This window comes from Ailuropoda melanoleuca, chromosome 19, assembly GCF_002007445.2.
Source record: "Ailuropoda melanoleuca isolate Jingjing chromosome 19, ASM200744v2, whole genome shotgun sequence".
In the NCBI taxonomy this organism is placed as follows: domain Eukaryota; kingdom Metazoa; phylum Chordata; class Mammalia; order Carnivora; family Ursidae; genus Ailuropoda; species Ailuropoda melanoleuca.
Window position 1 is genome coordinate 518,731 of NC_048236.1, and position 63,399 is coordinate 582,129.

The 63,399-nt window shown below is 54.9% G+C and overlaps 1 protein-coding gene across 1 annotated transcript; it reads left to right on the forward strand.

Moving 5' to 3' along the window:
* Window positions 1–10,713: 10,713 nt before the first annotated feature.
* Window positions 10,714–41,588, forward strand: FOXP4 (forkhead box P4). Its single transcript, XM_002914517.4, is given in 17 exon segments — window positions 10,714–10,821; window positions 10,823–10,921; window positions 22,787–22,882; window positions 28,849–28,971; window positions 29,546–29,632; window positions 31,193–31,340; window positions 31,465–31,678; window positions 31,956–32,060; window positions 32,851–32,938; window positions 34,005–34,088; window positions 34,180–34,387; window positions 34,468–34,544; window positions 35,481–35,582; window positions 38,992–39,113; window positions 40,214–40,280; window positions 40,825–40,994; window positions 41,441–41,588. Coding segments are annotated over 17 exon segments (2,046 nt in total).
* Window positions 41,589–63,399: the final 21,811 nt, after the last annotated feature.

A 63,399-nucleotide genomic window follows, 5' to 3' on the forward strand; every position in this document is an offset into this window, starting at 1 on the left:
TTTTATTATTTATTTATTCGACAGAGAGAGAGAGACAGCCAGCGAGAGAGGGAACACAAGCAGGGGGAGTGGGAGAGGAAGAAGCAGGCTCATAGCGGAGGAGCCTGATGTGGGGCTCGATCCCATAACGCCGGGATCATGCCCTGAGCTGAAGGCAGACGCTTAACCGCTGTGCCACCCAGGCGCCCCCCATTTTCCTATTTCTGACCATGGAGGGGATTATAGGGTCTTATGTCTCCAGGAGCCTGTTCTAAGCTGAAACCAGCCCATTTCCTGCCCAGGTGAGCCCCTCTGTGAAAGTCATCATCACCTTCTTACCTGTCCCCCAAACTTACTTACTTTTTGTGGGGAAGGGAGGAGACTTTCTCCCAAGAATGAAACCTCAGGTGGCCACGAAAGAAGAACTGGGCTTAAGTCACCTTTCTGGAACTCATTTTGGAACAGGGAAAGAGGGGGAAGGATGCTAAATCTTGCGCACTGGGATGTGGATGTGCTCTGGATGCCCCTTGAGTTGGTACCCAAGATCTCTGTAAATGTCACACCTGGACATCATCAGGGGAGACACAGAGAGGGCCCAGGGCAGGGCAGGGGCTGGTTGCGCATGAAGCAGTCAGGGCCCCAGGAAGGGCCAGACCCAGTGGTCTATCCCAGGCTGGTTGGAGCCCCTCCTTTGCTCACGGGAGCCCCCTGGTGCCAAGGGCACTACCAGAACCAGGCTCCAGATGGCCACTCAGGCCCTGGATGAGTCGCCCCCACCCCTTAACCAGCGGGACCCCCCCCCATATAAGACGTCACTATTTAATTAGCCATCTCTGATTAACCAAACTTGGCATTCGGCTTCTCTTGCCCTCATCTTTCCCAGCTCCGAATCAATGGCTTTGATATGCTAATTAGGGAGTAATTTAATTTCAAAAGGCCGCAATTAACAAGGGTGTTGTGGACATGCTGTAGTTAAGCGGAGTAATCTAATTTGCATTAGTAACAAGCAGGGACTAATTAGAAGCTTAATTAGACACTTAGATGGCTCTTATGTTTACTTTCTTAATGAGATGGAGTGGGATCTTTGGTTCTCTTTCTTTTTTCTTTCTTTCTTTCTTTTTTTTTTTATTGCTAATTCTTCCTCTTGGTTTGGTTCTAGGAAGGAGTGTTGACGGAGGCCACCTTGCTAGGGCCTGGGGGGAGCACTCAGGGCTGGAGCCAGTGGAAAGTACACTGTGGCGGGATACAGTGGGGAAGAAAGGTTCAGATTCCAGGGAGATTCCAGAGTGACCGCCCTCCCGGCCTTGCCACCTCGGAGGTGGGATTCAGGAGAAGAGCACTGATTTGGGAGTCCGAAGAGCTGTAGGCTTTCAGTTCCCCTCAGCCTCCTAGCAGCCAGGTCACCTTGTCGAGTCAGTAGGCATCTTACAAGTGTGGTTCCTGCTTCATCTGTCAAATGGATGCCAGGTTGCATGCAGAGAGGGGAGGGGACAGGGTATGGGAAAGGGCTTTCAAGGACTCTGTGAGTGGAATGGTTGTTATTAAAATAAAATATAGTCACAAATTGTGGGCCCAGGCTTCACTTCCTCGTGACTCAGCTTAGAAGTCACCTCCCACCAGAAGAGCCTTCCCAGAGTATCCCCATTCCCTCTAGGCACCCAGAGCCAGCCCCCAGTGTCAATTTAATGGAACATTTGTAAAGCTGTGCGTCGTACAGAGCAGAGGTTCTCAACCCTGGCTGCAATTGACTTCAGATTTTGGCTTTTCAGTTAGAGAGAGAGAAAGAAAGCACGAACAGGGAGAAGGGCAGAGAGAGAGGGAGAAGAAGACTCCCCGCTGAGAAGGGAGCCCCAAAGGCAGACACTTAACCTACTGAGCTACCCAGCCGCCCCCTGCAATTGAAGTTTAGAATACTTGGACAAGATTTTAAAATTATCCATGCCTGGGTCCTACTCCCCAGAGTCCAATTTATTTTTTATTTTTTAAAAAGATTATTTATTGGGGCGCCTGGGTGGCACAGCGGTTAAGCGTCTGCCTTCGGCTCAGGGCGTGATCCCAGCGTTATGGGATCGAGCCCCACATCAGGCTCCTCCGCTATGAGCCTGCTTCTTCCTCTCCCACTCCCCCTGCTTGTGTTCCCTCTCTCGCTGGCTCTCTCTATCTTTGTCAAATAAATAAATACAATCTTTAAAAATAAAAAAATAAAAAGATTATTTATTTAATTTGACAGAGAGAGACAACCAGCGAGAGAGGGAACACAAGCAGGGGGAGTGGGAGAGGAAGAAGCAGGCTCCCAGTGGAGCAGGGAACCCGATGCAGGGCTGGATCCCAGGACCCTGGGATCACACCCTGAGCTGAAGGCAGGCACTTAAGGACTGAGCCACCCAGGCCCCTCCCCCCCCAGTCCAATTTATTTGATGCAGGGTGGAGCCTAGGTATTGGGTATTTTCCTTAATGCTGTTTGCCTGGGTGTCTCTTTCTCTCTTCCACCAACATGTAAGCCTCCCAAAAGCAAGGGCTGTGTTTTGTTCCCTCCATATGCCCAGACCCCAGTACCTACTGTGTTCAATATTAGTTGTAGGCTGAGGGCCACCAGCCAGCTGTGTACCCTGTAAACTCACACAGGCTTGACGGGGCCTGTAGTGCTTTTTGAATGCCTTATGCAGGATCTGAGAATCTTCTAGAAACACACCTGAGGAGAATGGGGGGAAAATGCTAAAAAGGTGGGGGGCTTGTGAGCCCTCCAGGATATGGGTGCAATGCCAAAGGGAGGATAAAATTGGTACAAATTTTATGGACGTCAATTAGGGAATAAATGAATTAACAGCCTTAAAAATACACAGTTCTACAAACATGTATCTTAAGCAAATAGTTAGAAAGGTCGAGTATTCCGTCTCATAAAGGTGTTTATTGCAGCGTCCTAGTTAACAACAACAACAAAAAAGATAATAGTCTGGATGTCCAGCTCTAGGGGATTGGCTAAATAAATTCCGGAACATGCAGCCCATTCGAGCAACTATGTGACCACTAAAAACTGTTGCTTAAAATATTTGATGTCATGTGGAAATGGTTATGATAGTAAGTGGTAAGTGGAAAAATAGGAAAATTCAAACCATGTACAGATTATGACCCCAATTTCACTTTTTAAATGTTTATATGCCAAAGAGAGTGAAAATGAACTGATTGGAAGGGGTGGATCCCAAAAGGCTAGCTCTCTGGGTGGCACAATTACGACTACTACTTTTTTTCTTTATATTTTTTTCTTTCCTTTTCAAAATGTTCTACCAAGGTGTCTGTTACTTTTCAGATTAAAAAATAAAGTTATCTGAAACTTGGGAGAGAGCTTGAGGCAGCACAGGATGGTGGTTCACCCTCCAAGTCAGAGGCTTGTTGCCACATTTTATTTATTTTTTTAAAAAGATGTTATTTATTTATTTATTTATTTATTTATTTATTTGAGAGAGAGCGCGCGCATGTGCATGTGAGAGAGCGGGGGTGGGGGGCAGAAGGAGAAGCAGGCTCCTTGCTGAGCAGGGAGCCCCATGCAGGGTTTGACTTCAGGACCCTGAGATCATCACCTGAGCTGAAGGCAGACACTTAACCGACTGAGCCACCTGGGTGCCCTTGTTGCCACCTTTAGAGAGGCAGGTCCTCACCCTGCCACTTGCCCTAAGTTCCTCTGGCCCTGAAGTTTTGTGCTGAGAGGTCTTGAATGGTCCCTAACATTGGGGCATGTGGCTGCTAGTGTGTCATTTAGGGAGAATCTTGGAGTACAGAGGGAAGCCTAGGGTGTCAGCCTCTGACCCACAGAAAGTACGGGGTGCCATGGGCTTGGAGAGGGATTAAGCTTTTTCTGGAACTCAGGAGAGCCCCATCTCCCTGGGGAAAGACACTGTTGGCCTAATCAGAAAGCCAGATAGCAACGTGACTCACATCACCCTGCTCTGGTTTGGGGACCCATTTTGGAGCTACAGAGACATTCTACCCCATGGGCCCTGCCTCACTTTCCTGAAATGCTGAACCAAGGGCCGTGATAAGGGGATAGGATCATAAACCCTAGCCCAGAGTTGAGTTGTACCAGGACTTTCTGGGCCCCCATAATTATAGTAACTTCCCTTCTCTGAATGGCTTCTTCATGCCGTGTATTTCATTTGATATCATGGCAACCCTGAAGGGAAGGCTTACTGGCATTAGCCCCATATGACAAATAAGGAAACCGAGGCTCAGACTAGTGACCTCACTGCTCAGTGCTCTCCATACAAAGATAATAAGAGACCAGAAAATGGTCAGCAGGTAGGATGGCAAATGCGTAGCTGGCTAGGGAGGGCCAAGGCCAGAAGTGGCTGCTGCCTGAACCCTCACCTCTTCTGGCAGCCTGAGCCAGTATGCCTTCGGGGCCTGAGCTGAATGAGGGAGGGGGAGCCCCAGGCCTTTGGATGACAGATTGGGAAGCATTTTTCAGTTACTTATAATGTCAGTGCTGATTGCTGTCAAAAGCCCTTGCTTTATATGCCTGACACTAGTAAGATCTGATAGCAGGACAGCTAGAAAGATAGGGAAAGAAAATAGGAAATACAAGGCATCTTCATGCTGTGTTCTATGTGGTACCCATGTCTTTTTACGGAATCTAGCAATGTGTCCGTTTCAAAGACTTAGCTCTGGAAAAGTCTGAAACCGGCAACCTCTCTTGTAATATAAAGGCCCTTGACTATGCTGTTTCCCCCACATTCAGGGTATATGTCACCTGGCCAACACCTACTCACCTTTGATTTCTGAGCATCAATGCCATTTCCTCGAAAAGAAGGCCTTCCCTGCACTCCCACCCCCACCCCCATTTAAGTTAGAGTCCCCTGTTTCTTCCCTGTACATACATTTGATAGAACCTACTTTATGTGAGCTTCTCTATTTGTGTCCTTATTTATCATCTGCCTCTCCTCATGGGAACCATGAGCTCCAGCAGAGCAGGGCCTGTGCCCTCTTCTGCTAAGGTCTGCAGACACAGAGCCTGGCACACTCTAGATGCTGAAGTATCTGGGGAACCAGTGAATGGATGAAGGGGCATTGCTGGTGCTGTACGCTTTTGGCCCTCCACTGGAAGAGAGAGAAGAATGACTTAGTTCATGGCCAGAATTCTAGTGGCTAAATTTTCAAAAAGACAAATGCCAGATTTACCCAGTGAAAAGGGGTGGGGTAGGGAATAGGACCCCCCCCATTATTATAAATTACCCTCAAAGCATTTAGGGCACTACTGCACTGGTTTGTTCAAAAGTTGGAAACCGGCAGAGGGCAGGGACCAAATTCTGGTGTCCTGCAAGATAGATCCTCAGGGTTTGTCTTTTTTCTTTCTTTCTTTTTTTTTTTTTTTTTAAAGTAAGCGCTGTGCCCATCGTGGGGCTCAGACTCACCACCCCGAGATCAAGGGTTGCGTGCTCTACCGGCTGAGCCAGCCTGGCACTGCCCCCCACCTCCCTGTCAGTGTTTTTCTTGATCAGACACTGCATCCATGTTAAATAAATAAATGGCCTTGGAGATGGGTCATCTCATTTTGGCCACCAGGCAGCTCATAGACTAAAGTCAGTGGTCATCACTGGGGTTCCTGTAGTCTTGGACAAGCAGCACCAACATCACTTAGGAACTTCTTAGAAATGAAGATTCTCAGGCCTACTCCAGACCTACTGAACCAGAAACTCTGGGCCGGGGGCCCAGCAGTCTTGTGTTCTGACAAGCCCTCCGATGGGCATTCTTTCAGGTTTGAGATCCTCTGGCTTAAGGTTTCAGTCCATTTTCTTCTCCCTTCCTACTACCCCATGATATATTTTAAGAAGTTTCATCTGCGGTGGGTTTCCTGGTCTTTCTTGGAAGTCGACAGGGGTATACATTGTAAATAGATGGTCTCACATCCAGTCTAGTTTCCCCCATTATACAGAGGAGAAGTGGGGGTAACGAATTGGCTCAAGTCTCCCAGCAAGTTGGTGATAGACCTGGGGCTCCATGCCAGGGTTCCCAACTTCCAGGCTCAGGCTCTCAGCTCTCTCCCCGACTAGATTGTGGGTTTGCGGAGGGCTGGAAACTGTGACTACTTGTTTCATCTCAAACCACCACCATTGCAGCGTGTACGGGTGACCTATGGTCACGCCCCCACGGGCCTTGCTCTGGTTAGAGCTGGGGTGCCACAGCTGTCCAGCTGCTGTGCATGCACGTGTGCACTGGGGGCTGCCCCGCCCCTTCCCCCTCCCTCCCTCCCTCACGGGTAAACTCCGGGCATCCATCAGTCTGTTAATTGCACTAATTAGAGATCGTGGAGGTGTTAATTGGAAAACCCTGGTATTGTGCCTGTTTGGGGAAGAAAACGTCAATAAAAATTAATTGATGAGTTGGCAGGGCGGGCGGCGCGGGTTCACGGCGAGGCGCAGGGTGTCGTGGCAAATGTTATGGCTCAGATTAAGCGATTGTTAATTAAAAAGCTACGGTAATTAATACTCCCTAGACCATATGTGCCCGCGGAAAAGGCACAAAGGTTTCTCCGCGTGTAGGGCTCCCTGTCCCTCTTCCTCTCACCCAAAAGCACTCTAGTCCTTGGGTTCTCCTTTTAGCCCCAAGATGGGTAGAACTCGTCACTTCCGGCCTGGGAGGGGACCAGGCGGACCAAGAAAGTCACGAGGAGGCGTCCCCTGTGGCATGCCTACCAGGGTTCTTCGAAGGGCCAGGAGCCTCAGGGGAAGTGGGAGCCCCCAGCGGCCCGGCCCGCAGCCTCCCCCAGAGCGGAAGAGGAGGCTGTGGCTTTGACCCAGTTTCCTTCCTTTCTTCCGAAGGCGTCTGCGGGAGCTTGGGGGCCTGGCCCAAGGCTCTGAGGTGCCCTGGCTCCCCAAGGGGTTCCCTCAGAGAAGGGAGACTGGGGACCTGCCTAAAGGCGGGACTAGAGCCCCAGAGAGAAATCCTAGTCCATCTAAAACGATTCGGCCTCAGTCACTTCCCCCTGTCCCCATCACATGGTAGAAGAGGGGCTGGGTAAGGCTGAGGTGGGTGAGGGATGAAGGAAGACCAACCCAGTGACTTGGACAAGGGGCAGTGACTTGCCCAAGGTCATACAGCTGGCACTCGAAACCAGATGGTCTCCTTCCCCAAGCTCTCCTCTTCTGCAGGTGTCAGCTACTCTCTGCTGGGGAAATGGGTGACTGGGGGAGGAGTGTGTGGAGAGGGGGAAGGGGCAGGAGTGAAAGGAGGAGGGGGGCTCTTGGAGGGTGCCCCCCCACCCTAGTCCCAGAGGAGGCAGCTCAGGTCCACGTTAGGTGGAGCCCTTTGGGCAAGGGACCCACCGGCCACTAGAACGCTGTGGCCTCATATGCACATGCTGGACTAGGGAGTTTTACTCCTGGAGCTTTCCAAGTCCATAAAGACCTCCAGGACTACCTCTCCATGTAGAGATGGGGAAACTGAGGCCCAAAGGAGGAAGGCAGAGGAGTCACAGCTGGTTGTGGCTGAGCCCAGGCCCCTGTCCTCTCCTAGCCGGGGTCCAGGTTCTCAGGCACTTCAGGGCCTGCCTCCAGCACCTCACCCCGGGCCCGACTGCCCCGGCCCCCAGAGCCTGTGCACCCACAGGGCAGAGAACACCCCAGTGCTATTGCAACACCCAGTGGAGAAATGGGCAGGAGGCGTGAGGCTGCTGGTGCTCTCATCCTCAGAGGGCAGGTGTCCCAGGGCAGAGAAGGTGAGGGTGTGGAGATGCCTGAGAACACGGGCAGGTTTGGGTGCATGTCGGTGGGCGGGTGGGAGCAAGGAAGGAGGTGAAAGCCCCAGGAGAGGGCAGAGCGTGCCACGTGGAAATTAATGCCATTCATACGCCCTGTGGAAATGACTTTTCAAATGCATATAATCTCAAGCATGCAAATGAGAGACTTGCTTCACCCTGTTTAATATGAATGATCGGCCCTTGAACAGCTATTATTACAGGCCACATTGCAGCAATTACGTTGTTCACTGGGTGTCGCTCTGTATCCCCCATAAAAAGACAGAAAAGAAAGGGACACCTCTGTTTGCAACCTCCTTCCTTTCTTCTCCCTTTTTCCAAACTTGCTGTCTGATCTACAACTTGTGGTGTGTGTGTGACTCTTGGAAGGGGGGCACTCTACCTTACCCCAGGGAAGTAACTGCTGGATTCTCTTTCCTTTCTCCTGTGCACACACACACACCCCTGAGGCTCTGGTCTTTGTCCCCTGGGGCCCAGGAGTTCTCAGATCTCGGAGAAGCTAGACTTGGAATCAAGACAGGCAGCTGTTCTCCACCCCCAGCAAGGCCAGGGTTGGGGGAGAGGGAGAAGACTGGACCCCTGCTATCTCCCCGTCCCCCTTGTGTGTAGCTGGGGCCCAGGCCTGAGTCAGGGAAGGTGCTCTGTAGGCTGCTGGCAGGGATCAGGGTGGGTGGCTCGGAGGAGGGGGCTGGGGCCCTGTGCTCTGACGGGTGGAGGATGGCGCCCACCCCATCCATCATTTGGCAGCCACTGGCCCTCAGGCTGACATGGCCATTAAGGCCTGGGCCCAAGTGCTCAATCTCTTCCGAACCATCGCCCCCAACCTCACCCTCGCCCTGGCCCACCTCCTCTCAGAACTCAGGAGTGGGAGTGGCAGCTGGGGGGTGGGCGGTGGGGGGACAAGCCCTTGGAAACACACAGAAACATACAAACGTGGGACACGCTAGCAGAATAGTGTCACACAGGAGGCCAGACGGATCAATCCATTAGGACAAAAACACCTAGAGTCACAGATGGAGAGGGGCCACAGGAGCAGTGATGTGGCATATTTGACCAGCGGGCTCCCCATGGACCCTTAACACCTCTCTGTCCCCCTCACCCTCCTCCCAACTCTGCTTCCAGCAGGGACAAAAACAGCAGGTGGCCCAGCAGAGGGAGGGAAAAGAGTTCTTCCAGAGTGAAGGGAGAGAACTTCCGGGCAGGAGGGAGTGCTCCTGGGAGCGGCCACCTTGGGGAAGGAACTAGGGAAATAATCCAGTCTCTCCCAGCAGCTCTCTGATCTGCTGATCCACCTACCTATTGGGAGACCCCGCGATCCTCGGTCCACCTAGGCCAAAAGGGGATCAAGAAGGGAAGAAAGAATGAACGCTGGCCGGCTTCCATAGGCCCCTCGAACTCTGCGCCATCTGGGCTAAGGCTTGGGCCTCTGGGAGCCTCAGAGTCTTCAGCCTTACAAATAGGGCAGGTGGAGAAGGGGTGCCTTGGAGCTTACGTGCCGCAAGGTGGTTTTACTTGTGCTGTTTTATTTACTCCTCACAGGACTCCAAGAGGCTAAGATTAATTGCTTCCACAGACAAGGAAACTAAACTTTAGGGAGGTTGTTTTTTTTTTTAAGTTAATTTATTTAAGTAATCTCTGCACCCAACATGGGGCTCACACTCACTACCCTGAGATCAAAAGTCACATGCTCTTCTGACTGAGCCAGCCAGGCGCCCTGAGGTTTAGGGAGTTTAGGACACGTGTCAAAGATCAGTACCAACCAGGTCCCTTTTGACTGCAGTCCATGTTCCTCTGAGGGGGCTGTGGCTTTGGGGATAGCTGGGGACTGGGGACACTCCAGACTTGGAGAGCAGCCCTGTGTACTAAAGTCCCTCATTTGCATCACAGCACCCCGCCCCGAGCCCTCCCTGCCCCCAGCAGATGCTGGAACCTCCTTGAGTGGTAGAAGGAAACTCAGGCAGGCCTTCTCCTGGTTCCAAACATACCCTCTCTTTCTGGGAATGTCTCCACCACTGGAGAAGCAGCTGGGGGAGGAACGGAGGGAGGGCACAGGGTTCAGGCCTTGACTCTTTGCCCTGAACTCTCTGGCCCTCAGTTTTTCCATCTATAAAATCTGGATGATAATAACTATCTCTCACCATCCTTGTGAGAAGGAATCATGGTACTTATAGAAATAGTAAATATTATGGGGTGTCTACTTTTGGCCAGGTGCTGAGCTGAGGGCTTTAGAATGGCAGGTCAGAGAAGTGGGACCACTGGCTGCCTTCACTGCACAGCTCCAGGCCCCGCTGAGTGGCTCCCAGTAGGTGCTGGGCAAAGGGCAACCAAATCTGTGGAACAAATGTGGATTAGAGCCTTTCTGGGTCCTAGGGAAGGAGACCCTATAAGGAGGCCCTGCCCTGGGGGAAGGCTCTATCTATGGGGAACACGCACAGAAGTCATTACTGGTGGGGGTGGGGCTCAGCAACATGGTCGGCCCCAGTGAATAGCTCCTCCTCGCTTTGATATCCTAGTGGGTTGGTATTCTAGCGGGACCCTCGCTTCCCCAACGCCCTAGCCTGGAGGGAAAGGCCCACAGGGGTTTCCCACCCACCCTCCCCAGGGGCAGGGGTGAAGACACCTCTTCCCCTTCCCTGCCAAGGCCCCCTGGAAGTCCAGGACATGTGGGGGAGGAGGGCAGTGGGGCGGCCTCAGCTTCAGTCTGGACCTGCCCCTTCCTCCAGCCTAGAGAGAGGGTGACATTGGGAGGGGGCCGCACCCCAAGAAGGGTCCCAGGAGCTGCTTCCAGGAAGTTGAGGAGGAAGAGATGCCCTAGAACTGGGGATGGGGGTGTTAAGTGGTGGTGGTGCGTGGTTTGGGGGTTGAGGGGCTTTTTGTTCGTTTTGGGGGGAGGGCTTGGGTTGCTGCCCCGGGCAGAATGCGTCCAGCCTTGAGCCTCAGCCCCTCCCCCATGTCTCTCCCCCACCTCCAGGTCCCGCTAGAGCGACATGATGGTGGAATCCGCCTCGGAGACAATCAGGTCGGCTCCCTCTGGTCAGAACGGCGTGGGCAGCATCTCCGGGCAGGCCGATGGCGGCGGCGGGGCCGGGGCGGCGCGCTGGCGGAGGCGGCGCGGGCAGGGACTCGGCGGCGGCGGGCGCGGACAGCAACGGCGAGATGAGCCCGGCGGAGCTGCTGCACTTCCAGCAGCAACAGGTAGGAGCAGGCGCCCCTCCCCAGCAACCGCGAGCAGGAGGGGGCGCGCCGGAGGGGGCGCGCCGGGCCTCTTCCCACTCTCTTCCGGGGGCCGTGGGTCCCAGGCTTCCTGCCAAACAGCCTTACTTGTAACCCTCTTGAAAAGGTCCAGCTTCCAGGGACTCCCTCTGCGCCCTCCCATTCCAGTGGCCACCTAAAGGCCCGGGTGGGGGGGAGCCACAGAGGTCGGGGAGCTTGGAACAGTCTCAGAAACGCCCACAAAGGCAGGGAGACCCCCGCCCCGGGGGGAAGTAGGCTTGAGAATGTGTGCCTGAGGTGGGTGGTCGCCCGGGCTCTCCTCCTGCACGCTGGCTAAGTTAACAGGGTTGAGAGAGGGAGACCCCTCTCTAGGGTGCATGTTCCTTGGAGGAAGGGGCTGTGTACACAGGGGTATCTTCACTTTATTTGTATTGTAAAATATTCCCCACCACCATCTCCGCCTGGGCCCCTAATCCAGACTGTGAAGAAATTAAGTTTCCAGGCACCAGAGTCCAAAGCAGCTAGGAAAAGGCCAAGAGCAGGAGGCCACAACAGGCCTCCATTTTTAGGGGTCAGGCTGGGAATCCTTGTCTGCCTTCTCCTTCCTTTTTCCCCCCTCTTCATCATTCCACCCTAAACTGCAGAGTTCAGGAGTTCAAGACCAGCTGCTGAAGTTTGAGAGGCCCTGGGGTGGGAAGCCTGGTTGGGTGATGAGAGAGCAGGGGCCCCAGGTCCTGGCCCCACAGCCCCACCCCTGGAAAAAGGGAGAATCATGCTTGACAAGTGCAGGAGAACCGGCCCAGCCAGCCCTGGCCTTGGGATTCTCCTTCTCTTATTTGACTTCTCCTTCAAGCTCACTGGTGGCACTGCCCCTTGGGGGCTCTGCACGCATCCCCCCCACGCCTCCAACCCTGCCTCATGTGTGCACAGATGTGTATATCCACCTTGCCCTCTTGTTCCCTCCCAGGCTCACCCTGAAGCTCCTCCCCTGATCCATAGCCCCTCAGGGGCCCTTTCCCACCACACTCTGGAGCTGGAGGTCAGACTGGGAGCAGCACTGTCCCGAAGCCCAGCACCCTGCTGAGAGTTGGGCAGCCACCACTAACGCAGAAACTGAACCAACCCGGGTTAAGTCCCAGCCAGCCCCTTAACCAGCAGTGCAACTTTGGCCTCCCGGGGCCAAGTCCTGGGGCCTCCCCAAGCCGTGGCCTCCTCGATGCCTAAAGTATAGCGTTTTTAGGGTCAGGTGCAATTTGAGCGTGAAGTCTCTGCACGCACCGAGTGGCTGATGCGGATGCTGACAGAATTGTGGACTTTAGAAATCATTTCCTCTTACGGACTGTGGAGACCTGTCACCTCTCCCTGGGGAGATAGCCCTTGGGAGTTTGCTGGCGTCTCCCAAGCCTTCCTAATAAGCAGGATCTCTGGGGAAGAGACCCACAGAGTTTGTGACATCTACTGGGGACAGAAGTTCAAAAGGCCAAATCCTAACCTTTATGAAAATAATAATAAGACACACCCCACCAGAAGTCTCCAAGGCCACCCATTTTTTATAGCCACCTCTTCCCTTCCCCCACCTCTGTGCACACAGGGCTAGGAAAGATTTTGAATGTGGTGGGGGATGGGACAGGGTAGGGGGGAATCTACTGACACTGGAAAGTGTCTTTTAAACAATTACTTCAACTGCAGAGTGAACACAGATATCTGTATAACTGGGGAGATGTGTGGGGTGGGGAGAGACAGAACTTTCTGTACTGATCAGGTTTCTTCGCTCTGCATTGCACACAGCCATGTTTTGCCATCTATATTCCACATTCTGGTTATTCCTATTTGTTTTGGGGAATATCCCAAAGTCCTGGAAAATCCTATATCTGTTTCACAAATAAACTGGGGTGGAGATCTGGAGGCAGGCGGAGGGCTGTTTTATCCATTTCGGCTCACTACGGGCCTGGTGCCTGGGGCCAAGGAAAATATTTGAGACTTAAAAAAGGTTCTCTTGGCTCCAAGCTATGAAAGAACCCCGCAAAATTAAAATTATAAGTTTTCCAATTAACAGGAAAGTCTGTGGCCCGTCCTTCTAGCCCCAGTCTATGAGCCAGGCTTTGGGGGAAGCATCAGGGATAATATTTTCCGGTACCCCCAACAACAAAGGTTCCTGACTATTTGTGGGGGTAGAATAACTGTAGAAAAGAAAGCCTGGCCCAGTGGGTTCCTCCTGCCTCCCCTCAGCCCCAGTCAGGAAGTCCTTTGAGGACAAACAAACAAATAACCTTGTTTGGTACTTTGCGTCTTTCTCATACACAGGTCACTTGTCACCAGCCAGCTCTGGGAGGTGGGGGCTGTTACTCCCATTCTACAGATGAGGGGGCACTGACTGGGCTTGGTGACACAGGAACAGCTGTAGCTAGACCCCAGGTCTGCCAGTTCCTGGACTGGAGCTCAGCACAGCCTCCTTTTGGCCGCTACCCTTGTCCCAAAGTCCCCTGGGAAATGGAGGGAGCGAGGTCTGGAACATAGTAGGTGCTAAATAAATGTCCACTGGTGAGTGCATGAGAGCACTCCATTCCCAGCCCTAAAAGCTCTTAGACATACGAAAGCAACACAGCTCACAGGTGCTAAGTAGCCACTCTGGAGGATGGAGGTTGGGGGCAGGTGGGCGGGCTGTGCACTGCTCCTATTCCTCCTCCTTGGGCCTCCAAGCCCCTCTGCCTCTTTCCGTCCGTCTGCTGGTCTCTGTCCCTCCACTCTGGTTAGATAAGCCCTGGAAATGCAGGCTTGGCCTTTGGGACTAATGAGTTGACAGAGGGGAGGGAGATAAACCGGGCAAGTCAGAAGTCAGGCCAGTGACAGGACTTGAGGCCGAAACAAACAGTGCTGAAGAGGGCGGCTGCATCACTTCGGAACGAGAGCAGAGAGCAGGCATCCGTTTCCATGCAACAGCAGGCCGGGAGCTTGTTCAAACAGAGGCTGGGGGCGGGGGTGAGGGGTGACATGGCTTGGCTGCCAGGCCCCTTCTGACTAGAGAGAGGGTCCCCCGCTGGCTGGCCCCCCCCCAGCAGTCAAGGCCTCCGCTTCTGGCTCCCAACTCTCAAGCTGAGTGGCAGAGCCCACTGGCTCCACTCCGTCCTGAGGGCTTTCCCCGGGTCTCCAGTCTCACCCCTTTACGGGGAACCGACCATGAGAAGAAGGCTCGAGGTGCAGTAGGCCTTGGAGCGCACATTCATTCAGCAAACATGCATTGAACCTTATTTACACGGGGCTCCCTGCCAGCCAACTGGAGTTGATGATCCCCAGCTGCTGTTAAAGAATACCCTGGGCCCAGCAGACATGCCAGCTGCCCACCCATCCCCTTCCTTCACCGAGCAAAGTCTCCTTCCTCCCCTGTTTTCCCTCTGATGGCTTTTTTCTTTGAAGGTTGGCCTTGCATTTTATCCTAATCTGATTTCACCTGGATGAAATGTCGCCCCAGGACAGGGTGGGGGGGTGTTCCCCCAGGGACTATGCAGATACCCTTTGGGCTCTGATGGGGGGCAGCGAGGGCTGGGATGAGTGTGGGAGGTGGCAGGCCTGGAGAAGCCTTGGGGACGGGGCCTGACTGCTCTGGCCTAGGAGAGCCGATCTTGGGGCCTGGAGGGCTGGGCCGGGCAGGGTGGAGGCTGGCGGAGCTGCTGGCGGCCACGCTGAAAGGCATCCTGGGCCTCTGGAGCCTGCACTTCCATTGTCCTCAGGTTTCGGGGGTGACAGGTCAGTGAGGGTCACAGGAGGGTTGCCTAGCGTCTGGGAACTCCCACCACAGTTGCCGTGACAACCGGGGCCAAATCCCACCCTGTTCACATCCTGTGAGGACATTCAAAGGGGTTGGGGGGCTCTGCACATTAATAGGCTTTTAACTCACCCCCTCCTAAGAGATGGGGGGGATGTCAGAGCACAGAGGAAAAGAAGAATGGAAGACATTTTTTATTTCCTCCCCCATCTGGCCCTCCTCTGCCCAAGCTACTTAGGGCGACAGTGTGGGAAGGGAGGCTTCTGGGGTGAATTAGCACACACCCCACCACACCTCACACACACTGTCAACAGTGGTCTTTAGTCCTCAGGTCAGGGACCCATTTCTCCTTGGGACTCGTGCCCCAAGACTCTACTCTTCCTCTCTGGTCTCTTCCCTTTTCTTTCAGTAGGATGAGGCCCTCCGCAGGAGGTGATGGGGACCTGGAGGGAGAGTTGGGCCCCCCGCCCCCATCCCCAGAGGGGAGACACAGGAACCTGTCAGTGAAGCCCTTGCCTTACCAACAGCTGCAGCATAGCTCATGGAAATGACTTGCCAACTTGACGCCACCAGGAAATAGAGGGTTGGGGAGGAAGGCAGCCTCCGGGGTCGTGGGGGTTGTGGCAGGAGAGGGCCTTAACCCCCCTCTTGTCCCCGTCCTGGGTTACTAAGCCAAAGGCCTCCCTGTTTTGTCTGTCTGCCTCCCAGTCCAATAAAAAGAGTTTCCCCAGGAGGCCGCTAGGGCAAGGCGGGTGGGAAAGTCAGAGGAGTGTCCCCAAGCCCAAGGAGAAGGATCCCCCAGGGCCCTGCTTTGCTGGGACTAGGAGGGAACCAGCCCACCTTCCCCCTAGCCTTCCCCTCTGGTATGGAATTCTGACACCCTCTCTGCCCCTCTCCCACCCTCTTTTTATGCCAAGGTTCTTATCAGTACTGATTGGGAGCTTGGGGACAGAGGGGAGAATTTGGGAGAGGAGTGGCTGAATGTTCCTCTTCTGAGAGTGAAAGAGTAAAGTGGGGACGGCCACCCCTCAGTGGGTCAACTAGTTCTTCACCAGTGGGGTGCCTTTATTCTGAGCAGTCCCAGGGGGAGTCCTTGGGAAGGGACTGGCATGTCCCTGCGTGCCCCCCTCTATGTCCCACACTTGAGCCTCCTGCAGAAGCACTGGCGTGAGGGATCATGGCTGGGCTCAGGGTGGCTCTGGACCGGGACCTGGAAGTGACCTGCTTCTAGAGAACCCACAGCTGCGCTGGGGTTCTGGGAGGCAGCCCGAGCTAGCAGGGGGGTGACGGGCAGGGCTGCCACCACCCTGCTCTGTTTCAGTGCCTTCCAGATCCCCCCAGCTCCCTGGCCCCACCTCCCATGCACCCCGCAGGGAGGGAACCAGGGAACCAGAGAGGAGCGCCTTTCCCCCCTCAGAGCCTTTCCCCCCTCAGGGCGGCTGGGGTCACTTGTCAGTTCTCATCTCCTGGAGGCCAGAGGCCCTTCTTGGCGTTGGTGGGGAAGGGGGCCCAAAACCCGGCTGTGCACCCAGGCTCTGAGTCTCCCACCCACGTGGGCCTGCCTGTATCAGCCCGTTGCTGGTTTTCATTTTAATGGTTCTAATTTGAGAATGCGCCGATGTCATTTTTACGAGGTTGGTGTAAAAAAAATTTACAGCCTTTCCAAAAAGCTTTTTTTTTTTCTTTTTTTGCAAGGGAAAAAGGTGTAGAATACTTCGGGGGTTTTATGGTCTCCTCTCCCCCATCCTCCTTGCCCCCCTTTTCTGTGTCATTTCATTTTTTTATGTCCCTGCTGGAGGACAAATCCTAGCTAGTCGAGAACCTGGATCTCCCCGGGTCAGTACCTTTAGTGGTGGTGGCCACTGACCTCTGACCCTTCTCCCTGGGCCCCTTCCCTCCACTGTCTGGCCTCAGAGGAGTTGCATTTCAAGCAGTGGATGGAGAAGTGTTTCCTGTTTAATTCAAAGCAACAAGTACTTATTAGGCACCTACTGTTTACTGGCAGTGGGTTAGGTATCTGCCCTCAGAGATTCTATCACTGCCTGCTTAAGATCCTCCAGCAAATCTTCCTCAAGAATAGAATGAAATCAGAAACCCTCGTCCCTGTGTGAGCTGGCTCCCACTCGAATCAGAAACCCTCGTCCCTGTGTGAGCTGGCTCCCGCTCACTTCTGGGACTTCCTTCCAGGCACAGCTTGGCCACTCTGGCCTTGGAAGTTCGTAGTGCTCCGAGCTTAGTCCCACCTCAGGGCTCTTGCACCAGCTCTTCCATCCACCGTGACTACTGTCCCCTGAAAGAGCTCCCTCCTCATCCTAACAGTCTCCTCAGACAGGCCTTCCCAGGCCATACAACTTAAGTAGGCAGCCAGCCATCCTCCAGGTAATGCCCCACGTCACGCTGACCACCGTCTCTTCCTAGCCTGCTTGTCTTTGTTTTAGTGTCTGGCTCATCCCATTAGAACGTGATCCCTGTTAAAGCAAACACCCGGCGTCCCCCGTGGCTAGGACAGTGTGAGTGCCCAGTGGGGCTTCACAGATCCTCGCTGAATTATTGATAAATGAATAGAGTGTCATACTCTGGCTGTGGGTAAGGAGAGGGGGCGTGGACAGGTGATAGGCTTTCCTGGGGCTCTTTTCAGGTTTGGGATAGGCTAACTGCCACCCCCCAAATGCCCTCCTTGTGCCCCTTCCCCTAAATCTAGCCAGACCCAGTTGAAATTAATCATCAAGACAATGTCTATCTCAGTTTTGCCAACATTAGCTAGATGCAGACAAAAGAAGTTTGGATTTTATTTTGGCTGCCGCTCCCCATAATCCAGATGAAACCCAGATTTGCCAGGGAGTCCTCCATCTTGCCCGGCCGCTTAGGGCTCCTCTTCCCTGCCCAGAGCCCGTGGCAGACCCAGGGCATTCAGGTTCTACCTCCGCTACTGTGTGACTTTGGGCGTGTCACTGTCCCTCTCTGTATCATTTCCACATCTATGAAGTGGACGACAGCTATGCCTCACAAACCATTTAGCTTAAGATCCACTCTAAGAGATACATTTTACTTGCAGCCCTAGAACACAGTTTCATGAAACAATGCTTATGCTCACCTAATAACTCTGATGCTTTCTTAATATGTGTGTGTGTTCCTATTTTTTTTGACCCACTAAATTGCTATTATGACCTACCGTTAGATCATGGCCAGAAATTAAAAAAACACGAGACTGGAGACCCTCCAACACTTCCAGCTTGCCAGGTCTGTGAGGTTCTCCAGCTCCATTGTCAAAGTTCAGCCCTTGCAAGCTTGTCTCTGAGCACCACGTCCCCGCGCTCCCAATCCTCAGCCCCCAGAAAGGACCAGTAAACAGCCCTGCACCTGGCCTCCATCGAGAGGATGCTGGTCCCTCCCCCCTGAATTGTCAGAGACAGAAATGAGGGTTTGGTCTCATCCTGCGGACAAGAGACCCTCCTGCTCCAAGACTTGTTTTTCTTTTCATAGCAGCCCCTGTTGCCCTCCCAGCTCTGGCTTCATTCCTCTCCATCCGTTATAAGCCATTTGTTCCTAATTGCCGAGATCCTGCTAATGACTTCTGAATGGACGGGAGGTGGTGGTGGGGGAGGGGGGGAGTTCTCCTTCATTAGCAAGACAGTTCTTGGGCTGGAGGGGGAAGGGGTATAGGCTAGGGAAGGGTTTGGTGAGCGGGTCCTGCCAGGTGGCACTGGACAAATAACCAGGAGCTGCCAGGGAAGGTGGCAGATTAATAGTAAAGACACAAGTTGGTGTCCATTCTGGACCCACCGGGTGCCCGGCACGGTGCTAAGTACTCCCCGTGCCTTGTGTACTCTTCACAGCAGCCCTGGGAACTAAGGACAGGGTTATCCCTATTTCGCAGAGGAAGAAACTGAGACTCAGAGAGGTAAAGTGACTTACCCAGGGTCACTCAGTATATGGTGGAGCCAGGATTTGGATCTGGATCTCTGACCAGGGTCCATGAACTGAACGGCCTAGCACTGCCCCCTTTGAAGGAAGACTAGAACTTATCCTCCAAAGCACAGAGCTGGAGATGAGGTTTTAAGTCCAAGGGGTGAAGAGAGGGGATTTAAGAGGCCAAATGACTTCCCGGTTTTGCATTCTGCCCCGAGCCTCCCCCCCCCCATCCCTCCTAAGGGTTCCTTGATGGCTTCTCCTTTGTATGCGATTCTAAATGCCTTTTCCCACCCAGGCTGTGTTTGGGTATCTCTGGTCCTCCGGGAAGGGACATCAAGCCCAGCTTCCTGAAGATTCCTATTTTGGTCTTGTCTACCCGCTTGCACCAGCCTTATCTCCCCTTCACACCTAGACAGCTGAAAGCACCCAGGCTGGGGGAAGACGAGGGTCACAGGCCTTGCGAGACCATGTTCAAGCTTCTGAAGGCCCTGCCGTGGGTCGGGGTGGCTGGGCAGTCAGAGGTGTCCGGACTCCATTTCCTGGCCATGGGACCTTGGGTCTCAGTTTCCTTGTCTGGAAGATGGAGACCGTGTCACGGGCCCTGCCTCACTCAAGGGGGTGAAGCTTCAACAAGAAGTAGCCCTAAACAAATGCCGGCTCTTGAACCCTGTCCACCTAGCCTGCCTCCCCTGTTCAGCCTAGACCGAAGTGAATTGCACAAATGTGTCTGCTGCTGGCTGGGAAGGGGCTCACAGATGCATTTGACAACATGTGTGTTTTCAAGGGGGCTGTGACCTGGTTGGCATCATCAGAGAAAGTGGGGCTGGCTCTGTGGGTTGGGGGCCACCACTGCCCAAGTCTCTGAGCAGCGGGCAGGCTGGTGATGTAATCAAGGCCCCAGGGCCAAGAGTGGGGAATAGGACCCAGGTGGGGCTTCAGGAAGTCTCCGACCTACCTGATCCCTTGGGTGACTCCCCTGGAGGTGGGCATCCTGGGCCAGAGGGACCCCCTTCGCTCCCAGGGTGCTGTCCCCAGCCTGGAGTCTGGTTGTGTGGACGGTGGTAGGGAGTGGGGAATGGAGGAGCACTGGAGTACGCTGAGCGGTCAGGGTCATGTCCAGGCCATCTGGGGAGGGGAGCTTGGACCCCAGGTCCAGGGTCTGCCCATCATTACCCCTGGCATCCACGCATGATTTTTCAGTGGTCCCCAAACCACTCTAAGTTGGGTCAGGGCTGAGCTCTAAGCAAATTACTACACAAAATGACCTTGGGTTGTCCACCATTCCCTCCCCATCGCCTCTAAGCGCAGGACCTGTGCATGGCGGGTGGCCATGCATGTGAGTAAGTGAACGAACGAAGGAATGAATGAAGGGCCTGCAGGGCCCTGGTGACCTGAGGGCCCCTGTGGGCTCCTCCAGCCTCTCCTGCTGCCAGCCCGGGAATGGTTTCAAGGTCCCTGGACTTGCTGGGCCATTTCACTCCTCTGTGCAGTGGGGGTCACTGTGCCAGGAACACATTTCAGCCTCCTGGTCCACCTGAGGACCTCGCCCCTCAGGACTCCTGTCAGTGATAGCTAGTGCCGCCACCTTCTTTGGGCTCTGTGGCCCGGTGCTCACCTCCGCTCCAGCTCTGATGGGCGGCTGTCCTTACAGCTCCACAGCCATGAGTCCAGCCATGAGTGGGCCCAGTTCTGTGTGTGTCTCGGGACCCAGCACAGCCCCTGGCACACAGCAGGCGCTCAGTAACGTGAAGGAAGACGTGCGTGGGGGCAGTCCCAGGAGGGCCCAGCCTTGGCTGGGCTCCGTGTCACTTGGCCTGCAGGGGAGGAAAGGCCCAAAGTGGGAGGAGGGCAGGAGGGTGAGTGAAGGGACCGTCACAGATTAAGACTATAAGGCCTGTCATTTTTTCCTGTAAGTGTTGTAATTTCGTGCTCCAGGGGACCACAAAGTAAGAGAGTCCATGGGGAGTGGGGAGTGAATCCAGCATCCCAGGTCCCTCCCCCCTACTTCCCCTGGAAACCCCTCCCCTGTGTTTACGCTCTGGTCACCTGGGGTGGCCAGCTTCTCCAAGCCTTTCTCTTCCCCCAGCTTGCCCCCCCCCCTCCTCTGGCCCCCAACCCCTCTACCCCACCTCCACCTTTGGAGGACAGAGAGCATGTGTCTGACTCATTAGACCTGGAGGGGGTGACTCAGGCACCTAGAGGCAGGGGCTCCTTCCTGATGACCACGTGGCTACCTCCCTTCCTTCTGTCAAGCCCCTCCCCCTTTCCATAGCTTCTCAAAGCCTTTTGACTGAGAAAGGTCAGATTTCTACTTTCCAAAGTAATCTTGGAGAAGAAACCCCAGGCCACTTGTCCAGAGGAAGAGAGAGGGGTTGAAGAAGGCCTAGGATCTGGGGGTGTGTGGGCTGGTGAGGGGCACGCTCATGTGAGCTCCAGGTCTGCTGGGAGCCATGTGCCCGCAGGTCCACCAGTGAGTATTTGGAGAGCATGCTGAGGGAAGCTAGGTTCGAGGCCGGGGGCGGCTCGGCTGTTCAATGGCAGTGAAGAAGGGGCTTCGAAGGGCATGTGCACACGTGCAGTGGGCACTCGTGATGTTTGCAGCTGGCGAGTGTGTGTGAGTACATCACATAAGGTTTTGCCTTGTTGGTGCTTGTGGTGAGGACAAACATGAGTGTGTGTGTGTGTGTGTGTGTGTGTGTGTGTGTGTGTGGACAGAGCTGAGGGAGCTGCAGGGAGCACACCTCGTTACACAGGCGTGCTGGGCAGGAGGCTGTGCTGGCCACTGGCTGACTGAGCTGAGGGAGAGAACACACATTCCCGAGAAGGGAAAGGAACGGACACTTCGCGATGCCACCTTGGTACCAAGCTCGAGTCCTCCTGCCCCCCTGGTATTTCAGAGATGGATAGTGTCCTGGTTTTGTAGAAGAGACTGAAGCACGGGGAGGTCATAACATGCCCAAGGTCATACTCAGCAGCACAACTGAGATTCAGATCCAGGGCTGTCTGATGCCAGAGCACCCTGTCAAAGGCCTGGATGCAATTGCCTGGGGTGCTGAAGGAGATTTTTGTGGAACATGGGGGAGGACAGGTTTTGTGCTCCTGGAATGTGGATTCAGGACAGGTCCCCACATCCCCTGCCTCTGAACTCCACACTGACCCAGAGTGGGGTGACGGAGTCCTTATGGAGAACTTCTTGGGCCTCCCTCCCTAACCCTCCTCTCTCCCACCACACCTCTCACTGCTCACCTTCCAGGCTCAGCGATGGGCCAGAGCTGTTCCCCTGCAAACTCCACATGCTTCCCACTCCTGCGACCCTGCCAACTCCTAGTCCAGTCCAACCCGCCAGGGCCTCTGAGCCCAGACCACCACAGTGAGGTCGGAGTTACTCGCTGGAAGTTCAGACACGCCCTTGAGGACTTGACCGAATTCCCCCATGCCACAAGACCCTGCATCCAGATTCCTGGACTCAGAAAGCCACACAGTGCTCAGACCCTGAGACTCCACCCTCATCCCCCTCGACTGGGTGCAGTGACCCCAAGTGAATGCTTCTCCCTTTGCCTCCAGACTGGCCCCCCGGCCAAGGCTTCCTGGACTCAGATCCTCTCTCTGACACCTCCTGGCTGTGTGATCCTGGGCAGCTTACTCTACCTCCTGGAGACTCCATTTCCTCAGCTGTAGAATGGAACTGATAATCCCTACCTCACAGCCTCACAGGAAGGATTCAGTGAGATCTTGTGTGTGAAAGGGCCTGACACACGGTAGAGCTCAGCAAGTAGTACCCAGTAGTAGTACCTGGAGTCCATCTGCCGTGCTTTCCCCTGGGATCCTTTTGTGGCCACTGTCCCTTCCATTTGCTGCCCCCGTTGAGTCCCAACAAAACCTCTCAGTCCCAGAGTGAGGCCCCTATAGGCTCTAATCCCCACACCCTGGCAGCTCCTCTCAGGGACTCCTTCCTACCTTTAGGCTAACCGCCAAGCCCGGTTGCACCCTGCGACCCTCTCACCCACCCCCAAGACCTTCCACCTCAGCCTGGCCTCCTCCCCTTTACTGCCCCCAGACAGCCCCTGAAACCTGGATCCTGCACTGCCCCCTGTCACCCCCTGCCCCCTCCTGGCCCTTCAGGCCACTGTTGGAGCAGGTAGGCCTTACGCTGACCGACCCCTCTCTTGCAGGCTCTCCAGGTGGCCAGGCAGTTCCTGCTGCAGCAGGCCTCAGGCCTGAGCTCCCCGGGCAACAATGACAGCAAGCAGTCGGCCTCTGCCGTGCAGGTGAGGAGGATGGGCTTGGCCCCAAGGGACAGGTAGGGCCAGCTGGAGGATGGCTCTGGCCAGTCCCCAGTGCCACAAAACAGCAGCTTTCCAGAAGCAAATGTGGTCAGTGCAGGGGTGGGGTGAAGAAACTTCACTTTCTCTTGTCTCCACCTGATCGCCCAGGCCTTCCTCTGCTCAGCCTCTTTGTGTCTGCGTTCAGCTCACGCCCTCTCTGGGTACCTCCCCTTGCTTCCCTTCCCTGGCTCTGCCCTTGGGGGGGGGGGTCCCTGTCCCTTCTCAGGTTTCTGTTTCTCTATCCCCTCGGGTCCCTTGGCCTGTCCCTCTCTCCCCGGGGCTCTCTCTTAGATGCTGAGGTCACCACGTGCCCCCTCCCCATCTCTCACCCACCAACTCTCTCTTGTCTCCCCCAGTTTCCTGTCTCTTGGTGTCTCTCTGTCTCTTTTGTTTTCCTTTGCACAATCTGCCCTTTTTTCCCCCTTTCCCTTCCCCCAGCTTGCCAGCCCATCTGGCTGGCTGGGGGAGGGGAGATCTGTGGGAGGTTGGGGTGGGGGGAGCCGGGCCTTCTGTTTACCTTTTGTGTCACAAAGAACTTGGGAGAATTGCGGTCTGAGTCGGGTGGGTCACAATTCGGGCAGCCAGCTCCCCTCCCCCCTGGGCCCTGCAGCCTTGCTTCCTCGCTCCCCCACCCCTCCCCACAGCAGCAGGGGAGGCTCAGAATTGGGGAGAGGATTAAGCAGGGCTTTGAAAGGAAGTTTATCTAGGGGAGGAAGAGTGAGCGGGATCCTGAGTGAGAAGCTCTGGAGGTTGTGGGGGTGGGGTGCTGAAGGAAGGAGGGAAGTGAAAAAGACAGCAGGGATGAGGTGCTGGGTGCTCCGAGAAGGACCCAGAACTAGGCTTTGTCCTGGGGTGGGGCGGGGGGCGGGGATTCCAGTGCTCTGAGGAGTATCCGAGTCTTACATCAAACAAGCTTAGTCAAACAAGCTTGTGTTCGGAAAATGGTTTGAAGTTCAAGGTGACTGACAGATACAGGGCCTGAGCAGTGGCCCTCTTTTAGAAGTCTTGAACCTAATGAGACAGCCCTCAAGGGGGAGGAATTGGGCCACGATGGGTAGTGGTTTGGGGGGGAGGTGAGAACAGAATCCGGAGGTCAGTAACGGGAAGAAGAGAAAGTTCTGGCACTGGAAAGATGTAGAAGGTTCTCGTGGTGTGAGGACTGGGCCTCTTTGAATTAGGGATCCCCCCACTCCCCACTTATTCCCTGGATCTGAAGGGGCCCTCAGGCTACTGCTCTGAGTGGTCCTCACCCTGGGCCTGGCCTCACACCCCCTTCTAGGAACTGGGAGGGGTGGGCTGGGGAACAAGACCGTTCCCCCAGCCAGAGAGGGCCTGCTGACCCAAGGCAGGAGGGAAGGAGCTTGATGGTAGTTGGAGGGACCAAGGTCAGGCATCAAGAAGGACTTTATGGCTGGCTCTGAGGGGTAGGAGATCTGAAATAACTGAGAGGGGAGGGGAGGTTATGGAATCTTCCTCAGGAGAGCCCCTTTCCCAAAACGAGAGCAGCCCTGGATGGCTCAGAATAAGAGACAGAGATTTTGGTCAGAGAGACAGAACAAATGATCCTTTTCTCAGGCCTTCTCTCTCCTTGCCTCCTCCTCCGAATCATTGACTGATTCATCCATTCATCAAATACTTGCTCAGTACTAATGAAACTAACAGCATTTACAGAGTGCTTACCACGGGGCAGACACTAAGTGCTTTACAAGTGTCATTTGTCTCCCTTTATCCTCACAATCCTATGGGGTCTAGAGATGCTATTATTAGCCCCATCTTGCAGATGAGGAGACCTTGGCCCAGATAGGTTAAGTCACTTGTCCTGAGTCACACAGCTACTAAGGGATGGACCCAGGATTTGACCCCAAACAGCTAGCTCCAGAATTTAGACTTGAATGCCTGCACTGTGCCATCGTGTGTGCTTTGCACAGTAGTGAACACCAGGTGTTCCCAGGTGCAGAGCCCTGGGCGGGTGCTTCTCTGGGTTCAGGGAGGTGGCGTTCATGGGGCCGTGTCTGAACTTCCCCAGGAGTCTGGAGCTCCGACTGTTGACCCTCTTCCTCTCCAACCCTGGATACCTTCCTTGCCTCTCAGCCCCACCCTTGGGTTCACAGTCTCTTAAAAGGTGGAGCTTCTGTCCCTGAGTGGGGCCCAAGTCCTACAAATAGCTTCTCTGTGAGTGAAGTGGTTAATGAAGAAAGATAGATGGCCACCCGTTGGCCCCCACAAGACAGGGCAGCTCCCCAGTGCAAGGCAGGATTGGCTGCCTCACCTCCCAACCTTGTTCACCACCCCTGTCCTGGAGCCAGCTTCAGAAGTTTCTAGAACCATGTTAGTGTCCAGCTCCAGCCTGGAGATGGCCTAGCTTGTGCTCAGGCCTGGGTCACAGGCGGGGAGAGGTCAGTTACAGAAGGCAGCAAAGGTAGCCGGGAGTTTTGAGGGGCGGAGGGGACAGTGGCTAGGGCCGGGCCCCTTAGCTCTGCCCAACCTCCATAGCGTCTTCTCAGCACCGCTGAGGCTGACGCTTCCAGAATTTCTGGAAATTCGTCTTGGTGCCCCATCACTTCTTTCTTACTGCAGCCCCAGGCCAGAACTAGTCTGAGGACTTCCTTCTGGTCATCTGCAAGGGAATTTCACCTAAACCAAGCTCTGGCCTGGTCTCCCCACTGAGCCAAGGACCCTAGATCCCATTTCAGAGGCTTCAGACGTTGAGTTTGGGTCCTTGATTCTGGCACCAAATTGTATCCGTGGGGTGTTCAGCCTCCCCACTCTCAGCCCTCGGACAAGCTTTGTAAGCTGCCACCCAGCCCAGCACACTGTACTCATGGTGGGTGGAGGACCCAGGGGCCTGGGCAGGGTCCCTGAGGGAGGGGCTGGAGGCAGCTGTGGGCGTTTAGCCCACGGCTCACACTGCCAGAGCTTCGGTAAGCATTTGGCTGCCCTGGCCACTCTCCAGACAGTGACTCACGGGCCTTGCTGAGCTGACAAGCCGACAGCGCCTATCCTGACACATCCCAGCCTAGTGAGGGGTCAGCAGGGACACCAGGGCGGCTCCAACTCAGTTCTCAGAACCCTAAGGGGCATGGAGGGGGGTGCATGGCGTTAGCCAGCTCAGGAGCTCAGCATGCGGCAGCCACCTCCTGACCTTTCTTGGTCCCTTGGGCCCCAGTAGACCAGTATACCCAAGGTAATCTGGCTGCATGGAGCCGCCTGTCCAGCCGGCTGTTGGGCCAATTGGCAGGAACGGCGGGGGCCAGGGAGGCCTTCCAAGGTCATCTCTTCCACTCCCCTGCGTCCAAGTAGGAAAGCCCCAAGGAAGGAAATGCCACATCCTTTCTTGCATGCCACTCACCGTGACTCACAGCTCTAGTGGCTGGAAAGATCCCCTGGTGTCTGGTCTGTCTCCCTGCCTGGACTATGTCCTTCTCTAGTTCAGTCCTCCCAGCATGAGGAGGGCAGGCTGTGGGCCCTGGTCCTCAGGAACCCTGGCCATGTGGTGCCTTCTGGGGTTGGAGAAAGGAGAGGGAAAGGAGGAGAAGAGGAAAACGCAGAATGTTTTACAAAGTAGTTTTCTCTACATTTGTATAGAATTTAATGGCCTACAAATCACTTTCACTTACCTCTATTCCCACTCCCCCTTTGGGGACAGGCCAGGTTATTTAAGTTCTCTAGGTCTCAGTTTTCTCATCTGCAAAACGGTCATGATGCTTAGACCCACTCCCCCGCCCCCATTTGGTGTGAAGATTTAGCGAAGTGCCTAAAGGCACATAATTAGCACCTAGCGGTCTGGGTGGAAAAGGTGAGGCAGGTGATTTCAGAGAATCTTCCGAGTCAGGGACAAGAACCTAGGTCACCTGACTCAGAAATCCAGGACTCTGAGCTCTGTGCCACCATGGTGGGCACCCCCATGGGAGGAGGACAGCTGAGCCGCCTCCCAGTCTCGGGGGCACCCAGCAGAGGGCACAGGCTGGCTCCTCAAGAGGTGTGGGGGTCTGTGTCACTGTCTGCCCCCTCGCCCAGACCCCTCTGAGAGTGAGAACCAGAAGGCCCCTACGGTCTGGCTTTCTAGAGTCTCCTCCAGACACAGCTGTACAAAGGGAGCTTGGCCTTTGGATCTCCAGTCTCCTGACCCCTCCGCTCCCTGGATAGTTCAGTTTCCAAACACGCTTCCTAACCTTCCTCAAGATCTGCTCCGGGGTAGGGAAGGCCGTGTGGATGGGGAAATACCAGGAGCCATGGAGTTCACAGAGCTGGGCCTGAATCCCAACCCTGCCACTTAAGGCTCCTTGTTAGAGGCCCCTGGGAGCCTTCATTCACACACAGCGTTCACGGCTAAAGAGCGAGGGTATGCCCCTCCCAGGGCTGTTGGCACAGAGGTGGCTGGGATAAAGGAGAAAAGCCCAGGGCTGGGGCTCAGCCATTAGTTACTGGGGTGGGGTGGAAGAAGAATTGGGGGCACTGGGAGTTCCCCCATGTCCCTGGATCTACAGCACTTCCCCTGCTACTCCTCTGCCTGGGGATTCCCTCATTGGTGGCTTGAGGCTGAGTCCTGCCCCTGCCAGGGATCTGGAAGGGAACCAGTTCCTCCTCCCCTGCCCTACCCATGCGGCAAGGGGGAGGTGACAGGGGCCATAAGTCCCCTGAGGATGTAACCTGTCACATCCTGCCCAGGACAAGTCCCTGCAGGGTACTGCTCCCTGATTGGGCCGCCCAAACCCCTCCCTCCCCACCCCTGGGCTAGCAGACAGGCCCCTGATCTGCTGGGGGAGGTATTTCAGCTCAGGGGAGCAAATACTCAGTGAGGGCCTGCTGTGTGTGGGAAGGGGGGGGCGCTTCTAGGACTTGGCAGTGGGAGGGGAGATTAGACAAGCCGGGCTCTGAGCCCCATCAGGGCACCTGTCCTGCCAAAACCGCGGGACAAGACAGCGTTGCGCCTTGGGCCTCCCTGGCTGTGACTGCCCAAAGCCCGGGGATTTCAGGGAGGTGGGGCAGAGAGAAGAATGATGTTACTGCTTTTCCAGGAACCTTTTGCTGGTAGCTAGGTTCTCTGAGCCTCCTCTTGAGGCCTGAGCCAGGGCCGGGAATAGAGAGCCTCTCCACGCTGAGACTCCTTCACTTTCCTGCGGGAAGGCAGGTGTCATCTCTTCTAGCTCAGCCCCTGTTTTAGGGTTTGAGGAATCTGACAGCCCAGAGACAGCAAGTGACTTGCCTGGAGGGCACACAGCAAATTCACTCCAGAGCTAGGTGGAGCAGCCTGCCTCCTGCCTCCTTGCCTAGTGTTCTTTTCCAGCCCACGTTGACCTGACTACACCTGTATACGTAGGTGGGCACTCACTGGGTCAGTGCTGGCCTCTGTGTGTGCCCTCCAGACAGCTGGGCCGGAGTGCGTGACATGTATGCGATCGGAGCTGAAGTCCAGGTCCTCATGCCATGGGGTCCCCTTTTTGACTCTGTCCCATGGCCGCGGACGGCCCTCTGGCCAGGCCCACCTTGGAGATAGCGCTCTCGGCACAGACGGAGCAGGAACCGGGAATGGCTAGGTGTTGCCCATCCCCATGACTGGAGGAGAAAGCCTGCAGAGCGTGGAAATGGGTTCCATCGGCCAGTGTCACTAGGGTCTGCTCTTGGCACTCTGGAGATAGTGCCTACCCTCATGAGCGCCTGCTGTGTACCAGGCTCTGTTCTAAGTATCAGCTCATTAATCTGCAGGATAGCCCTAAGAAGCAGGCCCTGTTGTTACTTCCCCTTCAGAGACAAGGAAATGGAGAACAGGGAGGTAAGTCACTTGTCCAAAGACACACAGCTAGTAGGTGGCAGAGCCAGGTTTTGAACCCAGCAGTCTCCCTCCGGTCCATGCTGCCGTACTGTGGGTGGGAGCGAGGGGAGCAGGCTAATGGGGCCCAATCCCACAGGTGCCTGTGTCGGTGGCCATGATGTCGCCGCAGATGCTTGCCCCCCAACAGATGCAGCAGATCCTGTCGCCCCCACAGCTGCAGGCCTTGCTCCAGCAGCAGCAGGCACTCATGCTGCAGCAGGTGAGTCTGGCCCCAGGGCAGCTGGGAGGTCAGAGAGAGGACGGTGGGGCAGGGGAGGCCCTGACCTCCCATCTCCCACCCTGTTTACTGCCAACATCACTGCTGGCCAAAGCCAGGGCAGAAACCAGAGGGACTGCTCAGGCTGGATTGATGGGCATTCCTCCAGGGCAGCCGGGGAGAGGTCAGGGGTCAGGCCTCTCCCACAGAAGCACCCCCATTCTACCCCTCTTGCCGGCCCCACCTCTGTATCCAGAACCCCAGGGAAGGGCAAAGTACTGGAACATCCTGGCAGCTCTTTGTGACCTATTCAGGAGACCCACAGAAAGGCAGGGAGGGCTTGGAGCTGTGGGGTGAAGCCCCCTCTCCCTTCTCTACTCCCTCCCCATCCAGGCTCTGCTGGGGACCCTCAGAGCAGACTGAGGAGAGCAGGCATCTCCCTGCAGGGTGTCCCTTTCACCACCCAGTGAGACTCCCTACTTCTGCCTCCAGGAGCCCTGTAACAACAGGGCTGGGGTTGTTCTGGGGTCCGCGGTCCCCTGCGTGCGGTAACCCACTCCCACCCTGCCCCCCCCAGCTGCAGGAATACTATAAGAAGCAGCAAGAGCAGCTCCACTTACAGCTCCTCACCCAGCAGCAGGCTGGGAAGCAGCAACCCAAAGAGGTAAGGGGCTTGGGCAAGCCCGGTGTGCCCCCCGAAGGACGGCTGCCCCAGCCCTCCCCTGGCCAGAGGCTGGGCGTCCCTCAGCGGCCTGGAGGGAATTGCCTTTCGGGAGCAGGAGACATATCAGGAAGTGCTGGGAGGGAATCATGGGGCAGGGGGGAACGCTAACGGTGCGGGGAGGGCGCACAGCTCTCCAGCTGCCCTCAGCCCCACACAGTCCTTTCTCCTTGTCTCCTTGACTCGTGTTGTCGGATTAATGAGAACAGGCATCCAGTGGCCCTTGCTCATGACCAGCTTCGTGACCAGCTGCCCTGTTGTCAGGCCCTTTCCTGCCCACTTGTCTCTTAGTGACTTTAGCACCTCAGCCCCCCCCACCTTCTAGTCCCTCAGCAAACCACGTGCCATGCTCCCTTCAGCCGTGCCCCCACCTCTGCCACTTCTTGTCACATCCCACCCTTCCCCTCCAGAGAACACCCCAGCCTACATCCCCACCTCGCCTGGGCCACAGGGCCTCCAGAGCTTCCATACCAGGCCCCTGGGCTCCGCCTCCGTGCCCCAGACACGTGCCTCCCTCCTGCTGGCCAAACCACAGCCAGGTCCTGAGTTGCCTCTTCCCAGAACGCTGCTTTGCTGACGCCCAGTCATTTCCCAACGCCCTCAGCCTCCCCCAACGCCCTCAGCCTCCCCCAACGCCCTCAGCCTCCCTGGCAAGGTCTTGTCGCTGTTGCGTTCCCTGCATTATCTGTAGGCTGGCTTTATTGAATAGCCAGCCCCCCACCCCACCCCCAGGGCAGGCAGGCAGGCAGAGACGTCCCTGCCTCCTGAGCACCCAGGACAGGCTTGGCTCCTGGGGCTCAGAAAAGACTTGCTGACGGGCTGACTTGTCAGTGCCTGTGTGAAGAACTGAATGGGGGGGGGGAGGAGGGGGGAGGGAGAGAGCAGAGCTCCAGACCTCCAGCCAGCCAGTGAGCAAGTGTGCGCCTGAGCAGTAGAGATGTGACTCTTCCCCAGGCCTGGGTCCCAGTGACCAGCTGATGTGGATCTTTTAAAGTCCCATCAGACTCTTTGATTCCCTGTATCTAAGAAGCAGGAGAGGAGAGGAGCTGGAGGGGGTAGGCCCCCTCCTCAGCGCGGAAGGGGGGCACCCGGGCATGTGGGAAGGGTGCCCGCCAGGCGGGAGTGGCCCCCGGAGTCTGACAGGCTCATCGATCATTGTGATGAGAGCCCCCCCCTTTCCAGGCGAGCACAGCTGCGGTGCGGGGAGCTGAGGCAGCGGAAGGAGGGGGGGCGGGAGCAGGGAGGGCGTCGTGCTGAGCGTCTGGGTCTGCCGTGTGTGTTTGCGCGCGCGCGTGCGTGCGTGCATGCGTGTGTTTACTGCGAGGAGGCATGCAGCCCTATGGAAGCTGGGCCGGGAGCAGAGAGGCTGCAGCCGCGGACGCCACTACGACAGCTCCGGGGGCTGACAGGCCCTGGGAGGGGGTGGCCGCAGCGTGGGGGCCAGAGGGCGTGCCCGAGGCTGATGGCACCCCCCTCTGCCCGCCCCCTCGGGCCCCCCACCAGGCCCTGGGGAACAAGCAGCTGGCCTTCCAGCAGCAGCTCCTGCAAATGCAACAGTTGCAGCAGCAGCACCTGCTCAACCTGCAGAGACAGGGGCTGGTCAGCCTGCAGCCCAGCCAAGCCTCGGGGCCCCTGCAGACCCTCCCGCAAGGTGAGTGCCCCCCAGCCCGGACCCGGTCCGCAGCCCCCCCCTCCTTCCCCGCTCCCAGGGCCAGGTTGGAGGCCCCGTGGGTTCCTGGGGCCCTGCCAGCCTCCCGCCTCTCTCTCTCCCGCAGCGGCCGTGTGCCCGACGGACCTGCCCCAGCTGTGGAAGGGCGAGGGTGCCCCCGGGCAGCCCGCCGAGGACAGCGTCAAGCAGGAGGGGCTGGACCTCACCGGCTCAGCCACCACCGCTACCTCGTTTGCCGCCCCCCCCAAAGTCTCACCCCCCCTCTCCCACCACACCCTGCCCAACGGACAGCCCACTGTGCTCACACCTCGGAGAGACAGGTGCAGGGCCCAGGCTGGGAGAGGGCGCTGCACACCTGCGGAGGGGGGGGCACCCCTGGACCCCGAGGATGGCACCCGCGGTGAGGGATGGGGGGGAGGAGGAGCTTGGGGACCCGGAAATTGACCCCTCTCCCAGGGCACACAGAATTGTTCTCAGCCTCTGGGAAACCCGTATTAGGGACAGAAACATCACCAGCAGGGGAGCCAGCCCGAGCTGGACCCAGGGCTGTTGGGGTCTTCGGGGTCCCTGACCACTGCCTCCCTCTTGCTCTCCTAGCTCCTCCCACGAGGAGACGCCAGGCTCCCACCCCCTCTACGGACACGGAGAGTGTAAGTGGCCAGGCTGTGAGACCCTGTGTGAAGACCTGGGCCAGTTTATCAAGTAGGTGTCGCCCCCCCCCCCGTTCCGTCCCCCCACCCTCCAGCAGCCTTTCCACAGGGCCCCTTACCTCCCCCGCCGGCCACCTAGCTTGCCCTTCTTTGGGCCTTCAGCCACCAGCTGTCCTGCTGTCCTCACCCCTGGGGCACCTAGCCTAGCTTCTTTCCTGCCCCCACCAGCTCCCTGATCTCCACCTCCCCCATCTGTATTTTCAGGGGTCTGCAGCCTCCTTAAGCCCCATCCCCAGGCTGTCAGAGCCCCTCGGGGTGGGGGTGTGAGGAGCAGGAGAGGATGCCCCCGCCGCCCTCCCCAGCTTCCCCCAGACTCAGCCCAGGAGACTGATGGCCTAGTGACAGGCCGGAAGGCCGGTGGACAGGCAGGGCGGGAGGCGGCCAGGCGGCTGGCAGCAGGCGGCCAGCTGCCACAGCCGTGCCAGGCTCTGTCACTGACTGATTAACTCTGCTGTCTCCCAGACCCTTGCAGCATCAGGGTCAAACAAATTGTTTTCACGCTTCGTCAGAGGTTTACTTAATTAGTTCATTTGCAATTAGATCTCTCTGTAGCTGGGATTTTAGCAAAGACATCAAAGGAGGTTGACGAGAAGGCGGCTTCCTTCGTTGCCCCGGTTTTTGTTTTTTTTGTTTTTTTCTTTTTTTCCCACCTCTTTCCCTTTGTATTTCTAGGTCTGTCTGCTTTCCAGGCTGTGGGCGGGATGGGAGCGCGGGATGGGCGGGTGGGGGCCGCAGGCAAAGCAGGGCCAACTGTGTCTTCTCTGCCCCCTCCTACCCCGAAGACACCTCAACACAGAGCACGCCCTGGATGACCGGAGCACAGCCCAGTGCCGGGTGCAGATGCAGGTGGTCCAGCAGCTGGAGATCCAGGTGTGGCTCTGAGGACTGAGGACGCAGGCGGGTTGCGGGGAATGCCGTCCCTCTTTGGGCCCTGCCCCACCCTCAGCGCTGAATTTCCAGGAGGGCTTTAGAGGGTCCTGAGGACGGATCGTCTTATGCTTTCTCGCTCCTGAGTGCCAAGGTCGGGGGGTGATTACAGTTAGATTCTCAGGTGCAAACCGAGGTGGGGGTGTATCTGCTGGGAGGCCCAGAAGAGCAGCATCTGTACAAAAACAGTAAAAATACGCACAGCTACCATATGGAGCGCTTCACTGGGTGCTGACTTCAGTACTTTACCTGTAGAACTCCAGGAGTCCTCTAAACAACCGTATATGGCAGGTACTATTCTCATCCCCACTTCACAGGTATGGAAAACTGAGGCCCAGAGAGGTGCAGTGACTTGCTTCCGGTCACTCACCCTAGCGGGTGGCAGAGACAGGGTCAGAACCGCGGCAGTCTGGCTCCCGACTCTACACCCTGTAGCAAGTAGCACTCAGGACAGCCAGCAGGCAGAATGGTGGACATGTACCCATTTCCGTCTGGCACTTAGCAGAGTGCCCTGCCATGAGAGGGTAGTTGTGAAAGAACTATTGAATTTATGAATGGGGGTGAATGAATCATTCATCCATTCCTGTGTTTCCATTCATTGGGCGAGGACCCTCTCACACACAAGTGCCACTGAACTTGGGTGGTGTTCAGCCACAGCCTCTGCCTTCGATGGGGAGAAAAAGCATGTGTTGTTAGCAAGGGGGCCCCTGGCCTGTAGCTCAGCGGCTGCTGAGCTCGAGCCTGGGATGCCCGGTCTGGAGGGGAAGTGAGGAGGGCTTCACGGAGCCGGCAACCCCAGGCCCTGGCCTTGAGGGTAGAAGGGCGCAGAGCAGAGCCGAGGCCGCCTGGGAGCAGAGGACAGAGGGAGCCAGATGCTGGAGATGCAGGAGAGGGGTGGTGGGAAGAGGGGTTTTCTTGGGTGTCTGGTGGGGGAGAGGTGGGATGTGGAGGAGGAAGAGGACCGGACCCTTGGGGGCTCAGCTCCTGCCCACCTCCCGCCTCTCCACAGCTCGCCAAGGAGAGTGAGAGGCTGCAGGCCATGATGGCCCACCTGCACATGCGGCCCTCCGAGCCCAAGCCCTTCAGCCAGCCAGTGAGTGACTCTCCCCTCCCTGCGGCCCTCCCAGGACCCCCGGGACCCCCACCCTTGGCGTTGGTCTCAGCACCCTCCCCGTTGCTCACAGCTGAACCCGGTCCCCGGCTCCTCCTCATTCTCCAAGGTGCCCGTCTCTGCAGCAGACTCGTTCCCAGATGGTCTTGTGCACCCCCCCACCTCGGCCGCTGCCCCCGTCACCCCCCTACGGCCGCCCGGCCTCAGCTCTGCCCCCCTGCACAGCGGGGGCCCCGCCCGCCGGAGGAGCAGTGACAAGTTCTGCTCCCCCATCTCTTCGGGTAAGGACTGCCAGGAGGGTCGTTTCCCCCCCAAGCTGGACCCCCATCCGGCTACCTCACCCTCCGCCTCTCACCCCCAGAGCTGGCCCAGAATCACGAGTTCTACAAGAACGCCGACGTCAGGCCCCCCTTCACCTACGCCTCCCTCATCCGCCAGGTGAGCATGGAAGGTAGTCAGAGGGGGTGGGGAGGGCACGCAGGCTGCACCCCCACCTCAGCGTCCCAGCTTCCACGAGGGTCCTGGGGCCGGAGGAGAGACATCCCCTCCCGCACCTGTCCTCTCCCAGTGGCACGCAGGCTAGCCTTCCTGGCTGTGGCCTCTCGCACAGGCTCCGTCTGAGTCCGTGCACTGCTTCTGCGGCGTCTCTCTGGGGGCATGTGCGCTGGGTTTTGCTACTCACACCCACTGTGTCATTCATTCTCTCATTCCCTTGTACACACGCTTCTGGGAGACTATTTTTCTGATAGACTTACGGTCACTCTCAGTTGGTTGCCTGCCTCTCTCTCTCCCTCTTCCTCCCCCCCTCCCTGCCAGCTCTCTCTCTCTCACACACACACACACACACACACACCCCTCAGTTCTCTCCCTCAGTCTTTAATGCTCACGTAATAGTCATCTGAATGGACATTTGCACAGACATCCTCTTGCTCTGACCTCCCACGCTGGTACACACATCCCCACACATGTCCTCATAGGCACACATCTCATGCTTGGGCGCCCTTTGCCAAAATCAGGATAAAGTACAACCAGCGCCCACCCCACGGATCTCTCTCTCCCGAGAATGCTGCTTCATTTTCATTCCAGGGCGGGGGCCCTTGATGCCACTTTCCCTCCAGAAGGAAGTCATGTGCTCCTTGCACAAATGCATGGGCCTCGAGGCTCGTGTTTCCTTTGGCCTCTGGCTGGGCTCTAAGCAGCCTGCCCCACTCAGGGCATCGACGACACCCACCAGTCCTCCTGTCCACAAGCCTCTGTAGTCGGTGTTCTCTGTTCTTGGGGTGAGAGGCAGGGTCAGGCAGAAGGGAGAGAGCACAGGCCTATGACCCTTCAAGACCCAGACTGAGGGTCTCTCTGTTTCTTTCTGGCCCACAGGCCATTCTGGAAACCCCCGACAGGCAGCTGACCCTGAATGAGATCTATAACTGGTTCACCAGGATGTTCGCCTATTTCCGGAGAAACACTGCCACCTGGAAGGTGAGGCATGCTCCTTCCTCCTGGCCAAGAGCCCCAGTCACCCTCAGACATCTCCACCTCCCCTTGAGACCAAGGCTGCATCGCATTTAGTCCCCTCGGAGGGGCGTTCTGCAGAAATGGCCCCAGCAGGGCATGGGCTGCATCATGGGCCCCTCCACCCTCAGCATGGGCTATGGAATGTTCTCTAACTGCCCCTCAGTAGCCCCTTCTTTCCAGCCTTGTGCTGCCTTCTTTCTGGGAAGAAATCCTCCTCTTCCGTGGAGTGCTCCCCCATAGGCCCCACAAAGTAGGGCCTCTGGGAGTCAGTAATGCCCGAGCCTGTTAGAGAGGCCTGGGTTACACTCTCAAGAGACCCTACGGGTCTGGGTACATTGGCTAAAGGTGCATGTTCTGAAGCCCGGGGTGGGGTGGGCAGTGTGCAGGCACAGACACAGGGATCGGCTGGACAAGACCCGTGGACTGTGCCCTGGGACACAACCACAGGCACACAACCACAGGCACCCCCACCCTCTCCCCAACTCTGCCATGGAGGCAGGAAGATAATTGTCTCCATCCAATTAGTCATTTCACCACCTTCAGCCATAGAGTTTTCTCAGGGGACCGGAGGCAAGGAAGGGAGGGACCCTAAAAAAATGGGACACAGAGATGTGGACTGGGGCACTCAGCCATTTGTTTTCCCATAGCCAAGATGGGAGGGTGTGTGTGTGTGTGTGTGTGTCCGTCTGTCTGTCTAATGGGTGAGAATATTAGTGTCTGTGCAGCAGAGTGGAAAGTGATATCTAAATTGGAAGGGGGTGGAGGGAAGGAGAAGGGAGTGTTGGCGCCCTGCGGGGAAGGTTAGACACCAGGGAAGGAGTCCTTAGCTCAGAGCCTTAATTGGATCCCTGGCTCTTGAGTCCCCCTGCTGGCCAGCTCAGGAACTGCAACAAAACGAACTACCTCCCCACCACCCAGCCAGCTTTCAACAAGTGTCACTGAGGCCACCTCCCCACCAATGCTAAACTGGGTGGGGTCTGCCTAGGGCCCAGGCCCCTCTGCGCTGAAATGTGCTAACTGCAGCGGGAGAGACTGCTTCATGACCTTCCGTATCCCCACGAGCCCAATTCCCAGAGCTGGGGAGAGAGGCTTCCAGGCTGGGACAGCTGCTCTGATTGGCTGTGAGTGACATCATTTCCTGCCACCCACAGTCCTGCCCACTCCGTGAGCCCGCAGGGCCTTTTTGGGACCACCCTGTCCAGTCTCCAACCTCCAGGCCAGTTTGGATACCGGGTTTTAGAAAATGCTGAGTCCTATGCAAACATAAAGGATCATTAAAATTGTTATCTAATGTTTCTGTTCATAATGCAGGTTAATCCTCTACCTGTAGGGATGAAAGTAGAGAGCCCCACTAGCTTCCTCCTCGGGGGCAGGGTGTCCCTCACCCACCTACCCTCCTTTCCTGTTTCCTCCTTTCTTGAGATCAGGAGGAGCTGGTTTGGGTGACTTCCTTAAACCCCTCAAGGACCACCTTGAAGCCCCTCCCGTTTAGCCAAGCCCCTTTGGCCTTCCATGCCACCTTTCATGGTCGCCCAGCCAGGGTCATCCCAGTGGTGTGTCTCTCACCCCCAGGTATTCACCTCCACGTCCCCTCACCTCGTGTAGGTCCCGGTGCAACGCTGGCTGAACAAGCGGGTGACCTTCCTAGTGAGCGGCGCTCTGCTGGGCCTTTTGCCACTTCGGGCACTACCTGTGCCCGCCCTCCCTGTGGCACAGCAGAATCCATCTCAGCTTGAGGTCCACTTTGACCTTCAAGATTTTTGCAGCCAAGCTTCATTCATGTTCCTTGGGAAATGTACCCTGTCTACACCCAACTCTTCGCCTTCCATCATCCACCCAGTTATCTGCTCCTTGAGGTCCCTCTTCTCCTCAACTCTCCCTCCACCTCCAGTCCTCCCTCTTTCACTCTCTCTGGCCCCCACCCTGAGATGCTGTCCACTTCAGACCAGGGCAGAAGGGTCAGGAGCCAGCGTGGGCCAGCCAGCTGCCATTCATCCGAGGACAGAGCTGCCATCTGCCAAGCTGATGGTCCTCACCAGCCCTCCCCCTGTGTCCATCCTCTCCCAGGGCCCATGTTGTGGGCCTGTCCTTTTGTTTACGCAGCCCCCGCCAGACCCCTTAAATTGCCGTTAATGTTTCAGCGTAACGAATTAGTCTCTCATCACGAATCAGGCTTCGAAATGAGGGAAAAAAGCCCCGGTGAGGCCATCCTCGGAAATTGGGGTCATTCTCATTTGCAAAGCGGAGGATCGGAGCCCCGTAATGCGGGCAAATTTATTCCGAGGCAGGAGCCCCGGCGTGATTAGGCCCTTTGTAATTATCGCTCCAAGAGATTCCACTCCAGCCGCCCGCCTCCCTCGTGGATTAGCAAGCGAGTCGGAAAAATACACAGGATTTAATTAGAGGCAAATTAAAATTGGTAATGAAATCGGGCCAGTTGCAAGTGGCAAGAGTTGGAAGGGAGAGAGGGAGAGGGGATCTCCAGGGGCACGGGCTGCCCGCCCTGCCGGCTTTCTTCCCCGTTTAGAAATGTAAAGAGGAGACAAGGATGGGGATGAGGTGGGGGAGGCTAACGGAGGACAGGCAACAGGGACAGGGATGGCTGGGGGGGAGGTGGGGGAGGCTGCGAGAGGAGAGTACAGGGACAGAACTGAGGGACGTGGAGGGAGTGGGTGGGCTCTGGCCCTCATTTAGGCCCCCCTGGGAGGGGATGGGGCCAACCGCCCCCCCCACCCAAGTGTCCTACAATTCAGATGGCCTCAATTCCTGAAGTCACCCTGCCAGGAGGAGGTGGGAGCGACAAGGTGACTTTTCCTCTTTTCTCTCCTCTTTCTGCCTCACAGCTACTAAACCCATGCTCTCCTTTCTGCCAGTTTATTTCAACAAGTGTATATTAGAGGCCTGCTGTGTGCCTCATGCTCTTAGGCTGTCTCTTCTCAAAGCCAGGCTCCCACACTCCCAGGGGCTAAAGAAGGTTGCAGCGAGGGTTCCTGATTTATTTCCATAAGCCCGAATGCGGGCTCATGGCGACCAGGGGCCCCGAGTAACAGCTACCTGTGTCTGATCAGTGCTGCTGGGAAAACAAATGATTTCCACCCGGATAGTGTTTAGTTGGGAGACGGGGTTTTCCAAAACATGGCAGGGAGAAGCGGAGTGGGGCATAAAATGGGTTGTCAGCAACGAAGACCCTGGCAGACCCTGGGTCAAGGGCAGGAGAGAGGCTGGAGGACTCCTCCCCGTGGCAGCCTGCATGGCCTTGGGCCTGGGGAGGTGGGACACAGTGGGACAGGGACTTTGCTGGGTGTGCTCGCCAGAGCAGGGAAGGGGACGAGCAGGCGGCCTCTGAGCATGCGCCCTGTCGCTGCACCCCCAGAATGCTGTGCGGCACAACCTCAGCCTGCACAAGTGCTTCGTGCGCGTGGAGAACGTCAAGGGCGCCGTGTGGACTGTGGACGAACGCGAGTATCAGAAGCGGAGGCCGCCAAAGATGACGGGGTATGTAGGCCCCGCCCTGAGCAGAGGCACCCCCCCCCATTTCTCTCCAGGACACCTCTGTGTCCCTAGTCCTTCCCACTTCAGGGGTGGGGAGGAAAGGGGTGGAGGAACCCAGGGGAGCCCGGGATCTGGAAGGACAGGTGATCAGACAGAGGACATTTATGTCTTCTGCTATCCCTGTTCTTGACTGAGGGAAGGAGCCTGGGGCCTGGGACCAGAGAGACAGAGACCAAAGTTGCCCTGGCCAGAGCTGGGACATGGTCAGATGCCAGCTAGAAGACCTGGGTTCCAGTGCATCTCTGCTTCTTGCTGGCTGGGTGACCTGGGGCCAGCTCCTTAACCTCTCTTAGATGCTCTGTAAATGGCGGGCAGGGGATGAATCCTTATGGAAGAGGGACAGCCTCGAGCCATTGCTTTACCTGACCCAGCTCCTGAACACTGCAGTTCCCGTGCAGAAAAGCCTTCGGCATGGAGTGCACGGGGACCGGCTGAGCGCATGGCGATTAGATGTCCCAGAATTCAGGATGGCAAGATCATGTGGGCGTTACAGATATGGGACTGTCAGGGCTCTAGCTTGGACCTGCCGAACCCCGGAAACAACAGAAAACCCGCTGGGGTGGTGTCATGCAAAAACAGGCATGGGGAGGGAGCCCTGTTCCCCCTTGCCAGCTCTGAGGCGCCATACCCGCCCCAGAGCCCCTGAAAGCCTCAGCACAGGAGCTGTGATGGGGGCTGTGCGTCCGTGCCGTGCCCTGTCAGCACGAGGGTTGAATAAAACTCAGCAGACGGCACAGAGCAGGGCCTAGTAAGGGTCAGGGTGCGAAGGAGGAGTAAGTGANCTGGCGTCATGCAAAAACAGGCATGGGGAGGGAGCCCTGTTCCCCCTTGCCAGCTCTGAGACGCCGTACCCGCCCCAGAGCCCCTGAAAGCCTCAGCACAGGAGCTGTGATGGGGGCTGTGCGTCCGTGCCGTGCCCTGTCAGCACGAGGGTTGAATAAAACTCAGCAGACGGCACAGAGCAGGGCCTAGTAAGGGTCAGGGTGCGAAGGAGGAGTAAGTGAATGAACAACGGACCAACCCGTGCCTTCTCTGTCTTCCAGGAGCCCCACCCTGGTGAAAAACATGATCTCGGGCCTCAGTTACGGAGCACTTAATGCCAGCTACCAGGTGAGTGCTCCCTGACCAGAGCCCCCTTCGCTCTTGGCCCCTTGCTTTCCTGCCCACACACACTGACCTTCCCCCACTCTCCCCTGCCGAGGGCCCACCGGTCAGAGGAGGGGCAGGAGGGTGAAAACCACTGTGGGTGGCCCAAACCCCAGCCCCTCTGCCCCAGCCCAGCTCGGGGCGCAGCCCCCACCTCCACTTTGAAGTCTGGCTTCAGGCGGAGCAGAGAGCAAGGAGGGAGGTTGGCATCACCAGTGGGGGCCCGTTACCTGGCTGGTCAGTCTGGGGGTCCTCTGCCTCCTGGGAAGGGATAGGTCAGTCCCAGGCTCCCAGGAAAGCTGGGAGGCAGCAGGTCAGGGTGAAGATCTGGCCGTGGAGGGGTGTGCTGTGTTGGGGAGGCCTGGCCGGGGAGTTGCCCAGATAGATCTGCTGGCGGGGTCCTCACAGAGACTCCTGGAGGCTCGCTGGGCGGGGGGGGGGGGGGGGGGAGCAGCGACACACTTGGCCGCGTGGAGCCGGCTCACAGGGCCAACCCTGTGCCCTCCAGGCTGCCCTGGCCGAGAGCAGCTTCCCCCTCCTCAACAGCCCTGGCATGCTGAACCCGGGCTCTGCCAGCAGCCTCCTGCCCCTCAGCCACGACGAAGTGGGTGCCCCCGTGGAGCCGCTGACCAGCAATGGCAGCAGCAGCCCCCCTCGCCTCTCCCCGTCCCAGTACAGGTGAGCACGAGGCGTGGAGCCACCCCAGTGCCCTCCAGACGCCCCTGCGGGTGGGATCCCCATCTTATCACCCCCCCGCACACACATACATGTGTCTTCTCAGGACAAGTGACCTCTGTCTCTCTCTCCCTTCTCATGGCACCCTTCCCCCCCCCCTTCTTATTCCCCTCTTTCTTGCAGCTTTCTTCCCCTTCTGCTTCCCCTCCCCCACTGTTCTGTCTCCTGCCCTCCCCAAGGCAACCTCTGTCCGTCCCAACCTCCCCCTTCCTCAGAGGAGAGCTCCTGGGGACATCAGACCTAAGACAGACGGCTGGCCCCAGGGGCTCAGGGATGATGCAGTCCCGGGGAGGCGAGCTGGGACTACCCCCCACTGCATCCCCAAATTCTGGATGTTTGGGGGACAGGGGAAGGCCCCTGGGGTGCCCACATGATCCCTTCTGTCACAGCCACCAGGTGCAGGTGAAAGAGGAGCCAGCCGAGGCAGAGGAAGACAGGCGGCCGGGCCCCCCCCTGGGCCCCCCCAACCCCAGCACCGCGGGGCCTCCAGAAGACAGGGACCTGGAGGAGGAGCTGCCAGGAGAGGAACTGTCCTAAGGGCCTCTAGGGGCAGGCTGGGCAGGGGTGAGACCCCTCCCTCCGGAACCCAGGCCCCACCTACCCCCACTCCTCAGCCCCGCCCAAACTTCAAGGCACTTCCAGGACTCAGATGGGGGGGCTGGGCCAGCGACTCCCAACGTGACCTGACTGACAGACGCTCGGGGGCAGGGACGGTCCCGCCCCTGAGGGGCCACAGAACCCCTGGTCTGGGACCGGCAGAGGACACGGAGGGCCCAGACCCTTCCTCAGACCCTCCCCTACATCTGAATACCACCTCCCCCCAACCACCAGCAGCAGCAGGGCCCTCCTCCCCCACCAGCTCTCCCTTACAGGGCCCCTCAGCGCCATGGAGACCCGCAGGCGGGGCTAAGCCACCCCTCTCAAACCCAGGGCCCCTCGCACCTGGCTCTGGCAGTGTTTTCTGGCCAGAGGCCCCCCATTTTCCTAATATGTGCTCCCTTCCACCTTCTTTTCCGTACTGTGAAGAAATCTCCCCGCTGCCCCAACTTGCGCCCCTGCCCCCGCCTAGGGCGGGGGAGCTGAAGTTTCAGACCATCCCCGGAAGAAACCAGGCCCCCTCAGCTGTGCCCACTCAAAAGCCACAGCTGGGGCGGGACAAGTTGTATGCCCCGTGGGGGTCGGTGGGAGCCAGGCTGCCTAGCTCCAGCCCCTGCCCTCGACCCGAGACAGAACCCAGGCTGAACTGGGCCTCTACCCCCCTCACTGGGTGTTCTCAGCTGCTCCCACCCCCAGGGAGCAGAGGAAGAGGCCCAGTGCCTGCCTTCTCACAGAGGTCTGTGCCAGGTGGACTAAAGAAGGGGGAGCCGCTGAAGGGAGCCGAGCTGCCCTTGAGGCTGGAGCTGGGGTCATGCCCGTGCCACCAGGAAGCGTCTGCCTCTGTCACAGGAAAGACCAGGCTGAAACCAGGCCTGAGGGGCAGGTGGCTGCTGTGACCCCGACAGGTTCCCCCCAGCCTACAGGTCCCCCCTTACAGTCCTGCCTCACCCTCAGCACCCCTCCCTGACCCCTTTCCACTCCCCCACCTCCCCCAGTTAAACCGATGACCAAAGACCTTTCTTATGCCGGAAGCAAAAACCAAAACTTTCTGTTGGCTTTTTCCTTTGTCGCCTCCCACACCCCTGCTCCTCGTTTCGACCCTGGCCCCAGGCTGGAAGCCCTCCCTCCACTTAAGTTATTGTTTTAAACCAAAGTTTACAGTGTCTGTTGGTGGCCCAGACCCTCTCTCCACCCTTCCTCCACCCACCCCGAGGACCCTGGGACTCAGTAGAGGCTGGGGGCCCTGCTCACCCCCACTCTGCTCTTGGCCAGCCTGGAGGAAGAAAAGAGGGCGGAGGGAAGGAGGCGCACTGCCCTCAGCACCCCAAGGGGTTCTCCTCTCCTTGGGCAGTGGGCCTCGAGCCCTAGTCCCAACCCTGGGCTGCTTCCTGGGGGCTCTCCAGACCCCTCGCTAGGACCAAGTCCCCCATCACGCTGGGAGTGTGGATTCCAGCAAAGGAGCTGGAAAAAAAAAAAAAAGTGAGACTCCACAGACCCCCTATGGGGGACCCCAACTTAGGCCAAGGACTGGGTGTGTTGGATCCTCACAATACCCCAGGCCAGGCCCCTTTGCTGAGAAGACTCCTTGGACTATTTCCCAAGAACCCCCCGCCCCCACATACACCCCTTCACAAGCCACCCCTCCTGAGAGGGAAGGGGCCCTCCGCCCCCTCCCCTATGTACTCCCCACCTGTGTTCTGTTTGACCAGCACAGAAATATTAAACGTCCTCTATTCACCGGGCCCTGCGTGTGTCACCAAGGTGAGGGGGGAAGGACACGAAAGTGGAAAGATTGCTCTGGGGGGCTGAGGGCAGCAGGCCCCCACGGACAGTGGGGGCTCTGTGGGGGTGCTTTCTGGGAGTGCATGCATGGGCCGGGACCAGAGGGGCCCCCTCTCTCTGCTCCTCTTGCCCACTTCTTCCACTGTCATCCACATTCTCTGGTATTTTCTTTCAAAGCAGGTCTCTGGGTCATTGTGCTTTCTCCCTAAGTCACAATTCCTTCTTGCCCATCCCTGCCCCTTCCTCCAAGGGTGTGTTCAGCCCAGAGATTTCCTTCAGGGCTGGAGAGGGTTGCTGCCACAGGGCCCTGGAGGCGCCCTTCTGGGCCTATCACCCTGTCTTGGGGGGCGGGAGGGAATGCATGCGTGTGGGGATGGGGCTGTCAGTGGGCGCGTGCCTGCCGCCTGGTGTGGGGTCGGTGTCCTGCTGGTGGGCTCAGGGTCAGGAAAGGGGTTACTCTAATGCACGGGTAGGGATACCCCGGACAGTTAGGGGAGGGAAGGAACAGAGGAAGTCTAGTGTCCTGACGCCTCCCTCAGCCTTGCATCCCATAGCAATTCTTGGCTCCGCCCAAGCAGGGGAGCCCCGCCCACTTCAATGTCCGGTGCCCAGCACCCACCAGTCTCATCTACCAGTTCCCTTCTTCCAGCACCTTGAGCACCTTCCCAACACTTCCTCCTCGAGGGCAGGGCCCCCAGACCTCTATCCTGGGACAGGGGCCCCCAGAAAGAATGTGTGTCCTGGGGGGAAAACAGGGAGGTAGGGTGGGTCTGGAGAAAGCAATCCAGTTGGAAACCTTCCCCCAAATCACCAAACTGCTGGAACTTTCCAAAAACCAAACTTGGGGGTGGGATGGGGAAGCGGGGTAGGAAAGGGGGCGGGATCTGGAAATGGGAGTCTTCACTGGCTTCTGTCTCAGAACTGTCTGTCCTTTCTGCTGCTTTCCACCATGATCTGTTATCTTCTGCGTCTCTCCCATTTCAGTGCCTCACCTCTGTACACAACACACACACACACCCGCCCTAATCTTCCAGACACTTGCACAGAGCCCGGGGTGAATTCCCTGTTCCTCCTCAGGGCATCTCAGAGGGCCTGGCCTCTGAGGTCAGGCCAGGGGAGCTCGGCCTGGAGTCTAAGTACCCCCCAAGCCTCCATCCATGGGTTGGCCCTCTCTGCCCTCTGTGAAGGCTGCCGGCCCTTTCTGGAGAACTAGCTGCTCTGTCAAACGTGTGGACGGCAGCATCCCCTGCAGTGGATTACCCACGATTTCATCGCCACCACTTCCCCTGGGAGACCCACCAGCCCCTCCAAAGCTCCAGAGAATCCAGAGGTGTCTGCTGCCAAGCTCCCAGCTCCCTTACTCTAATCTGGGAGAAGTTCTGTGGTCTACGGACAAGCCCCATGGACATCCTTCCTGCACCAGAGATGACACCCAGCCTCACTCTCACGACAGTCCTTCCAGCAGTCTAACTTCAGTTTCTTCTGCCTCAACTAGAGTTCTGGTTTTGGTTTTTAATTCCTTCCCCAGAGATAAAGCAAATGTCTCATCAGTGCACTTGGACATGGAGTGAGGCCCTATCTCAGGCTTTGACGAAGGAGAAGAGGGTCTTGTAATATGGGGGTCTTGTAATATGAGCAACGGGAGACTGCTGTGGGCTACCACCCTCTGTGTGCACCGCGCTTACAACGCCAGAACTCGTTTTTTAAAAGATTTTATTTATTATTAGAGCGAGAGAGCATGCGCACAAGCAGGGGGAACAGCAGGGAGAGGGAGAAGCAGACTCCCCACTGAGCAAGGAGCCCGATGTGGGACTCCATCCCAGCACCCTGGGATCATGACCTGAGCCGAAGGCAGACACCCAACCACCTGAGCTACCCAGGCGCCCCTCCATAACTCATTTTCTTACTGATCTCACAGCTTCCATGGAGGGGGCCCCCCTCCCATGACCTTCTTCTAAATAAGAACCAACCCCCCTAAGCCCCCTGTCGTGTTTTGCCGCCGGGAAGTTCTGCCTACTGCTCCTCTCTCCTTCCTACTGCTGTCCCCCGCAATAGGGGGCAGGTGGTTCGTGCTGGCGGCGGCTTACCCTGGTCTTAGCCTTTCTGCCCTGACAGCGAGAGGGAGGCTCTCTGCTGAACCTGTTCTCAGGCTGGCAAAAAAGAGAGGGTTACTCCAAGTCGGATATTTTGGGGGTGAGAAGGTAGCACTCGGCTCTGCACGGGACAGAAGACCCCCTTCCCCTCACATTCATAAAGTTCTTCCCTCCACCGTTAACTTGTCACCCCTGCCCAAGGTCTTTTGCCAACGGCCAGCAGAGGGCGCTTTAGACAAAGCGGACCTTGGGCTCCTCCTTTGGGCACAGTTGCCGGTCAGAGGAGGAGGGGAGGTGGGGCGTGGGGAGGAGGGGTTCAACCTCCTGTGAGAACTACAACCCTTCAACCGCTCTGGCCCAGGGCACAAGAGGGTTCCTTCTGCTGTCTCGGGGCTTCCTGGCCCTCTCCAACTCGGTGACCTATGAAGTCTGAACAGAAATGGGAGCAGTCAGGGGAAACCACGGATCTGGAAGAATGTGGTCTCTGAAGACCAGCACACGGGGCAGCCGGGCTCGATAAAGATGTTCAATGGTAACAATTACTAACGTGTGATGAGCTCTTCTTGTGTACCAGACACAGTTCTAGGCACTGTGTCTTTCACGTCCTCCTCCCAACGACTCTGAGTCAGATGCCATCATTATCCCCATTTTACAGGTGAGGAAAATGAGGCACAGGAGTCGAAGAGGTTAACAGATAAAGCATTAAGAATGAGGAACCTGTGGTTTACGGTGGGGTGAGGGAAGAGGGAGGCCCAGTGGCTCGGTCTCGGCATTGTAGCCACATTCTTTACTTTGGCTTTTCCCCCCACCCCTTCTTGAGAGTCCCAAGGGGGAAACTGAGGTAAGAGCGCCTCAGAGCCAGGGGCTAGGCCCTGGCCTCAGAGTTCCCCAGTGGCCATCCTCCTCTCCGCAGACTGAGGTAAGTCGGGGCTTGGAATAGTCACTGTGGGACAGAGGGAACTGGAGAGAGAAGGCTGGAATACCCTATAAAAATAAGCAATCGGGGGCCTTCTGCCGCGGCCGAGCATCAGAGCAGCGAAGACAAAGAGGCCCTTGTCTGAGTGGGGAATTCACAACGACCACACACGAGCGCACACCTGAGCGCGTGTGCAGACGCACACGGGCACGCACACGTGCCGCCCCGCTACTCGGGCTCTGTTTACACCCAGAGGTCTCTTCCATCTTGGAAGCCTGCAGTTAGCCCGCGGACACCCAGGGCAGGCGCACAGAGCACACGGCGGTCACAGAGATGAGCCATCACGCAGGCCCGGGACTTCTCCACGCCGGCAGTCGGCCTCCACCTCAGGATCAAAAGTTTAGAAAAACAGCCCCTCCTGAGAAGGTGGTCATGGTGGCAGCCTGGCCTGAAAGGCGCTCTGTCTTAGCCAGGAGGGGCCAGGGGGCAGAGTGCAGGGGAGGATGGGCCAAATTAAAGGGGGTGCGGGGTGCATTGGGGGATGGGCACCCTGGGGCTTCTGGGCTAGACTAGGAGGCTTCTACCCCCACTAGGGGTCAGCGCCCCTCCTGCTCCGGAACCTGGAGCTCAGACTGTCTACATCAGGCAGGCACCGCCTGGGCTTAGGAATGAGCCAAGCACAGGGGTGGGTAGGGGCGGGCGGACACCAGAGAACTACAGGACATGTCTCTGCTCACAGAGAGCTGGTTTTCTGGCTGAGAAACTGATGGAGATGGGCCGAGTGCCCGGTGCTACGAGGGAGAAAACTCAGGCCCTGCGGGAGTCAGCCCAGCCAGGATGCAAGTCCTCCTCTGCTACTTGCTAGCTCTGGGGCTTTGGGAAATGTCTTGACGTCTCTGGGCTTCCATTTCCTCATCTGTAGACTGGGGTGGGGTGACCCTCTCTGGCTTGTGGAGAAGAATAATGATACATTAAAAAGTGGCGCGTATGAGGCCCACAACACGTAATAGCTGTGTACAAGACCAACGGCCAGAGCGGGTGTGGGGGGCCAGAGCGCTCCCGGAGGACTCCGTGGTGGAGGAGGGACTGGCGCTGGGGAGGGGAAACGTTGGGGGAGAAGAGAGGCCTGTAGAAGAGCCTCAGCGGAGCTCCGTGAAGGTCCCTGTGGCAGGGGACGGAGGGCTGAATCAGGGCGGGCCAGGCAGGGGCAGGGAGTCCGGCCGCCGCCCGGAGCCCCGCCCGCCACCGTCATTGCCAAAGCGCACTGAGTCCTTTAGCACCGCGAGGGCTCAGGCAAGGGAACTGCAGGGGTTTCCTTATCTCCAACGTGGCGGCGAGGAGCGCTGACCGCGCAGGAGATGAAGGGGAGAGTCGGGGGAGAGGAACAGCAGGAAGGAAGCATGGACACCAGGCCGGCGCCCGGAAGGACCCCCTACGGGCCGTGCTCCGGAGGCTGCCAGAGAGGCTCCCGGGCACGGCCCATGTCCTTGCGGAGTTCCCATCAGAGGCCGACAGTCTCGAATTCAGATAAACACATCGGGGTTGGCCTCCAAGTGGTGCCAACACCACACGCTTAGCCCTCAGAGGTGTTCAGAGCAGGCCTCGTGGAGACGGTGAGGCTGACGAGGAGCCTGGAAGGAAAGAGCAGACAGCAGGAGGGCTTGCCAAGTGGGGCAGTAAGGAAGTGGAGGCAGGGCTGGGACCCCAAGGGGCCGAGGTCCTGGAAGATGACACTGGAGAGGTGGGAGCCAGGCTGTGGGGGGCGGGGCACAGGCCAAGCACACAGGGTCCAAGCTGGGGTGTGGGGCAGCGAGCCCGGAACTTGGTAAGAGCAAGGCAGTGACGGATGGATGTCAGGTTTGGGGGGAAAGCAGGTGTGGGGAGAACAGGCTGGGTGAAATGCTGGGGCGGTGGGGGTCAGCCAGGTGGCTGCCTGCGTTGTCAGGAGGCAGGTGACCAAGTCCCAGATAGGGAGGGTGCTTTGGAGAATGATGTCAGGAGGCTCCCTGAGCAGCAGCAGAGAGGAAGCTGTGTGGCTGCGTGAGAGCAGAGAGGTCCAGAATGGCCTCCACTGGGTGTATCTAAGGGTCTGCTACAAGCGCGGCACATTTTCACGTTGGAACATTATACTGCACAGAACGGGGATCTGTAGGGGCTGCTTGTATCCGCAGGATGCATCTGAGGGATAAAAAACAAGTGGAAGGGGCGCCTGGCTGGCTCAGTGGGTTAAGCATCTGCCTTCAGCTCAGGTCATGATCCCAGGGTCCTGGGGTCGAGTGCCGCATCGGGCTCCCTGCTCAGTGGGGAGCCTGCTCCTCCCTCTTTCACTCCCCCTGCATGTGTTCTCTCTCTCTCTTTCTGCCAAACAAATAAATAAAAAATCTTTTTAAAAAAAGTAAATGGAAGAAAGATATAGAGTATTGCCGTTTATGTAATGCTTGTAAATAGACATAATAAGGCCATATATCCTGTAAGGGCACATCTACGTGTAGTGAACATTTAAATAATTTGTAGGACTGAGAGAGCACAAACTCAGGTCACTGCCTTTCTGGGGCAGGGGGGAATGCAGGGAGGAGGGGGACTCAAAGGGCTTCAAGTATACTGCTAATAATTCATTCTTGAGCTGGGGGTAGGGACACAGGAGTTCATCCTCTTGTTCCCTGTATCTTTTATTCAGCTGGAAGATTTCATTTAAAAACAAAAAAAGAGGGGCACCTGGGTGGCTCAGTCGTTAAGCGTCTGCCTTCAGCTCAGGGCGTGATCCCAGCTTTCTGGGATCGAGCCCCACATCAGGCTCCTCCATTGGGAGCCTGCTTCTTCCTCTCCCACTCCCCCTGTCCGGAGAGGCAGACTGGAGTCATATTATGGAAACTTTCCTGCCCAACTCAGAAATTTGGACTTTTTACTCTAGACAAAATAAGTTTGAGCCAAGAGTGACAAGACCATGGCAGATTCGTTTGCTTTGCTCATTCATTCAGGCCTGGGTGTGAGAAGGCCGATCTAGGTGGTGGCCAGGAAGAGAGAGGGAAGGAAAGGGGAAGGACGCCAGAAAGGAAGTAGGAAGATGGTGAGATGCCCCACAGACAGGAGCCAGGAGACAAAGGTGCGAAGGTGGCCCTGTGATTTCCCCCTTAGGGAAGAGAGGGTCACAGAAGCAGGGGCAGAAGTCAGGAGAGATAGACAAACAGTTTCTCCAGGTAGAAGGTGAGGGACTGGTCGGGGTTGGGTTGAATTTGAGGCAACAGCCGAAAATCCAGTGGGAGCGACTTGTCATTAAAGATGGTAGATGGAGGGGCGCCTGGGTGGCACAGCGGTTAAGCATCTGCCTTCGGCTCAGGGCGTGATCCCGGCGTTATAGGATCGAGCCCCACATTAGGCTCTTCCGCTATGAGCCTGCTTCTTCCTCTCCCACTCCCCCTGCTTGTGTTCCCTCTCTCGCTGGCTGTCTCTATCTCTGTCGAATAAATAAATAAAATCTTAAAAAAAAAAAAAAGAGGGTAGATGGAGCTCATGCATTTCCCTTTGAGCCCACCTGAAGCCCTGCTAAACTACAGTAGAGGAACTTTTTTTTTTTTTTTTTAAGGTGTGGACTTTTAGAAAGATATCGAACAAGGCGGAAGAGGACGGCAAGTGTTGGAGGTCGGAGGGTAGCCTAAGAAGCCGAGTGCTGAGCCGGTGATGACAAGGACAGCTGAGAGGCCCCCAACGCACACGCTGGGCCCCTCCACTCAGGCTCAGGGATCCATGGTGGGCACAGTTACTTCTAGAAGTAGGAGTAGGAGCAAATTTTTAAGTGGCTCCCAGGGGGTAGAGAGGAAGACGAGATGAACAGGCAGAGCTCAGAGGATTTTTAAAGCAATGAAACTACTGATGAAGGAGAGCTGGAAGACAGGCAGCCAGGGACAAGCCCCCCCCCCCAAGAGGAAACCACCCTTAAAAGGATTTTAAACCACCCTGGAAGGAGCCCTCCACCCTTTCCCATGTGAGAGATAGGTGACATAAACCTGATTGGGTGACAGGCGCAGGGAGGGTTCATGAGATGAAAACAGCCCGCCAACAAGCCCACAAAATCCCCGAGACTTAGAAACTCTGGTGGTAACCGTCTCAGGTCCCCTCCTTCCTCGGGAGCTTGGTACTATCACTTTGCTATCGCCCCATACACCTTGCTTCGCTGCCCACCCCTCTGTCTGGTCTACCTCTTCATTCTTCGAAGCAGCGAGACCAAGAATCGTGGACACCGATGGAGAAAAAAATCCTGTAACACAAGCCTGAGACGATAGAGGCAGATACATATCTTTCTACATGTGTCCAAACCCATAGAATGCACACCACCGAGAGACTCCTAATGTAAACTACGGATTTGGGGTGACTATGATATGACCACGTAGGTTCACTGATTGTAACAAATGTAGCGCCCTCGTGGGGATGTTGATGGTGGGGAGGTTGTGCGTATGGGGAGATCAGGGGGTATATGGGTACTCTCTGTACTTTCCCTCAGTCTTGCTGTGAACTTAAAACTTTTCTAAAAACTAAAATCTGTTATTAAAAACCAAAACAACAACAATAAAACAAGTGAGCAAACAACAAAGTGAACCCATAGAAAGTCAGTTTAAGGGACGGTTAGTCCTCCAGACTCACTCCCCCACCCTGAGCAGGCAGTCCCTTCCCCGCCCAGTCCCATCAAAGACCATGGGAGATGCATATTCTGGAGAGAGTAACACAGAGGTTCTTGGGGCTCGGGGACACTGATGTAGTTAAGGAAGGACACCACAGGGGGATTAAGTGTAAGACTCTGACATCGGGGATTTCTAAAGACCGGGGGGCAGCAAATGCCCACCCACCTGCACAGAGTTTTGAGAGTCCTATTCTTTAATAGAAATAGAAGGATCAGTAGACATACGAGGAAAGTAATATGAAAAAAAAGAGATCAAAACAAATGGACAAAAGCAACTTGGAGAACTTTGCTATACAAAGAGAGGAAAAAAATTTTTAAGTCATTTATTCGAAGAGAAATATGATATTGCATCCGTGAAATAAGAAAACATGCTAGGGGCACCTGGCTGTCTCTGTCCATAGAGCATACGACTCTTGATCTCAGGGTCATGAGTTTGAGCCCAATGTCAGGCACAGAGATTACTTTTGAAAAGAAAAGAAAAGAAAGAAAAGAAAAGAAAAAAAAAGAAAAGAAAAAAAGAAAAGAAAGAAAAGAAAAAAGAAAAGTAAAGAAAGGAAGGAAGGAAGGAAGGAAAAGAGAGAGGAAGGAAGGTTAAAAAAAAAAAACATAAAAGTAAACACTTGGAGAACAAAATGAGGTGTTAGAAATTAAAAATGTAACAGAAATGAAAACAAACCGGAAAGCTGGAAGTTAAAGATATCCTCCCCAAACTACAGCAAAAAAAAAAAAAAAAAAAAAAAAAACAAAAAAAAACAGCAAAGGAAAACAGAAAAGAAGACGAAATTAGAGGACCAGTTCAGATAGACCAACATCCAACTAAAAGGAAATCCAGAAAGAGAGACACCAGAGGAGACAAAATCCCTGAAAAGGGAAGTAAAGAGACCATTTCCCAGGATTGAATGACATGAATTTCAAACAGAATCAGCCAAAGAGTGCATAAAAATGTGCCCTCCCCCGAGCACATCCTCATGGAATGTCAGAACACCAGAGACAAAGAGAAGATCCTACAAACTTCTAGAGAGAAAAACAAGTTATGTTAGAGGACCAAGACTCAAAATAGCGCTGGGTGTTCAACAACACTGTTGTGGAAGATAATGGAGAACTTTTCGCCTTTGAAGTTCTGAGAGAACATTATTTCCGACCTAAAGCTCCACACCCTTCCAGACTGCTACGTAAGCATAGGGTAAAAATGTGTCGAGACGTGCAAATGACCCAAAAGGCACAGCTCCGGTTTACCGCTTGCCACCGTGGGAGGGGAGAGGCCTGTGGTCCACCAAAAACAAGAAAAAGGAATAGAAAGGCAGCAGCCAGCAGTTAGGGGCCCAACCAGGAGTAGAGGGCAGCCGGGTCTGCCAGGAGAGAGTCAAAGCGCTTTGGAAGCAATTTCTTCAAGAAGATAAAATGTATAGGATACCTAAAATTTGAACATACTGTGATGAAAATCTATGGTACTGGAAAGACTGGGGGGGGGGCGGTGACTGACTAATATGTATAAAGAAAACTAAGCAAATAAAAAAGGACCATTCACTGCAGAGGGCACGAAATGTTGAAAAAAAGCCAAATAATGTCATACATGGTTTAGCTAGAAATAACATTTTGCCCTAATAATGAAAACACTGAACCTTGACCTAACTAAGAGAATGATGTAACCATAAACTATCCCGGGAGGATGGGGAGATAGGCAGGGTTCTGGGGGACAGTTCTATGGGGAGAGCAGGTGAAAGAGAATATCATCTACACCTTATAGGGTGAGAACTTAACTGGTACCCAAAACTGAAAAGTCTAGAAGCAGCAATGCACGTCTCTTCTCTCCAGATACGATGCCAACTGAGAGAGGCCATGCCTGGGAGTGGGAAGGGGAGGCCAGGAACCCAGGACACTGTGGCTTTTCTTAACAAGGTTGCTAGAACTGGCTGACACTTTCAACTACAGCACGCAGCCCTCTGTGTTATAATTCCATCCTTCTCTGCCTGCCTGTCTTCTGGGAGGTGAGTTCTACAAGGACAGGGACCAGGCCCCACTCATCTTTGTTGCCCCAGCACCTGGCCCAGTACCTGCCTGACCGCAAGCCCTCAATTACATGTTTGTGGAATGAATCATGATAGGTTCCAGCTGGGAGGCAACTTTCATTTCGAGTCTGTCATTTTACAGGCTGGGAAACAGGAGCCCACAGAGAAGAAATGATGTGATCCCCAGTGAGTGGCCGCTCCAGAGCTATGCTGTCAGCCTCTGGATTCTCTGTCCACTGCTCCTGCAACCCTAGGGGCAGCCTTCTCACCAGCATAGCCACAGTCCTGGGAGCTGAGAGCTCTCGAGGGGACAGGTTTTAGAGCGAGAGGAGCAGGAATGTGAAGGGGGAAGACAAGCCACCCAGGAGAACGAGAGGTGAGCAAAACCTGCTGCTCAAGAGGCAGGACGCTACAGAAAGGCGCCTGGAACACTGTTGCAGGAAAAATGGCACATTCCCACCACCTTATCTGTGGGCAAGAGCAGCCACAAAGGGTGCTCAGTGCTGCCTTCCGAAGAGCGCCAAGTGCATGGACGTTAGGCGGGAATACATCTGCACCCTGATCATGACTGCCCGTGAGTTTTGAGAAATGTGGGCTTCACTCTCTGCAGCCTCCAGAGAAGAAGGCCAGACCAGAGGTGGGGGGCAAGCTCCACAGCCCCCTCTGGGGTCATGCCACCCCTCTCGTCTCTCCCTGCTTCCCAGACGACTGCACCAGAAATGTCCCTTCCTTCCCAGGCCTCTGAAGGAATGCCCACCTGGGCATTAGTAAATTCATACAAACAGATTCCCTGGGGGCGGTGCCCAGCCAACCAGTCCTACCCTAGCCTGACTCAGAATCCCAGAGTGGGCTTAGCAAGGCCACCCTGCTCTCCATATCTGAGGAAATATTCGTGTCATTCATGGGCTCCTTGTCCTTCCCCTCTCGTCCATCACGGACAGCATCCAGCAACCCAGAGGGGAGGAGGATTTCAGGCCTAACTTGTGACCTGAAGAGAATGTTCAGCGGGATGCCAGAGTGTGATATAAAGAGGCAGGAGGGAGCAGTGGGCTCAAGAGAAAAAACACAGCTGATGTCCTCCCTGAAGGGACTCTGCTGCTCACACCCCCTGCTCATGGACTTCAGTTCTGTGCCAGGGAAAAGTGTGGGGCAGGGAGGCTCTCACAGGCACAGGAGGGGTCCTGGCCACCAGGAGGCTGGCCACGGGGATCCCCAGGTTGGTGAGCGGAATGAGCCAGGAGACCTTTGCAGAGACAATATCCATTGGGACTGTGTGAAGTCTGCTGATAACTCAGGCAGGGTACAGGTAAGGTCTGCCTGGGTCAAAGAGCTCCTGGCCATGAAGACCCTTCCTCCAAGAGCTCCTGGAGTTGCCCATCCTGCCCCCCGATGCACAGCCCGGTCTCCCCACTGCCTTCCATCCGGGGGGGAGTGAGGCAGGCAGTACCGTCTCTCCCTCCCTCCTATCACAAGAAGATGGGCCCTCCCCTGGACTCCTAGCCATCCCCTTGTCCTGCCCATCTTGGGAGTCCAACAGATTCAGGGCCAAATCCACACTCCGCCACTTTTTAGCTGTGAGACTGAGAGCCAGGTGGTTGCCACCCTTCTAAGCCAGGCTTTTCTCAGCTGCTTAAGGCGACATTCTCCCAGGGATGTTGTGAGGAGTCAATAAATAACATGAGCAAGGCATTTAGCAGGGCTAGGCCCTTGTTTCAGTTGTCTGTTGCTCCAAAACTTAGTGACTTAAAATAACAGCTATTGGGGCGCCTGGGTGGCTCATTTGGTCTGCCTTCGGCTCAGGTCATGATTCCAGGGTCCCGGGATCAAGTTCCTCATCGGGCTCCCTGCTCAGCTGGGAGCCTGCTTCTCCCTCTCCCTCTGCTGCTCCCCCAGCTTATGCACTCTCTCGGTCAAATAAGTAAAATCTTAAAAAAACACACAAACAAAACAATAACAACAGCTATTTATGATGTCTCACGATTCCTGGGGCTCAGCAGGGCAGTGGTGCTTGTTCCGCACCAGGGGTGGCTGCATTCAGCTGGGATGGTTAGAACAGGCGGGCCCTCGCTGGACCTCTTTCTCCAGCAGAATGGGTTTCTTGCGAGGTGGCCCAGGACTCCGAGAGTTCAAGCAGAAGTGGTCAGTTAATACCTAGGCTGGAATTTGCACAGCATCTCTCCTGGCACATTCTACTGGTCAAAACAAGTCCCAAGGCCAGCCTAAGAACCAAGGGGGGAGTGGGGGGATAGCTCTCATTCCCTGGTTAGGAGGAGCAACATGGCCAGGGAAAAGGGGAGTGCTGGGGAGTGTTGGGGAGTGTCTTTGGAAACAGTGTACCCAGCACATAACATTAGAGCAATGGTAGACGGAGTATGGTGGGAGTTCAGGGGGGCCATTCAGATTAGCAACCTTCTTGGAGGCCGGCCCAGAGCAGTGTTTCCCAGACAATGGGGGCTCCATCACTGGTGTTGTGGAGATATTTGGTGCACCTGGGCATGGCAAAAAGTAACTTTGCATTTTTAATTCTTTTGCAATCTTTTGATACCCTCAAAGGGAAAGATCTTTGCCTAGGGCTAGCTTGTCTGTAACACCACTCTGACAATGGCCATCTCTGGCTGGGCACTCACAGTATCTGGCAGGCAACAGTATTTACCTAGACTGTAAGATGTTACTTTGTTTCCCCTGTATATATTTTTATTTTTCTATTTACATTCAATTAGTCAACATGTAGTACAACATTAGTTTCAGATGTAGAGGTCAGTAATTCATCAGGTGCATATAACACCCAGTGCTCATGCCATCGTGTGCCCTCCTTAATGCCCGTTGCCCTGTATTTATTTGTATAATTGCCAAGTGATACTGGCTTTCCATTCCTGAGGGTAATAGGGAGTTGGCTGAAGTAGAGAACCAGAGAGGTAAGAACCCAGGGACTTCCCAGTGTCGGCCGCAAACTCTCCTGATACCCTCCCTTTCAGTGAGTCTGTTGTCCCAGAGGGAAAGCCAGTACCCCCAGGAGCCCCCACACTTAATGTGTACTATTTACCTCTCTCACCCACCAAATTTTCCTTCTCAACATAAATTCCACTCCCTATAGAAGGCCTCACAGGCCTCTTCTAGAAGTTTCTCTGTGCTTTACTCTTACCAAACACCCTCCCCATTGTCTACAACCAGGCATTGTGGTGCAGTGGGAAGCACTTGGTCCTGAGGCCAGATCATCTGGGGGATGTCCTGGGTCTATCACCTGCCAGACACAGCCCAAACCTTCATATTTGCAGCCCAGGGCAAGAGAGCAAAGGAGGCCCCCAAATTCTACATCTTGACAGTTAAACATTACAAATAAAGCTAACAAACCATTACATAAAATAACTTTAAGCTTCCTAGGCAGACAAATATATTTTTTTATAACCAAAAGATATAAACCACACAAAGTTATGGTTTTTTCTATGATGAGAGACAGAAAAATATGAAGTATAAAAATGACTGAATTTAATTAATATTGTAAGTGTATGAGAGTTCTTTTGATGGGCTGGCAATATTTAGGCAAGTAATCGATAAAATAATTCATGAATTATTATGTATTTATTCTATAACATTTATATTTCTTCCTCTAATTCATTAAGATCACCAATTACGTTTCTATAACTGATTCCCACGTGACTGTTTTATTGACAGTAATGGTATGACAGATTAAAAGTAAAATGTAATTGTGCTCAAAGTACACAATGTTTTAATATATTTTATTAGAAATGCATTTTGAAATAAATATAATAAATTTTAAATTATTTAGAATCTTTTAACTTTTCTTATTTTTATTTAAAAATATTCAACATTGCCTATTATAATTAAAAAGGAGAAAATGAATTATAATTGATGAACACCAATTGATGATTTGTTTGTACATGAATACGACACTATAATTTTATGAGTTTTGAAATCAGTGTAATTTTTCCTAGTTTTTGCTTCTTTTCAAATTTGCTTTGGGTATCCTAGTTCCCACTTTTCCTGTCTGTAGGTTGCCTTCATTTCTGAAAGATATTTTCACTAAGTATAGACTTCTGGGTTGACGGTTGTTGTTTTTTTTCCTTTCAGTACTTTAAAGATGCCCTTCCATTGTCCTATGCTTGCATAGTTTCACATGAGAAGTATCCTGTAATTCTTTTCCTTTGTTCCTTTGTAAGAGGTGTGCCCTTTTTTCTTCAGCTGTTTATACAATTTGCCCTTTATCACAGGTTTTCAGTAATTTGATTATGCTGTGTCTTCATGTGGTTTTCTTTATGTTTCTTCTTCCTGGGTTCATTGCACCTCTGGAATCTTGTTTTTCTCTTTCATCAAATTTGGAAATTGGGGAGGGTCAATTATTTTATTTTATTTTATTTTATTTTATTTTATTTTATTTTATTATTTCATCATGATAAATGTGTTCTTTAATCCCTATCACCTATTCCCCCATCCTCCCACCCACCTCTCCTCTGGTAACCTCAGTTTGTTCTCTATAGTTAAGAGTCTGTTTCTTGGTTTCTCTCTCTCTCTTTTTCCTTTGCTCATTTGTTTTGTTTCCTGAATTCCACAGATGAGTGAGATCATATGGTATTTGTCTTTCTCTGACTTTTTTTGCTTAATTTGGAAACGTTTGTCCATTAATTCTTTAAATATATTTGTTGTCTCCCTGACCTGATCTGGGTCTCCAATTACTCATATGTTTGATTTCTTGATATTATCTCAAATGTCATTGATGTTCAATTTATTTTTTTCCCGTTCTTACTCTCTCTCTGGGCTTTATTTTGGATGTTTTATATTGCTATATCTTCAAATTCACTGATCATTTCTTCTACTGTATCTAAATCAGCTTTTAATCACATTCAGTGTTTTTTAAAATCCAAGATATGTATTTTTCATTTATGGAAATCATTTTTGGATATTTCTTATACTATTTTTCTCTTCATAATGTTCATGTGTTTCTCTATCTCCTTAAACACATGAGGCATATGAGGCATATTTATATATTTTCTTTCCATGTCCTTCTCTGCTAACTCCTTCATCTCTTCATTTCTGTGTCTGTTTCTCTACACCCAACATGGGGCTCGAACTTACAGCTCCAAGGTCAAGAGTGGCCTGCTCTACTGACTGATCCAGTCAGGCACCCCATACTTTCTACTGCATTGCATGCCCTTTGTTGTTTGTTTGTTTGTTTGTTTGTTTGTATGCTCTTTATCAGATTGAAGACATTTCTTTCTATGCTTAGTTTTCTAGAAGTTTTTATCAGGAATAAATGTTGAATTTTGTTCAATGTTTTTCTACATCTATTACCATGATCATACAGTTTCCTCTTTTTAGTTTGTTTAATATGCTGAATTAAATTGATTGGTTTTCAAACATTAAACCGAATAATTCAAACCTGAGCTATGCCTTACTTTGTCATGATGTCTTATCTTATTTCTGTATTGTTAGATTTTATTTGCTAAAATTTGGTTAGAATTTTTGTGTCTATGTTGATATTGGTCTGTAGTTTGATTAGCTGGTAGACATTGTGAGTCTTCCATTGCTTGGTGTCAGCATTTGTTGAATTCCTTTAGGTAGTATTGGACTTTGCTCTGGCACATGGTTAACATACTTGGAATAAGATGTATAATTTTGAGGCTTGCTTTTAAGATTTTTAGGACAGGTATAGAGTAGCTGTTAGTCTAAGGTTAATTTAGACATTTACTAAGTCAATACCCTTCTGAGGACTATACCCCATGTATTACAAGGTCTTTCTACTCTGCCTTTTGGGAACACAAACTAATCCCTGCCCCATGTGAGCTACAGGCATAGCTCTGCTCCAGTGACTCTATCCCTAGCCATTCCTCTCATGTGTGTGTAAGTCAGTACTCAGCCAAGGATTCAAGACACCTCTGCAGATCTCTGGATATATGTACAGCTCCCCCACCCTGGGACTCTGCCCTGTAAATTCTAGCACCTTGGCCTCTTGAACTCTAAATCTGTCTTCTCAATCAGCAAGACATCCAAGCTCTCTTTGGATTCCCTCCTCCCTGCACTGAAGCCTGCAAACTGCCTCAGGTGGTGAGCTGGGGTAATTATAGGGCTCACCTCATTCGTTTCCCTTTTCAAAGGATCGTAGTCCTGAGTTGCCTTTGTCCAAAGTCTGAAAAATCATTGTTTCAAATATTTTGTCTGGAGTCCTAGTGTTTTAGGGCAGGAGAGTAAATCCAGTCTCTTTCACTTCATTATGGGCAGAAACCGAAGTCTTGTTCTGTTAATAAATTTGTTTTTTGTGTGGCAGTGACATGCAGAGCCTTCCAAGATACAGATCCCAGGTCAGAGGCCCCTCTGCCTACATCTAAAGGCAGTACTAACTAGATGTGTTACTTTGGGCCAGTTATTAATGTTCTCTGTGCCTCTGTTTAGATTACTGTCCAACAGGGAGGACAATAATGCTATTGATCTGAAGAGTTGTTGTGAGAAATGGGTAAGATTTTATAAGCTTAGTACCTAAAGCAGTGCCTAGCACCCGGTAAAGTGGGTGTTCCAGACACGTGGATTCTTTCAAGGACAATCAGGACCACCCAACCCATCCCTCAATCCCCTCTCCTCTTTGCTCAGAGGAAGAGGAGTCCTTCTTCTTTATTTTTCCTAAGGCCATCATATACCCTGGCTGATGAAGTAAAAAGATCTTTTATGATTATACTTTCTTTTCACCCACTTTTCTTCCCCCTGATTTTTCACCCTTTCTCTTTGCACAGACTCTTTTCCCTCAGACTAAAACATATTCCTGTCTACTGCCTTCTAAACACAAACAAATAAAAACATTCCCGCTTCCCTCCCTACGCCTTGAGCTCCCTTCCTCTGGCTTTATTTCCTTTTCCCCGCCGACTTTCCTGAAAGAGGGCTCTGTCCTCTCCACTCCTGCCTCTCACCTCATGCTCACCCGACGCCTCTCCACACCCTGCACGGCTCACATACCGCCCTCTCACAAAGCAACCTTCTAGCTGCAGTGGCCACGTCTTAATCCTCACGCCACTCAATTTTATTCTCTCCCTGGAGAACTCGACACTGGATGAATCCTCTTCTTAGGGCCTCTACGATTCTATCCAAAATGGCCTTTGGACCTGGACAAGCAGATTCCCTGACAGAACAAGTAGCTCGTGGGGCCAAAGAAACATGCCCTCCTAGAGCACAGAACTTGTCTTCAAGCCCACACTCCGCGTACCCGATATGTAGGAATTCTTGGCCCAAACAGCCCTAGGCCCACTTGCAGAGTCTGCAAGATCTCCTTCCCTCAGTGTGCCCTCTTAAAGGGCGGAGCATGACTAACATGTGCACTCTGGGCCTGAGGGGACATCAGGGACATTGTTGGCAGGGGGAGAGTGTGGACAGAGTTCGGCTGTATGGCTGGAATGGGCACGCATGCTAATATGAGACCCCTCGCTCCACAGGACAAGCTGAGAGGGTGAAAAGAAGGGTGGCAGGCTGTGAGCCAGGGGCCATTTGCGTGTTTTCCCAGCCCTGCAAACAGTAGGAGTGGGTTCGATTCTGTCCTCTGGCTTCCATGCAGCTCCCTGACCATGTTTTCCTGTCTCCTTCGACTTGGCTTTTGCTTCCGTCCCCCTGAATGTGGCTTCCCAGGAGCCAGCTTTTGGCCTCCCTGCTCTGCCTGCTCTGTGCCCGTGTCTCCGGCACTCACTATGCAGTGAGGTGGTTCAGCACCTACACACCTGCCTCTTCCTCCACATGGGAGGTCCTCGAGGGAAGGCTGCCAAGCCACCTTGGTTTCCCCAGCACAGAGCTCACTGGCGCCCAGCGGATGCTCCCTCCATATTTGTTGAAGGGCAGAGTGAATGAGTAAATGCAACTTGCTCATTTGCTCCCATGGTCTACATTCATCCCGCTAGGCTTGTATTTCCTCAGTGGATGCGATGGAAAGACTAAGAAGGAGCTCTGCAGTTAGACTGTGGGGCTGCAAACCCCGGCTCACCGCTCATAAGCTGGATGTGCTCTAGGGTAGGTCATTCAACTGCTCTGTGCCTCAGTTTATTCTTCACAAAATGGGGATAATAATAGGACCTACTCATTTTGGATGCCATGAGGAATAAGAGAGCTAATCCACAGGCCTNCCCTGTCTCCTTCGACTTGGCTTTTGCTTCCGTCCCCCTGAATGTGGCTTCCCAGGAGCCAGCTTTTGGCCTCCCTGCTCTGCCTGCTCTGTGCCCGTGTCTCCGGCACTCACTATGCAGTGAGGTGGTTCAGCACCTACACACCTGCCTCTTCCTCCACATGGGAGGTCCTCGAGGGAAGGCTGCCAAGCCACCTTGGTTTCCCCAGCACAGAGCTCACTGGCGCCCAGCGGATGCTCCCTCCATATTTGTTGAAGGGCAGAGTGAATGAGTAAATGCAACTTGCTCATTTGCTCCCATGGTCTACATTCATCCCGCTAGGCTTGTATTTCCTCAGTGGATGCGATGGAAAGACTAAGAAGGAGCTCTGCAGTTAGACTGTGGGGCTGCAAACCCTGGCTCACCGCTCGTAAGCTGGATGTGCTCTAGGGTAGGTCATTCAACTGCTCTGTGCCTCAGTTTATTCTTCGCAAAATGGGGATAATAATAGGACCTACTCATTTTGGATGCCATGAGGAATAAGAGAGCTAATCCACAGGCCTCCACTTCCCTCCTCTATGCCTATGTTTGTGTTGTTTGTCCTATTTGGAATGCTACCGGCATCGTCCCTGTTCTTCAAGACCCAGCTTGNGACACCAGGGGTGCGGCTAACCAGCCTGCAAAGCCCAGGACAGCCTCCCCAAACAAAGAATTATCTGGCCCCTGAATGTCATTAGCACCAAGGTTGAGAAACCCTGGGATAGACCCCACGTCGAATGCCTCCTTTTTTCCTCCATCGGTCCTATGCGTCCACTCCCCTGTGCCCATGTTTGATTTGGCAAATCCGGTCACCAGAAGTATAGCCTTGACTGTGGTGAAGAACTCCACCCTAGGGAAACGGAAGGAAGGGGCCGGCCCAGGGGGTGCCCCCACAGCGTCTCTTCCAGCCCCTGCCTAGATTACCTGACCTCCGTCGTGGCCCATCTGGCAGAACCACCAGGATGCCCCATTTCCTGGGGCAAAAGGAAGTAACCAGCTCTGAGGAGGTCACCGTTGAGTCAGCCCTTCTTGGCCTCAGCTCCGGGACGCTGTGGCTCCTGGCTGGCTTGGGGCAGCCAGACCGGGAGGCGTGGCAGGGAGCGGGGCACCTTCGGCTGCCGAGTCAGCCCGGAGCTTGCCACAGGCTTCCCAACGCTTGCCAGGCGGGCATGTCATGGCAGCTGTGTCCCTTTGGGCAAGTCATGACTTTCTGGACCTTGGCTCCTTTGTATGTTCCAAGTGGAGAACATTCACACTCTCTATTTGCGAGAGGACAAAGCCATCAGGGAGAACATGTGTATGGATCCCTGACTCAGGTACTGGTTCCAGGGGCTGGAGGAAGTGTGGTGTGAACAAACAGCACCCTGTCCTCACAGAGGTCAGACTCTGGCGAGGGGAGACAGCAAATACCCAGGCAAACGGGGAATCGATTCCCAGCGGGGGCCTGCAGTAGCTCCTGGGGAGTGCTGCTGCTTTTCGGGCTGGTTGGCTCTCAGTCTCACCCCTCCACCCCGCCCCACCTTCTGGGTTCTGCAGGTGCTGGAAGCCTCAAAACGACATTGCCCAAACTCCAGTTAGGGTCTGCCAGTGGGAAGAACCGGTGAGAGGTGGGAAGAGAGAAGCAGCCTTACCCACTGCTGCAGGTGACTCCCGAAGTGGCAGCCTCGGTGGGCGCTGGGGGGAGGCGCTGGGGCAGCCTCGGTGGGCGTGCGGGCTCCCTGGGTGCTGCTCGGTGGTGGCTGTCCCAGCGGTAGCAAGAGCAGAGGCGGTGGCGCTTCCAGCTGCTCAACGCCCAATGCAGCCTGTGAGCTCCAGCTCACGCAAGTTAGCAGCTCCCCAGCCTCTGAGCACCACCTCCTCCCTTCCAAGACACCCGTGACCAATTCCCTGTATGCAGCCCCCTTCTACTTGAAGCACTTAGAATAGTCTCTGCTTTCCTGATTGGACACTCATTGATACAGATGATGATAAGTGAGGTGATAAATGTGAAAATGCTCTGTTTGGGTGGTTTTTTAAGATTTTATTTTTATTTATTTGACAGAGAGAGNTTCTGCCGTCGGCTCAGGGCGTGATCCCGGTTATGGGATCGAGCCCCACATCAGGCTCTTCTGCTGTGAGCCTGCTTCTTCCTCTCCCACTCCCCCTGC